General features: G+C 49.1%; 1 protein-coding gene across 1 annotated transcript; it reads left to right on the top strand.

Annotated features, from left to right (window-relative positions):
• The first annotated feature begins 4,774 nt into the window (after positions 1-4,774).
• Positions 4,775-11,456, top strand: LOC144140030 (cytoglobin-1-like). The gene is made up of 3 exons (XM_077672243.1): positions 4,775-5,230; positions 6,130-6,341; positions 11,438-11,456. Exons 1-3 carry the CDS (start codon positions 4,775-4,777, stop codon positions 11,454-11,456), a joined length of 687 nt encoding a protein of 228 aa, XP_077528369.1.
• The last annotated feature ends 44,293 nt before the right edge of the window (positions 11,457-55,749 follow it).

Genomic DNA, 55,749 nt, shown 5'->3' with positions numbered 1-55,749 from the left:
CCCTATTATAAACCTGTAGAAACCTCAGTGCTTTTCGTGCGCGGTTTTTAATTAGAGGCCAGCGGCCCATCGCAGTTTCGGTTTCAGCGAGTGCCCGCGAAAACGATGGATTTTCGTTCTTTGTGAGAACAAAGCTCCGCCCCGCCGATTGGAGCGGCGAGCCGGGCGAGCCGGCGAAAAACGCCGGCAGCGCGGAAGCGGCAAACACAAACTCGTGACGTGTTTGGATGTTGTTTATTTACTCAATATCCTCGGGATGTCGATTGCGCGTGGTCCTCTGCTGGCTGCTCGGTTGCGTTTCGCACACTTTAAAATTGATTTTAAATATGTTATAGGCTGTATTCGTCGCTGATATTTTGCAGATGATGTATATGTGTTCTCACCAATCTATCTCCGAAGTTATCTCGCCTTCAAAATTTTGTGTCAGTTCTGTGTTGTGTCAGTTGTGTCAGCGGCAGTTCCACTGAACAACCTTCGGAGATGCTATACTGACTCGTGTACTGTGGACGAATAATGGCCCCAGTATATCATTGCCATTAGTTGCAGTCATAGGGGACGCCTTTTTGCTTGCTGGTTGGCCACGTGTAGCCTTAGGTTCATCTATAGGGGAGATACGCCTCTTCTGTTTTGTGGGGAGAGTCTTAGTTGTAGAAACGTCATTCACTTCCATGTCGTAGGAGTCGTCGATATCTACAGTCGGGGAAGCTTTTCCAACCTCGTCATTACTAGAGAGAGAGAGATAGAAAAAAAACTTTAATGAAAGCCGAAGAGGTCAGCCCCACTAACGGTAGGGCTTGCTACTCCAGATGGGCTGATTACAGTGAGGTGACAGCGAACAATAAAGAGAAAAAGAAAAGGAAAGAAAGAAAGGGGAGGGGAGGGGAAATGCACACATATATAAAATGTATATTCTCAGAGGGTTCACAGAACCTCTTCTAGCCCTGTTTGGCCAAATGTGTGGCCAAATCTCCACCACTTCCGGCACTGCAGTGGCCTAGGCTCCAAAGGGTCTACCCTATGCACCAGCAGCCATGCCCACACTAGTCTCCCGCCTGCACGCCCTCACTGTTGATGCATTCCTAAGAATAATGGCGTCACCCATATCCAGACCGCAGACTGCCTTTGTAACATGGCCGTCGTTGTTCTTCAGCAGCACATGGCCCAGGTTCAAACGCCCACAAGTGATATTGGCACAATCCCTACTAGACCCGTTACGCGTGGCCCTATTATCTGTTACCGTACCTAATCGTCACGTCTCATCCTTAGATGTAGCTTTCGATGAAATTTTCCCCAAGAATGCTAAATTGCTCCCGTCAAATCTCTTATCCGGCATTTTGCAGGATCACCTTACAGGTTTTCCAGGTCATGTCATTATCGGCACTGACGCCTCCGTCCGTAATGAGAAGGCAGGCGTAGGTATTGTTTCTCCCTGTTTAGATTGGTCTTTTTCCCTCCGGCTACCTGATTACACCAGCTCTTTTCATGCAGAATACTTGGCAATTATCTTAGCCCTTCGAAATTTAGATTCTACTTAACAACATGTAATAGTAATCACCGACTCTCTCTCAGTTTGCACTGCTCTTTCGTCCCCAAATAGCTCTCCTCTACGTAGAGCCCTCAATTATTTATTGCCTACATCACTACGAGAGCTGCGTTTGGTGTGGGTGCCTGGACACGCTGGCATCTGGATTAACGAATCCGCAGATACGTTGGCGGGACTTGCACTGGACGGCCCAGTGGTGGAAATCTTGCTGCACATACAGTTCCTCACCTCGGCACGTTTTCGCAGATTAGGCCTCCTAAAAAGCATGGCTGAATCTGCGTGCGTAGGTTCAGAGTTCGAGCACCTCCGGTTCTCCTGGAAGTGCCGGATTAGCCAATCACGCGAATGCGAAGTTAGCCTAACTAACTTTCGCTGTAGCGTGCCAAATTTAAATTATTATTTGTACCGCTGTGATCTGGCCCCCTCACCCCTTTGTGTATTTTGCAATGAATTAGAGACTATAAAGCATTTTCTCCTCTTCTGCCGACGGTTTGCCTCCATACGAAAAAGATATTTGGAAAACCTTTTTAATCAATTGGCCCACCCAATCACTCTTCCTCTAATATTATCATTTGGGGCGACAGTACTGGGTTTTTGCCGCGGGGATCTTTGCCGCGCTGTACATTCATTCATCTTTGAATCACGCCGTCTACCGTGCTAGCATCTAATTCAAGATGGCGGGCTGCTCTTAAAAACATGTCTGCGCCTGTATCCTCTGCCTTCCCGCTCACTGCCTCCCCTTCGCTGCCGAATCTTCTTTCTTTAATTTTCTTACATAATTTCCACGATTGTCCTTCGGCCAATCCTTTCCTTATTCTTCCTTATTCATTCGTGCTGGTTTTGTAGTTGGTGAGCTCTACCTGCTACCGCACCTTATTTTCTGGCAGTTTACTTATTTTCTTTTTACTCCCGTTTGTATTCACCTTTTTTCTGTATTTATTCACTTTTCTTCTTTTAATCCAAATTAGTTTTTCCTCTTCTCTCAGTTAGCGCCCATTTCCTGGCCAATCCCCCTGAGTGGGAACGAGCCATTTTTTTTTTTTGACCAACAACAACAACAGCCTCAGAGAGACATTATAGTCCTGCAAAAGTCATGGTAACGGACGGGGTAGGGATCCGCCGTCCATTCTCCACTCTGCTACAGCGCTAGAATGGCGTCACACCTGCCATTTTGAACTCCTCTAGTACTTCTTCAGGGGACTGTGTGGGATCAACGTCCCGAACAATGCCCTTCACACAAGCGAGGTTCGGCGGAATGAAGGCGTTTACGGTAACCGAGAGTAACGATGTGCACTGCAGCAGGTCCGCGACACAATCTAGGTCTATCGATCGGCACAACAGGCCTGCCCTGCCATAATGCTTTACTTCCGAGATGGCCATGTAATGCTGGCTCACTAGTTTCAGCTGCTTTTGAAGGAGCTTTGAATTTTTCGCTCGAATCACCCCGTCACTAGCGGGGACAAATGCTACCGGAATAATGTCTACGCCATGCCGCTTGAATGCTTCTAAATAAGAGTAAGCTGCTTGAAGCCGATCTGGCCGACCAAGACGCCATGCTGGTCCCCGGGGAACCTAGGGCCCACCGCTACAGGTTTGCAACAGTTTCGCCCAACTTTAAGATGATGGAATCAGAAGATGATGCGATAGCTGTGAGTGTAATCAGAGAGACTGGCGCACTCAGTACGCACAGAAACGTTTTTAGCGTGAGCGGTTCCGCTCTGCACTTACAGCGCGTGAATATTGCCTTACGCGAGCCCACCATCACCAGGAAATAAACATCTTTGCACATCTTTTCTACTTCGGAAGAGAGCCTTTCTAAGCAGTTTCCGTAATGGCTGTTACAATGTAACCTAAACTAACCTGACCAAACCTAACCTCACCTTATTTTACCGAATATCGTCCTGAAACAAAACTAAACCCAAATATACGAAGGCTGACTACGGGAACTTTCAGTGGCAATGAAGAGAAAGCAATGGGGGACGCGGAAAGGGGAGCTAACTGTGTTGTGTGTGTTACTGCACCAAAGCAGTTCCCAATAAAATGGTTTCGGTTTCAGTTTCGGCGTGAGAAACGCATTTTACGAAGTTTATTTATTCGCATGAGCTCCGTGGTTGAGTGCCCTGAATCCCAAACACCGAGCATGGAGGCATATTGGTGTCTCCTTTCCCACGCTTCATTTTTTCGTAAACACAAGCCAGCGCTTTGACTGGAGAGACCGACCGTGGCCCATAACGCCCAACTCTGTATCGTTCAGAAGGTCATTTTATTAGAGCTACAGTTCTGACGGCATGTGATGATTAGTAACTTCTTTGGGGCGGATATCTGGGCAGTACCACAGACTTGTGTAGTGTATTTAGATAGCGCGGGCGCAGTATATCGAAATAGCAGCACGAACACAAGCTTACGCACCTGCTCGCTTACGCAGTTAAACTGGCTAACAAAATGGATGGCGGAAACGATGGAGACTCCCGTTCGCATCAGTCTCACTTAACCGTATACTTTGCAAACCAGATTTTGCTTCTCAGCCTTCTTAAAAACAGTATGCAGAGAATAACGTCGCGAGCTGACGCTGGCTGCCGAAGTCCGTTGACGAAAACGTCATCTTTTTTTCGGAAACGAACCGTTGTGACACCAGTGGTTTCAGTGGCAACTAAAAAAATCCGAACATATAAAAATAGTTCTCTCTGTTTTACATTTTTGGCTAGGAAGGCTAGTAATTTAGTGGCATTACCAACCCAAGGCTTAACTATACGGACCATATATTTTTGAATTTCTTAGGTTACAGCCAACAAATGTGTTTGTTGAACTACTTCCAGGTGCGCAGCGAAAAGGGGTGGCTCTGCTCTGGAGCCTTGAGTGTCTTTCCCCCTAACGGCTCTCCTCGAGCGCAGAGTTTTCAGTCAAATCCCTTCATTAAAAAGGGCATTCTACGGTGGTGCACCCGTAAAAACACTCCCCCTGTATTAGGTCGAGTGTTCAATTTTCACCCCCCGCAGTATTTGATGTATAATTGCCGCTCGGTTTAATTATGATCATAACGAATGTACATACGTTTTTAATACCAGGTTTAATACCAGGTACTGCTGCGAAGGGCACCAATGAAGATAGGGGGTCTGTCCTCGTGGCACCATGATAGCAAGACGAAGAAGACGACGAAGAACACGAGCGCACCTCGAGGAATGTATGCGCCATTTTTCGGGCCACCACCACCACCACCTCGAGGAATCCGCGATGGGGAACGTCTTGCACAAGGACGTGGCCGACCCACGGACAGGGATGACCCCGCGAGAGGAGAGGCTTGTCCGGGACAGCTGGCGAAACTTCACCCGGAAGAACCCGGACTTCGGAGTGATTGTCTTCCAGCGGATGTTTCGCAAGTACCCCGAGTACCAGAAGCTCTTTGAGCGTTTTAAGAATGCGGACGTTCAGACGCTTCCCAGCAACCCCAAGTTCAGGGCGCATGCCTGCTCGGTGGGCTTCCAGCTGTCGGCCATCGTTGAGAGCCTGGACGATCCCGATGCGGTTGCTGAGCTAATCCACAGGAACGCCGTCAACCATACGAAGCACGCCGGAGTCCGACCCCCCAACTTCGAGGGTTTCTTCTCTGCAGTCCTGGAAGAGATGGAGGCCAAGAACAAGAGCTTCATGACCCCACCCGTCGTAGCGGCCTGGGTGAAGTTTTTCGAGGTGAGGAACGGCGTTGTTGTAATATGTCCAGTAAAGATTTCTGGGGACAATTTCATTTGACTGACTTTATACGCACGACGTCGTGGGGTCTGCCGGAAGCCATTATACGCACGACGTGACTGAGGCGCCAATGCGGCAGTTGCGTCATTCGCGTCGTGCGTATAGTGGCTTCCGGGAGACTTCACGACGTCGTGCGTATAAAGTCAGTCATTTTATTTTCACAAGCTGCGTTTGAGGAAAACGTAGAAAATTTTGAATAGAGCATTTAGGGGACTTTCGCTTAAAAAGAAACGCACTCTTAATCAGCATGTGCTAACAAGAGTAAGCAAGAGTGGCATAATTTTTCCGGCTTTAGCTGATGTTAACTCTGTGTTTTAAATGAAGGAAAAGGTGTTAAGAAAATGTTGGTATGAGGAACTGCATTTATACCAATTTATGTCAGAAGAGCTGTTCCTTGGCGTGGTAAGAAACTATTACGGAACCAGTGCAGCCCTATAGAAAGCGGGAGAGTTCCAGGCGTCCGGTTTTATGCGAGTTATTGCGCTTCCCATTGACACTTCCTTTCACAAAGGTGCGTTGGTTTATATTGACCTGTTGTTGCAAACATCACTGTTTTTTATTATAAAGAACACAGTTACGCTCGCTAATATGCCTGTGCTTTAGCAGAAATTTGGGTGAGGTTTTCGTGTGTTGTAATGCGCCACGATTCCTGGTAATTTGTGAAGCTATTCTCTGTTAGAAAAGTTTTGTTCAGACAAAGTCATCGCGGAAGTGGCTCTTGCGAAGTTTTGATCTCTGTGAGCTTAAACTTGTTTTCACAGAGTGACGCCAAACAAACTGCTTCGTATGGCAGATGTTCTCAGGCTAGAATTGAACTTATTCCTTACATTCACATGCAGTTCATGAACACCATCACAAGAAAAGTTTACGACCAGGCGGATGCGACGACTTCGAGTTCAACGACGAAAACAGCCTACAAGCCTCCTTTTCTCCAGCAGTACCAGGACGTGGGACACCCGAAGTCTTCTGCTCACTCCAAGGACTTCAAAGGCGACAAGCCAGCCGCCGATGGGAAGAGCCAAGGCAGCGCAAAATCTGAGTCGGCTTCCAGGTCAGGGGGCCAATCACACAGTCTGGCGACACCGCTGGGGATACGGAGCAGTATACCAACTCCGGTGCCAAGCAAAGCCAAAATAACGCCGCTCCGGGGTTCCTGGACCCCAAGTGACAAAAAGCTTTGAGTTGCGCAAGAATGTCCTGGAACTGTCAGCAATCGTGCAAGGCCTTTTTGATCGTTTATGTGCTTGAAATTAAAAATTTAGAGCGATGTTTTGTCACCTTTACGTGGTTAGTTTCATGGAGTATGAATAAACAATTTCTGTATTCTAACCTATTGTTGCTTTTGGCGCCCACCTACATACACATAATTGGTCTTTTGGCTGGGTACGAAGGGCTTGCCAGGGTGGGACAGTGAACACTCTGCCTCAAAAAAAGGTTTCTCTGGAGGAACACAACGACCGAGGAGGAGGCGTTTAACACTTAATGAACCTAGTTTCATGAGCGATAGGAAAGGCTTTGCACGGGGTTTTGTCAAAGCTCGGTTTTGCTCACGATTTCGCAGTCTCCCGTCTCGCTATAACTTTTGGGTGATGGTATTGTGCAATTCGCATGAGCTTGCAGCTGGCAATCCTCCATCCACTACAAGCGCCTTTTAGGGGCGAAGCTCCTCTTGCTCGGGCCCTGTCCCGTCCCTCGTTGCTGCTGTATCTGGCACATTAATGATGATTGTGGCAGGATCCCCCTAGGGATTGTCCAACCAAAGATTGGCCGAAGAGGTCAGAACGCTCAACGGGTTTGTTGCTACCCAACAAGGAGGAGAGGAAGAAGAAGTTGTGGTGGTGGTGGTGGTAATAACTTTATTCATCCAAAGCTGTTAAGAAAGAGGCACCGGCTGGGAGGACCGGCACTCTACAGTCCCCTAGTCGACGGCCAGGAACCCGTGGGCCCTAGCGGCGAGTTTGGCCAGCTGGATTACACACTCTTGCACTTCTGGGTCGGAGCTGAGCAGTGTAGCCTCCCATTGCTCTAGAGTGCCCAGCAAACCACTAACATCTCTGCGACGTCCCAAAAAGATCCGAACGTCTATGTCCCAGCAGTATCTCTATTAAACACCCGTACAACGTGCAATATTTTAATAAAAATGTTCGGATGTTGAGATAACGTTGCTGGTACCTTAATGTCGGACGTTCTTTCAACTTTGCTAAAGACGTACTCTCGATGATGCTGCTGCTTCATTTGGGGACGACATTTAGACACATTTTGCTGACATTGTTCAGATGTTGCTGGTATGTCCGTTTTTTACTTCGAACATGTCTATCGCAGTTACATTTATTTTAGCTATATCTGGTATACTTTATTTTTAAACTCTCCGCAGGCGTACTGTACTGAAGTTACCGATGGGTTTTGTATGTGTTTTGTAAGGGTTTTGTACCGATAGGTTTTGCTCAAGTATTGTAATCCACCACTATTGCTTTGAACCTTAGACCTTCAAAACAGTAGCCCAATACCGAACCTCACGGAGAGAGGCAGGGACTTAGTGCAGAATTCATTTACAAGTGACGTTGTAAACGAGCCTTGTAAGGTTTTTTTTTGGTGTGGGGGGGGGGGGGGGGAGGGGCGGGGATCATTGCCGTCAAATCTGAACAAAAGAAGATAGGATAATGATCGAAGACGCAATTAGCACAACTTTACTTCCTACTTGATTTAACGTTGATGTTACGTACCGACTGCAGCTTCATGAATTCAAAGTGTGAGCAAAGCAAATTTCGGGGCTGCCTTGATACTGAGGTTACCGTCAAATGTCACTTGTAGGTTAAACGGCAAGGTACTCTTCCTTTTTTTTTGCCTTGAAAAAAAAGTAGATGACACCCTCATTGCAAAAAAAAAAAAACTATAAAAATCCGTGAGGTTTTGCCAAGATTCGAACCATAGACTTTCAAAACACAACACCAGCACCTAAGCTCCAATCCATTCGACCAGCCGGAAAACAATGCGTGGACCAAATAATTTGGTAACCTAACAGAGGCTGCTAACGAATATTGTCGGGTGATTCGTTTTGGTCGTATGTGACAAATTTCGGCAGTGCTAAAGCTTGTTTCTTTCGCACCGATCTTGGAGGCGAGGTCAATTATGCTAATACTGCAAGTGATGTAACCAAAGCTTCCTTATTTAAGCCAAGAAAAGCTATCGCGCTTCATCGTTCCCTAGCCGCGAATGAAATTGAATGCACCGCTAGATTCTGGCGTTGACAAACTTTGTTCGTTACGCACCGATATTGCAGACAAGCCCATCATGCTAACACTACAAGCGATGTAGCCAGAGCTCCCGTATTTAACTCGCAAAAAACTCTCCCAACCCCGCGATCTCCCCGATGAAAGCCAAGCTAGCCACGGAGGAATGCGCACTTTCGAACAAAAATAGCTTGTAATTTGTCTCAAGGCACCAAATTACTGCACGTTAAAAAAAACTCCCACCTCCCCTCGCGGGAACCCCTGTGTAGATGCGACGCATAGGGGGTTCAAGTTGCAGCGTTGGACAGCGGAGGAACGGTGCTGGAATGATGGAGCGGAGCGGCGCAGGCACCGCGTTTTATAGCGCGCATAACGGTGAGGGGACGCGCCGGCGCCAGTGTGTCTGCCGCGGCTATGACGCAACACAATTCAACACAATCCACTTTAATCCAATCCAATCGAAATTCAATCCAATCCGATTCAAGTCAAGCCAAGCCAAGCCAAGTCAATCGAATCCTATCCAGTGCCCCTCGCGAGAGAGTGCATGTTCGCTATCGGAGAGGAGAGGGGGTGAGCGGCGGAGAGCGCAGCTGGCGCGGTGAGGAGAATGGGGGAGGGGCGGACGCCGACGACGACAACGCCGACGACGCCGGATGCAGGGACAAGGCGGGTGAATGAGATGCGGTCGCATCTAAAAAGGGTCCATCTCCCCGCGAGGGGGACTCGAGTAAATGCGTCGCATAGGGGGTGGGTGTATTGCGTTAACGTTTAGTGTTTGGGGAGTTGGTGGTAGTGAATGTGTCGTATCAGCAGCTTCTTGACGTAGTTTGAATGAGTCAAGGATATAAGGCGCGTTCGTAGCCTTTCATTCTGTGTCGGTTTTGGGGCGCAGTGGGAAGAGCACCATGTACCTCGCGTTCCGCCCACAGATAGTGAATGCGTTGTATCAGCAGCTTCTTGACGTAGTTTGGAAGAGTCAAGGATATAAGGCGCGTTCGGAGCCTTCCATTCTGCGTCAGCTTTGTGGCGCAGTGGGTAGAACACCATGTACCTTGCGTTCCGGAACGCCCGCAGGGTCGTGGGATCGAAACCAGGCGCCGGTAAGTATTATTTTTTTATATAGTGTTGGGGGAGGGGTGCGGATCTGTTGTTGAGAGCGAGGAGGGTAGCGTGATTCGGGAGAGGAGGAGTGGGGGAGAGGGCGCACCTGGAACGGCTGTTGCGGACGCCGAGGCACGCCAACGCCGGGTGACATCATGAGTTAAAAAATGCTCTGCATTTAAAATGATTGTTTTCTGCGAACGTAATGACCCCAAACCAGGAAATGGACATGGAAACCGGACGATGTCGCCTGTTTTCGGATGCTTTCTGGCGCTGCGTCGACGCTGATATCTGGCGAGCAGCATAGACATCGGCGTAGCTACACAGGGGCAGTGGGAGAGTGAACTTGCCAGCTCGGACATAAGTAAGCATCTTTGGCTCGCTGAAAGGGCGAAGACGGCAGGCTGCACCAACTGAGGACCCCGAGGACACCGCCCACTTCTAAGCTCTATCTACCTGTTCAATAAGGTTTTCTCCTCCTCCTCCTTCCACGTCAGCTCACGTCGCCGTGCATTTTGCCGACGCCGTTAACGCGGGGAATACGCGGGGAATACGCCGTAAAAGCGCGGAAATGCAAGTGGTTACGGCCTCAGAACAAACCGTAAAATTACGGCACCCACAACCCCACGGCAGCTGTATTTCCACCGCAGACCCTGAAATTGCCTTAAATGCTGTAATCTAGATTGTCGGTACAATTACTGTTTTCTTTTAAAAATACCCACGCTCAAGCTTTTCTTGTATATAATTGGCCCCTAATATCTGTATTTACCAATAACTTGGGCATCTATTTCGCAACGCGTTTTTATCAAGGTGGGTGTCTTTCAGGAACTAGTTTTTCCCTCGGACGAACACGAGATAGGAAGTCGCTGCGCGGCGAGTCCGATCCAGTAGTATTAACTCTATGGTCCGATCGTCCGACAGTTGTATTAACTGCACTCCGTATCGATACGCGTGCTACAGTCCGGTGGGGGCACGGGTGTGCACGCCCTCAACTTTCGTTATTTCGGTGATTTGACTACCATGGATTTATCTACCGGACGAAGAAATACTGCCAAGTAGTGGAGGTAAGTGAGTACTAGTGAACCTTGTTTTCTTATGTATTTAACGTCGCAAAGTTGCTCTCGAGTTTCGGTAGGCGTAAGCGGTTAGCCCTAACGATTTGAAGGACTCGCTTTTGCGTTGCGGAGATTTGTCGGTAGACCTTTGTACCTAGCTGCTGCGTTTGAAAACAGAATCAATTCTCGCGAAATTTCTAGCCCTGTGTTGGTGAAGTGTTTGTGTTCTGTCCTGTTTTGCTACGCAAATGTTTTGATATGAAATGAAATGAGGGAAGCCGAAGAGTGCGAATATAAGTGCGTGTGCGAATATAAGCGCGTGTGCGAATATAAGCGTGTATAGGTTACACGCACATTGTGTACTTTTAGCGCGATATTTTTTCGAGTTAGGAGGCAGCTCAGTCCACCGGACGGAACAGGCAGGGGCCGGTGGCCGGCTGCGCGATCAGGGAGCCGCGCGGCCAGTTTCTTGGCCTTCGGCCGCTTCGCCTTGTCCTGCTGGAGGGTCCATAAGCCCTCACGGTGCTCGGAACCACGTTCTGAGGCCGTGGAGCCACCCGAAAGGCCGCCACAAATAGCGAACTCCGTGGGGAGCGGCCCGCTAGGCTAGGCTAGCCTATAGCCTAGGCCCGCTAGGCGTACGTACGGCAAACAGCAAGCTTCCTGCTCCTTTCCCTTGGGGATCCAACTTCCCCGGCGTCTCACTGCTTTTTTTAGCATCCTGACGAGTTTTTTTGCCGTCATCCTGCGTGTGCTACCAGGAAACGCGCCATCATTTAGCCTAGAGGCTTCAGCATGGAAAGCCTCACACACTGAATCAGGACCACAACGTGTCAAGGAAGCCCGCAAGCAGGACAAGGCTATCTCATTCTTTATCAGTTTGGAATGTCCTGAATTGTAATTCAGAAGTGTAATTCAAAGCCCGAGAAAAGGAAGCTAGCGAGTCGGCTTCGTCACGGAGGCCCCGACGTCGGCGGTTAGGGAAAAGAAGCAGATGGTGTCATGCTGGCCCGCTCTGGGATTTTTCGCGCGGGCAAAGATCAAAATGGATTTAAAATATGTTGTGCTGGACGGTTTATGTCGAAACGTGCTGGGAGATATCTCGTGATAAAAAGGAAGCATTTTACAGGGTTATGTAAGCTTTGAAATTTCATGTCACTACTCCTTTAAAAATGAATAACAGGTGACGCTAACAAGGGGTAGGAGGGGCAGGTACAGAGCATCATTGTGAAGGGGCCCTTACGTCAAGGCGTTGCCTCAATGCCTAATGTAAGCAACATTACAGAGGCCACACATTGGCGAGTAGAGATTTGGAAGAATCGTAGGACAACACAGCAGCGTACAGTACATTGAAGGAATTGCCAACGCACAATACATGGAATCGACAACACTGCAAGCGTCATCGCACACAACATCGTACACTTTTCACATCTCTTTGACATTCGCGTGGTCATAAACGCACAACATAACTTAAAACGGCTACAAAGCATGTATAACACTGCTCGCAGAGCATGCAGGTAGGAACAATGAGCTTTTTATTTGTTTTGATAACCCACAACGATGCTTGAGCCTCAGCTGTGCTTTATTATGTCGTCACATGCAACCCGTGCAATTGCAATTTTCTATTGGTTTTAAGTTTTGTAAGAAGCGGGAGAATAGCTGAACGAACACAAAATATCTAACGAAACAGTGCGGCGCATATGCTTGAGCAAGGACTGATTGCCTTGCGTCTTTTAGCAAAGAGCACTCTCCGGGTCGGGCAAGCTTTCGGGTACGCCAGACGAAACTCTACCAGTCGTTTTGTGTTGTAGGTAACTGATGCATCAATATGCTGGGGTTCGTGCGCTTAGATGTAGAAAAGGGCTGTTGAGTATCATAGCTGTCCTCTTTTACCCTTGGCCATCAAATGAAAGCGTCACCAAATGTGGTGCTAACGTTAAACAGGGCACAGGCGATTTTCACACACCAAGCATGCAGCGGCGCCAGCAGAATGCGCGCCAAACACACTGCTGGCGAGGCGTGCGTTTGCGTGGTGAGCACGCGGGTATAAAAAAAACTGTGGTTGATTTCTCGGGGATAGGAATAGGTAAAACACGAAAGTGAAATGTACAGCGAAATCTGCAGCTGAGCATGATTTGCGGGTCGGTGGCTGTCTTGTGGATGTGCTTGGCGAGTGACGTCCTGCTGGCGGGTCGCTTCGGCAAAGGTGCACTGGCGTTCTTTCCGTGACGGATATGACGTAAGTGAATTGGTGTATACCGGCATAAAGCACTTTCTTGTTAAAATTTAGCACCCGAAAATGAACAACCCTAAGTAAATTGAACTCTTTAGTACTAAAAGTTGCTTCCCCGCAAGAAGACCGTCAGTAAAGGGGTGCACCCTTTACAGGCCGCTTGCTCCGTTGTACTGGCGTCATTCCCGTGACGGATATGACGTCAGTGAAATATTTGTGTATCCGGTAATATAACATTTTCGTGTTAAAAATACAGTGAGAGGACAAGGAAGTGGCGCAATGCAGGGACGGTTTTCCGCAGAGTCATCCTGTACGTCCGATCGGCGAAAGCCACTGCGCGACCAAGAGCGGTTTCGTTGTCGACCTCGGCGCCGTCTGCAGATCGCAGACGACAGGGGAGAATATTTCCTCCATGTTTCAGTGTTTGCTAACATCGTACAGAGGGCGCTATATGTGATCAGCTAAATGGAGAAACTCGCTGGGCTGGGGGAGAAGACCCACGGTTTTCTCGCTTTTTCTACACTTTCTTCTTAGAGTGCACTATGCAACACACATTGGGGGTAATCCAGCCAGCCTACGAAGAACAAACTCAAACCGATTCACATTAAAGCCGGATTCACCTCTAAACACAAGTGCATTGCCGGGAAGACGTTTCTCTGGTAATATAAGCCGTCCTAAATTGAAATACGGAGGCCTCAGCGCCTTTTTTGTGTTTATAAATCTTTCTCTGCAATGGAAATTGTTGGTCTCGTTCTGTCCCCGTAGATGATTTGCTGGATGCGAAACATATACAACTCGGCCGTAAGAGTGGCTGGTCCGCGGAAGAAAGGTGGAACGGCGTGGGCCTTGAAACTAGCAATGCCAAATTTAAAACGCATGGCTCCGTCGTCTTCGATACGCAGCAAGGTGTTGGCACGCGTTTGTTATTTCCCTTTACGTCACGAGACGTTTCTCGGAATGGTGTGCACACAGCGAATTTGGTGTGCGCATAAACATTTTGATTAAAAATAAACAGTAATAAAAGTTATTAATCGCGATGTACGACACGTGAAGAATCAGAGTAATTCTTATGCTACTGAGTTTTCATTGATGAGCACGCTATTTCCTAAGGAGCCGTATACTCAAAGCGCACAAATAAAAACAATCTTACCATAGAAGGCATATTGTAACGTTGTCAAATAGATGCATAATTCTGGGGGTAGCAAAGTTTATTAGAGCGAACTTGCGCTCCAAAAACAACAACAATGCACAAATGTCGAAAAGCAATGAGAGAGCGTAAGCAAACGAATGTCGCGGCATTGTTCTGCGCGCGTTTATCTACATTTCTGGCGTTACTGGAAACATTGTTTTAGTTCACGAACAATTTTTGCCTAAGCCACAGCATTTTAGTACAATGACCGGGTATCAAAGCAAAACTATAAAAACAAAACGGCAGGTGCGGCCTCCAAAAGGGGTAAATACGCTCTTTAAGTTAAACACAAGGTAAGATAACCGTACGCGGCCAGCGGCTGGTAAGAAAACAAACAAGTTGGAAGGCATTGTTCGTAGCAATATTCCATTCAATCGATTAGAGATAAATGAATGCAGAGTGGCGCAAAAAGGGCACTGGATGTTTGCTTGCGGAAGCTTGTAGAGTGAATGAAATTAAAACTACTATGCGAGCGAGGAAGCGTGCGGGCAAGCCATTGTTTCATTGTGCACGCAGCCGCCATGTTCTGTGTTGGACATTTCTTTCCATGCAATAGATACGTGTCACGCGCTGACATGTAGCTGTTTTATTTTTTACGTTCGACGATTTAGAGCAGTTTTGTGTTTACTTGTGTGATATACGAGGTGTGCCTGATTTGCGTATGCCCATTTCCCCGCGTGGGCCAAATGCTGTAGCTTATCTAGTGCTACCAGTTGGAAACACAAATTTTGTAAGGGCAACTTTAGTTCAAAGAAAGACACACGGGCATGTCTGTAGAATCACAGTGGGAATAAAGTTGCCACCCGGAATCACGCCCGAACGTCGCCTAAAATACGGAGTCTGTGCCGCCCAGCAGCGTTTATTGTTTACTAACACAAGAAAGAAATGGACATCATGTGAACCTGGGCTGCAAAAACATTGTTTTATAACAAATATAGAATATAGAATATAAAATAGGTATAATAGAATATAAGATATAGAATAGAATACACATCACACGCCTTCTTGTGACACGATACAAAGTTCAGTCAATACACTCAGGTTCTCCGTGCGCGGAAAGGCACGTAGCTTCTGCCACGGATCATGGGGGCGACATCGTCTATTGAAGACTATGTCACTGCAGAGCCCACCTTCGTCAAGTTGTCAAGTTGACCTGCCGGATAAAAAGAATTTTGTTAGACTCCACTAGGATTCTTTACTAGAGCAATCAATAGCTTATTTCATAGCAGGAAGCCGCGCACCGCAATCTTCATATATTGTATCCTGACTAAGCATCGGATGCCGCCGTGCGTTGCTTCTGACAAAAGATTACCGGACAAATCGAAAGACTAAACAATGCATTGAACAAGGTTTCACTGTCCAGACTCAGCACGGACAATCCACAGATACTCGAGGGCCCTCGTCGCTATAGACGCACACGGGAAAAAATGCGCTGGCGTTTACTATAACCCCTGGCATTTACGAAACTACTATCCCGCAGCGCTACTATCGCGCGCTAATCTCTGGCACCGCGTCGCTGCCGCCGGCAAGCGCCGTGTTTGAACCTCCCTCGTTGAACAAATCGTGTTTGAACTTCCCGCGCAAATGTCACGTGTTCCGGATGAGTGGCGTACTGAGCAGCGTCTGAAGAAAGTACTGGGGAAGGGTGCTCATTGTAGGTGTCGTTTCTCCTTGGCGGCGACGCATAGCGAAACTGTGAAGGGGACACCTCACAGTTTCGCAGTGAGAGAGATGACGCCATCGCCGTATTGCCGCACTCCCTCTTCACACTTTCGCCAGACGCTCATCTCCGTGTTCTTTTGGCCTTCGTTCCTTCGTTCGCTGAATCGGTTACACGGGCGCCGACGGACGCCTGCGTTGCCGCGAAACCGAAGTACCCGGCGCCAAAAGGCTGTGCCCTAAATTAATATTAGATGGAGTCTGGAACAGGTCAGCGTGTAATTCGGGAACAGTAATCGGGGAGCCTCAGAGTTCACAAGGCTCACCAGCTGGGATTATGAAAATAAATGTCCACTTGCTGTTAGCACGAGCAAACGTTTTCTGCATACAGCATGTTTTAAACGTTTCCACAAGTATGTGACGAGACAATAAAAAGTCTTTCCAATTCCCTCTGACAAAAACCCACTGATGTCCTCAATAAGAAACGGTTATAAAAGGAGTCACATCTGTTCCGGTTATATAAGTGATGACGTCAGTTCAAGTTGTCACGTCTGAGCACGAGGTCGCCGGTTCGATCCCCGGCCGCGTAGGCCGCATTTCTAATGGAGGCGAAAAGCAAAAAAAAGCCCGTGTGTATGACATTTCGGTGCATGTTAAATATCCCCAGGTGGTCCAAATTAATCCGGAGCCCTCCACTACGGCGCGCCTACCCTACAATCAATCAATCAAACTCTCACGTCCAGTTTTCCGCTAGAGAAAACCCTAAACCACCTCGCTGTGAAACTTCTCGAATTCATGTATCTGCGTTGAATTTTGCAATCGTTCGGCATGACGATGACCGTAACGATGAACTGTCTGTTCCAGACCAATTAGTGGTAGTTGCGATTGTAAACAGGGGAAGCTTCAGATTATATCACAATTTGCATCGGCAAGAAGGGTACGGTTATGATGAGGGATAGCTGTAGCTTTAATTTTTCTGCCAAAATTCGCGTTGATGTCCTTGGTGACATCGCGTCCTGTACCGAGTTCCCTGTTGGTTTCAACGTTACGTTTAGCGCCAGACGTCGTCAGCAGCTCCGCAAAGAGACGCATTTGGGTCAGTAACCTCCAGCGTCGCTGTGGTGGTTTGAGGATGCAAGACGACGGCTTCAACACAAAAGTTCTAAGCACGACTTGCCTTCTACTTAGGTGACCAGGTGCAGTGGAAGAACAGCTTCGGATTTCTCCGATTTCTGCCGTGGATGCATGCTGTTTGCGTTACGTGAAGTAGGATCAAGCCGTGTGTGCAGAACAAGACCAAGTTCGTCACATACTTGGACCTGTGGATCCATTCTTTCACTGGAAATTACATCATAGGATTATTCGCTGGGTTGGTAGCATGAGGGTGTCTCAGTTTGTTGGCGGTCCTAAAACGGTGAGCTTCGAAGGGCGTGGTTGGAGAATAGCCTACGCTCAGTTACAAGGAGTGTAACGAAATTATATCCCGCGCTCCGGTATCCCATCCACACAAAATCTTTGTATTACATTCATAGGTCAAGGAGCTCGTGGCATAAAAGCTAATGCCTGTGCTTCCCTCGACGTATTTGACGAAAAGCCCACTATCATTAGTTTCAAGTAATTGGTAATTTCCTCCGCATTCGAATCGTAGCATTGATTTTAAAACTGCTATTTGATTTACGTTCACGTTGATAGTTCGGCTTTCTTGAGGACAGCCTCAAACGAAGCCATACTTATTTCAAGAATGTAGCCAGAAGTCAAGGGATGCTTTACAATACCAGGTCTTCAATATTTATTATTGCAGACTCAGCAGGACGTCATTTTCTTAGACAGGATTTTGGTTATCCTATTATTTCTACTAATTTTTCCGCTGTTGGCCAGGTGCTTTTTTCTTGAATATTAGTCAATATTCCGAGAAAATTATTGAGGAGGTTCCCTATTTCAGTTGAACTATTTTATAAAAAAAGCATTCTTACCTATTATTTAAAACACGCAATGCATTGGCATAGGCTCGTTGACGACACGGTGCTGCTTTACAGATTGTAACACAACTCACGGACTATTTTTTAATAACGATACTTTTAAGACGGTAGAATGTGGGTACTCCTGAGATATCGTTCTTACTTGACAGCACTACATATTGCTTTGCATCGTAAAAAAATTTCGAAAACAACTGAGGGACAACGTACTCATTTTCATGACCCGAAAAAATATCATCATAATTTAACCAAAGCCCTCGAACTTGCAAACAGCAGTTCTTTCTTGTTAAACTGGCTCTCAGCCTTGGCAACGTTACTAACGGTTTCCTGTTTCTAGTAATAGGCAGTTGTCAATTTCCTATCGTAAAGAGCCATCAACTCAATTGCAGGACAATGGGAACCCACACAGCTCGAGCACTCGTGACCCTGAAGCTTGTAAAAACATCTAGTAAGAGAACTGCTGGTCCCCGCAACTTCAGGAGCATACTTTGAATACAGGTTACCACCGGAAAGTGCATCTACGATTCTTCCGAGTGTACCTGCTATTTGACCGACTTGCCCCCGATTCGGCCCGATTCCTGGCAACCCTGGAGGACGGTGCTGACGGCCGCCACTCCCAACGGGTGGGTGGCGATGGTGCTGCAGTACTTCCCGCGGTGCCAGCGTTGCTAGTGGAGGCAGGCACCGTGGGGCATTTCTCCGCTCCTACCGAGTACAAGCCGAGTACAAGCACGGACAGGCGCTGAACCTGTGTGCACAAAAAGATACCTCTGTTTCGACAAGCATTTCTACAAGTCTCGCATCCGCTGTAAAGGCTATGAAATGATATGGTTCGGTGGTGTGAAGCATGACTCGCACTCGAGGTCAGTGAAGAGAGATACAAGGACGAAGGTTAACCATACGGGCTTTATGAAAAAAAAAAAAAAAAACGGGTCAAATGGGCTAAAAGGAAAAAGAACGAAAACAGAAGTCCCAGAGGAAAAAGAGAAAAAGACGGCAGCGTGAACGATTTCTACACATGCGCACAGTCCCACGGGAGTTCCACTTCAGCGATTATAGGGCAAAACCCACAACCGCTTGTACGTCTGAACGGGCTCACACGTGTAGTCCAACCCCGAGTGGTGCTAGCTTGTCGCAGCCGCGTTGATCCTGTTTGGCCAGGCCCCACGTCGACGGAAGCGGTAGGTTAAGCAACCAGGCGCCACAAAAACGGCAGGAGAGGTATCCCGGCGGCCTATTCCCAAACCATATCCCGAAGAAAATAGGCGTTGTCGGTGCTGTCCCCTACGGGATATGGTTTGTGAATAGGCATCTCGGCGCGGTTGCCCGGTGCAGTGGCGCATGCAGCTGGTTTCCAGGAGGTACCCGACGAATTCGCGGCGCGGTAGCACGGGTTAGTCGGTGGGTTGTTTCGCTGCTCTCTGCAGGCGCACCTCAGCGTTCGTCCGCCGGAGAGCCCCGTCGAGTTATTCCTTTTCTTCCAAGCTCTTGTCTTCTTGAGGCGCATACATATTTGCGGATGATTGGCCTCCGATCCTTTTGCTGTTTTGTTTTCTGCGCCTCGTTCTTCTCCCTCGAGCTTATTACAGGCTCTACGTTTTCGGGCGCACTAAATTGTCAGCCCACGTGGGGTTGTTCAAGTGCTACCACTTCACCGCATCGCCCCTTTCGGCTTTCTCTAAGGGAGGCTTCTGTTCGTCTGGTCCTTTTAGCGCAATTTTATTTCCATCATGTGAGACCAACAAGCCCGTCAGATTGATTTGAGGAAACGTACGCGAGGACTAGCAGAAGCAGAGAGAGAGAGAGAGGTATATACGGGGAAAGGCGGTGGAAAACTACCGTCTTTGGACGACTTTGCGAAGAAGCAAACAGGTCTGCCGCGCGAAGTTTGATCTTGGAAACAAATCGCTTGACGCCTCTATTCTCATTTTTTTGTCGCATTCCTGCAGCATTTGTCGCTTTGGGAGCATGCGACATTCCCGGCGCGTCAGCGCATTCAAAAAAGCTGCACAAGATGACGGATGAAAAGTTCGGAAAAAGGCACCCGCTGTTTCTTATCAACCAGCTTTTACATAGAATAGTTTTCGTTGGTCTGTACTTTACTGGCTGCAACCGCTCAGCGAAAGGCACATAAACGAATGAGAACACGAAGTATGCATCGGCCGCGTAGTTTCAAATTACTAAAACTGCTCTCATCACTCGTACCTGGCGCATTATTCAGCGCAAGCAAAACATCGGGTACTTTTGAGGCCAACTAGGAATAAATAACGGATGCTAGCAGAGCTGTTTTCACGAGGAATACAGGTTGGTTGTTTCTGGCGATCGCGAAAGGGGTAAAAAGTACCCAAGGTGGTCGAGGTAAACACGAACAGTATGCTCCCCCCAATAAAACTAAACGTCTCTACAAGTGTGCGCGGGAGTACTCCGAGCACTGCTAAATTGTATTGAGCGGGCTTTCTTTAGCATATAAGACGGTTTGAGCGAGAGGTGCTTCAGAGCGTGGGCGCTAAGGAAAGGTGCTACGACCCTGCGGCGGCAAAAGACCACTGTTTTCGCAATGACAGCGAAACAAACTGATACTTGCCCAATTTCTTCTTAAAGACGATAGTCTACCCATAAAATGTGGTCTGGCTGTTTGTCTGCGACTCCATTCAGGCACCCGGCCAAAGTGAAACAATCTGCGCAATAGACTTATATATTCATACCCAAATTTAAACGTCTGAGCCCGGTTTTAATGATCATACTTGTCAATATTGTTAAACAAGAACAAGACACTACCAAAATATGAGACAGAAAATTAATACACAAGAGATATACACAGTGTTCCTTTATAAAAAATTCATCGATGCTTGATTTTCAGGAAATGAAATACTACATCCACTACATAAAAAAAATCACTCCGTCGCCTGCTGCCGCCCGCGCCACTATAGCTTCTTGCGGCATTTTATGGAATTAGGCGGCAACAGTTACGAAAGGTTCCACCAGATAGGCTCCATGGCCTGCTTGGAACGCAAGTGGAGTAGGGCTACGCCGTTCTATAAACGATGAAGTAGGGCTGCGTTGATTCACGCGCGTCTCCCACATTCCGCGCTGGCATCGAGCAACCGTCCTGGAGCAGTGGAACGCGGTCAATTTAAAATGATTCAAGCAAACCCTTAGCGTGTTTACCTTAGGAGGAGCGCGACGGAAGAGGACAGCATGAGCGGGGAGCGGGAAAGTGAAGGAAGGCATTTACTTGGCAAATGTAGACAAAGACTATCGTCTTTTGTCAACATTGGCAACGAAAGGAGGAGATACGCAGCCAACTCTTTTTTTGTTGTTGTTGCTACGGGGTGTCCGCCCGCTAATTCCGCGCTATCAAGATTTCAGCGGTTCGTTTCTTTCCCGTGACGACACAAGCTCGACTTATTTGGTAAAAATGGCATAAAGGTGGTTGAGCTTAGGGTTTCGTGATGATCGGGATGATATCACGCGTCTCACCTGCGCCGCCGGCGCGCCGTAGCGCAGGATGTTGCGGGCGTCCAGGTGTGCTGGCATCCGCTTGAGCTTGCGCACCTTCCCCAGGCGTTTCAGGCGGCGCTCGAGCTGCTTGGCCACGCTGAGCCCCGCCACTGGGCCCGGCCGCCGCTGCGCCAGGCTGGACAGGAGCCATAGCAGAAGCAGGAAGATGTCGTGGGCGGACATCCCTGCAGCCCGATCTGGAAGCTGCAGCAGCAAGCACAGCACTTGCACGCACTGCACCGTTGGCGCCTCGCGGTACGACGCTTCTTGAAGCGATGGTCTCCGTTGGGGAAACGATCTCCACGGTTGGCACAGAGAAGAGTGAAAGGGAATGAGAGGGGAGGCCTCTCGGGAATGCGCGCTTCGAAGTTGAGTGGTAGGGCACCTCTTTCAGGGGGCGAGACTGCGTTTCTCGCTGGCGCTCAAGCTTTCGGCGAGATTCGGAACAGCAGCACGAGCTGCGCGGTGTCGGTACGAGGAAGACGAAGATTATGATTGCGCCGCCGTCGTAAGTGACACGTATCGAGATGGGAGGTTGCATTTCGTAGACAAAAAAGTCATATCTGGTCGAAATGCAGCTGATAAACACAAACAACGAAGATGCGGAAAATAGGAAAAAGAGTGCTTTCGAGTGTAAGCAAGGTTCAATCATCATCATCGTCATCACCGTCATCATTATCATCATTATCAGCCTACCTACGGCAACTGCAGGGGAATGACCTCTCCCATAGATCTCCAATTATTCCGGTCCTGTGCTGACTGCGACATATTATTCCCGCAAAGTTCTTGATCTCATCTGCTCATCTAACTTACTGCCGCTCCCTACCACGCTTGCCTTCTCTAGGGATCCATTTTGTTACCCATAATGACCAACAGGTATCTTGCCTTCCCATTACATGCCCTGACCACGTCCATTTCTTCTTAATTTCTACTAATACGTACTGACACGCGTTTGTTCCCTGATCCACTCTTCTCTCTTCTTGTTACAATGTTACACCTATCATCTTCCGTTCCATGGCTCGCTGAGTCGTTCTCAATTTAAGTTGAACCCTCTTAGTGAGGCTCCAAGTTTCTGCCGCGTAGGCGAGTGCCGGTAAGATGCAGCTGTCATACACTTTCTTCTTCAGGGACGATGGGCTGACGTTCATTATCTCAGAATGCCTGCCGAATACACTCCACCCTATCTTTATCCTTATCATTATCTCTGCCTCATGGTTTAGATCCGGGGTCACAACTTGGCCTAAGTAGATCTATTCGCTTACCACTTCCTCTGCCTCGCCACCCATCTCAAACCGCTGTGCACTCCCGAGGTTATTGAGCATTACTTTAGTTTTCTGCATATTAATTTTCAGGCCCACGATTCTACTCTGCTTGTCCAGTGCGGTAAGCATGCGTTGCAGTTCGTCCTCTGAGCTACTTAGCAAGGCAACGCCATCCGCAAATCTACGCTTACTCAGGCATCCTCCAATAACCCTTTCTCCCACCTGTTCCCAATCCAATGTTCTGATTACTTCTTGTAAACATGCTGTGAATAACATTGGGGAGATTGTGTCTCCCTGTCTGACGCCCTTTCTTAGAGCTATTTTACTGTTCTCTTTATGAGAGAGAGAGAGAGAGAAAAGACTTTATTGAATGTTCGCCTGCAGGAGGGACGAGCAAAGGCTCCGCGGAGCCAGCCCGTCTCTCGACGCTGCCTAGGGCGTCCTCGAAGCATTGCCCCGCAGGCGTCCGCCAGTTCGGCGCGCGAGGGGCCTTCGGGGATGTCCCCTCGAGCCCTTCGTCGGTGCCTCCCCGGTCTTCTGCCTGGCGAGAGCCGCCTCGAGCTGCTGGACGGCTTGCAGCTGCTCCGTCAGGTCCGACGATGCAACCGCTCGTGCGATGGGATCCGGCAGCCGCCCCTGTGGCGCGGCCGCTTCCGTTGGGTAGCGAGAACAGTCCCATAGGATGTGGGTCAGAGTTGCTCTGGCACTCGCGCACACACTGCACACGTCACTTTCATAAATGTCTGGGCACACGTGGCGCGCGAGCGCCGGCGTGATTACCGATCTGGTCTGCAACTGCCGGAAGAGCACTGCCTGCGCCCTCGTCAGTCCCGGGTGGGGTTGCGGCATAGTCCGACGTTTGAGCCGATACCAGCGCAGGACCTCGGCATACTCGACGAGGGGCTCCTGCTGTTCGATGTCCTGGCAGCCGTCATCGCCTTGCGGTTCTCCGTCCCTCGGTGCCGCTGAGCCGGGGGGGATCCCGGTGGTGGTGGAGGGGGCCACCGGGCGAGCCGCCGCGCGGTTGGTGAGCGCGCGCGCGGCGGCGTCCGCCGTCTCGTTGCGGTTGGGGTGTCCGCTGCCGTTGTTGCTTCTGCCTGCTTCCCGCGTGTCCGTGTGCGCCGGGAACCACCTCAGGTGGGTGGCCTGTTCGTGGACGCGGCCAGATACCCGGACAGACCCAACACCTACGCTGCGGTGGTGGTGAAAGCCACTAACGGCGAAGTGCACAGTGCGTGCAGCGTCCGCGCGCCGTCCGCGCGGCACGCGGAAGAAGTCGCGATCGCGCTCGCGCTAACGGACCCGCAATGCACAACGATACTGAGCGACTCCCGCTCGGCCATCATGAACTTCACCCGCAACAGAGTGTGTACCAGTGCAGTGCGCGTGGTGCAGTGTAGTGCAGTGAGAGACTCGTTCTCTTTATGAAGGCGATGGTAGCTGGGAAGCCATTGTAGGTATCCTCCAGAATTCTTACGTAATGCTCGTCTGCACCCTGGTTCCGCAATGCCTGAAGGACTGCTGAAGTTTCGACCGAGTAAAATGCTTTCTCCTAATCTATGAAGGCTATACATAGGAGTTGAGTATACTCCGCGCACTTCCTTATCACCTGACTGATCGGGTTAATATGGTCCATTGTTGGATAGCCTTTACAAAACCCTGGTTGTTCATTAGGTTGACCGGAATCTTAAGGGGCAGAAATTCTGTTAGAGATTACTGTGGTAAGTACCTTGTATTTACCCAGGTAAGTACAAGGTACTACAAGACCAGCCGTGTCCCTGCCACTTCTTCGTTAACAGTTAGTATTTTGTCCTCAACGTTCAGCTGCTTTCTTCTAAACTTAATATGCACCAACTAGCCCAGCAACAAACTCTCCTGTATTACCTTGTAGTCGGCTAACAGTAAGCTGATCGGCCTGGAATTTTCAACTTTCATGTCACCTTTCCTGTGTATTAGGATGATCGCATTTTTCCAAGACGCCGGCACACTCGCAGTCATTAGGAATAGCGTATACTGGCCGCGAGGGCCACCACTGGAGAGGCCGGAAATGCGATCGTTTTGAAGTTACTTGTAGGATACCCGTTCCTACCTTGCTGCGTAGTTGGCTTGCAGCGCATGATATTTCGTTTAGGACGCGCCTTCTATGTGCATTTTTGTGTTAATTTTCGGCGTTTGAAGTTAATTATCAGTGCGTGAAGCGTAGTTTCACCTCATGGGGACTTCATAATCATATCAACCGTGGTAGACTACCCGTAAACGACTTGAGCGTGCTGGTGTAGTTGGACGTTTGCGATCATACCCGATTTAGGCGTAAGCTGCGGCTCCTTTTCCCGATCAATGGTGTAGGCTATCCATCATCACCGAACTAAGTTTCTAGGTGTTGCTTGTCGTTCGCAAGAAATAGATGAAGCAGGAAATCATCAAGCGTTTACTGTTCGCAGAAACGCTCCGCACACACGTCCGCCGTGCCTGCCCGCCGGCGGCTCGAACCGACGCAGGTCGCGGCAGCAACACGTTGCCGCGTTTTAAAATCCCAGTGATCGCGGAAAGGGAGTTCCACATTCACGAAAATGAATGTTAGTGTGGTGAAAATTTGTGCTAGGTAGTGTCATCAGCTGCGATTTTAAAAGCGATGCCCAAATATCTGCCGCGACCTACGCCGACCGGCCGCGGAGGTCGGTCCGACACCACTGGCCCGTTCACGCACGGTGCGGCGAGCGGTCGAAGTTGTTGTTGTTGTTGAACACGTTTATTTCACATTTTGAAGCCAATTTAAGGTCGAAGGGTGGCGATACCTGCGCGCGAAAATCGGCCGAGGCCGTGGCAGGTATCTTGATCATCGATCGCTTAAATGGCAGTAACCGCGGATACAAACTTTCGAATAAGAGAAAGGGTGCGACAGTGTGGTGAAAAGTTGTGTTAGGTACTGTCATTCGCGACTGTAACGATAGCGGCGATGAAATATTGGCCGCGACGCTAAGCCTAAAGTTCCCAACATCAGACTCCGCGCATCCGAAACCGGCGGCGAGCTAGCTGTTGTAGAAGACCCTCTTCGAAAACTCGTCGCCCGCAAGCGTGTTGCTTTGGGTTCCCCTAACTTCTTGGGGCCCCCCAACGCTTGGTTCTCCTATTCTAAAACTCCCCATTACCCCCCAACGTCCTTCGCCTCGTACACAGCCGTGCCGTCTGTAAGCAGTCGGGAGTCCTCGAACTTCATGCTAGAGAAAGGCGCAGGCTCATTGTAAACAGACAAAAACCCGTGTCTAAATTATAAATTTCCACGGCGAGCCCTAATTAAAAATAAACATAGGCACGTCTCAACCCGTAAGAAGGCGTTGAAAACTCGCGTTGATACCATTCCTACATTGCAGACAAGTTGTCGTGAAAGTAAACATATCAGCATTTCAGAGTATTAGTGATGGTTAATCAAGTTAGGCATCAATAAAAAAAAATAAACATTGGAGGGGAAATAGGTACTGGTTAAGCCAAGCTGCAGATCATACCAGCACTTTTGAGCATGTGCGGCGAAGAAATCCGCCCACCGTTCTCACATGGTCATTTACCAGGCAATGTGCGCAATACGCCTGGTGAGATCACAACTGAGCGGTACGTTTCCGCCGTTGCAGCAAGGTCTATTTTCTTTGCACACACAGTCTCGTACATGTCACGTTGCAATTATTTCATAACGAATTAACAGCGTACTTTTCTCGGTACCAATTGGATCGTCCTTGGCGTTAACTGGCTGCGTACGAGCTGTCGGTGGCGATGGTAGCAACTAACGTTGGTAGCAACTACACCTAGCCGCGGCGGTGTCGCCGGGAACAAGCGAGTCGCTGATTGCTTGCCCGGATTATTCAGTCTATAGACAACTTTTTCTGTAATTTGCATCAAAACCGCGAGGACGGAGCACACGGTGAATACAACCAAAAAAGTGCGGTCGCATAAGCACAGGAAATGTGTCCTAGCAGACGGCAACATGACCCGGCGTCCCAGAAGTGACGTCACTCGTAGGTGGCGCCACAGTAGGTCCTCGAGGCCAATAATTTTGCCAGATTTCAAGTACAATTTTCCCGCCATCCTTCAAAAGGTCTGCTGTTATCTGATCCCCACCAGGTGCTTTGCCCTCTTGGATATTTCTTTATAGCCTTCGTTGCTTGGTCGTTACCGGGGGATGTCTACCTCCTCTGAGCTAGTTTCTCTTTCGGTGTTATCCTGCATGCCGCGGCTATTCTACAGATCTTTATAGAACTACTCGGCTACTATTACTCTTTATCCGTATTTGTGATGACATTGCCTTGCGTGTGTTTAAGTGCATAAATCTGATTTTTCCCCATGCTTAGACACCTGTTCACTGCTTTCATGCTGCCTCCCTTCTTTACAGCATGCTCGATCCACTCCATATTATACTCTGTATTTCAGCTGTCTTACGCTTATTGATTAACTTCGAAAGCTCCGCTAGTTCTATTGTGCCAGCTGGGGTGGAGATTTTTATACTTTACCGTTTCCTAGTTACATCTTTCGTACGTAAGGATTGTGCGTACGTATGTATGTATGCATGCATGTATGTATGTATGTATGTATGTATGTATGTATGTATGTATGTATGTATGTATGTATGTATGTATGTATGTATGTATGTATGTATGTATGTATGTATGTATGTATGTATGTATGTATGTATGCATGCATGTACGCATGCATGTATGTATGTATGTATGTATGTATGCATGTATGTATGTATGTCTTCATACATAGCGACCTCACAATGGTGAATGAGAGATTAGCTGAGTGTTGGCCACCATTATTTTATATAAACTGCAATGGTGTGGATAAAGCCGAGGGTCCTCCCCATAGCCCAAAAGTCACTGTCTGATGGCGATTCTTAATGATCCATGACGCATACTCACTCGGGAATTGTGCAGGGCTTAGCATGCTGTCATTCACTAGATTTGTGCACGCCACGCACTCGTGATGAAATTGAAGAAGCGAGAGGGCGAGGAGAGGAGCAGTGCAGTGGAAGGAAGAAGGAGAGCAAAGAGAGTTGGCTAGAAAGAAGGAAGAGACGATGGACATGCGAGCTTCACTTCGGTTCCTTTCATTGCGGGTTAGAATCTACGAGAAATGTTACTCCACCCTGCGCATTAGAGAACACGGAGTGCAGAAAGGAAGAAGGATACAGACGGACGAAGAACTTTATTAACAGTCCTGAGAGACTACGATGCCCGCAGTTTTCTGGGGGTGGGGAAGCCGCGGGCCGCTCCTACGTTGGCATGGAAAGGCCAAGCTTCACCGGCGCATCGTTGGCCCTCTGGACAGCTCATAACTGACGTGAAAACTCGGAGCTTCGTAGCGCAGAGCTCCACTCTTTTTCGGTGCAGCTATTCGGGACTCTCCGTAACGAGGGGCATCCCCAGAGCATGTGTTCTAAATTACTTTACTGTCCACGTCTCGAAAATTCGCACATAAGTGAAAGGAACAGAGAGGGCAGACGGTAAATATGATGGTAAAAAGAAGCGTATCGCGAAAGCAACGAGGCAGGGAGTACCGTGACGGAAATGTTGAATTGGAGACGAAGAGTGTGGGTGGGTTCAGATTTGGTAGGTGGTAAGGGGGAGGAAAAGATGGAAGGGAGACGAAAAATTGGCCGTGGTAATTAATTTAGAGCATTCAGAGAAAGGAAATAAGAGCGCAGGTGAAGGGTGGATAGAGGGGAAAAGAATGTGATAGAGGCAGAGAAGACAAGAGGAAGAAAAAAAATGTGTGGCGCAAGAGGTTGGGGTTGAAGGAGGAAGATGAGGTTGGGAAAAGAGTGTAGCGCTACGATGACGGGCAGGACTGAATAGGGAATGAAGCAGAGAGGAGATATTGCTATCGGGGTGATTTGCGCTGGAAGGGGGGTGTGAGGATAAAGAATTGATGGAGGTGATGAGATTAGAAAAGAGGAGGGATCCTGGACATGAGCGCAAGAGGAAAGAGGAGACAGTGACGGATACAGATGGAGAACGCAAGAAAGAAGCAAGCGGAGGGTGAGAAAACTGTAGCCTAAGAGGGCTGGTTGGAGGAAGAGAGCGAATGGTGAGGTTAATGTGACAAGTAAAAAAAAATATGAATTTTAATGAGGGGTGGGTGTGAGACGAAGGAAATAAATTCAGAACAAGCGTGCCGAGGCCGACTGTTGTGCGCTACACTATGCTTTCCGACAGCCTTCAGTTACGATCTGGAAAAATCAGCTTCACCGATGTTCCCGGAACAAGTTTCTTCCGTTTGAGAATGGCGATCAAGCGCAACCGGATTTTCGAGTCGCGTCCATCATGCGGGAAGCGGTGCATTGCGGAAGACCGCACACACAGACCGCATGTCTTTATAATGCAGCGGCCAGTGAGATTTTTCTGCCAATGGGTCCCACACCTTGAAGACCCGATTGGAGCCGGTGCATCCGACTACGACGCAAAGTTCCGCCATGACTTCCATATTTTCAATCTGCGCACATAACAGCGCACCACGACAGTCATTTTATTAAAAATAAACAGTAATAGAAGTAATTCATGGTGTTATACCGCACGTAAAAAATCAAGGTAGTTCTTTTACCATTGAGGAGTTGACACTTATGAGCAGGCTAGGTCCTAAGGAGCCGTATATGCACAGCGAACAAGTAAATATAATCTTACCATAGAATTGTCAAGGACACGCAGAAGTCTTGTGGTATCAAATTTTATTGGAACAAACTTGCGCTTCACAGACAGCTTAAACAATGCACAAACGTCCAAATAAAAGCAGTGAGCAAAGCAATGTGCCCAGTCGAGCGTAACCAATACGAATGTCGCGACATCGTTCTGCACGCATTGATCTACAGTGCTGGCGTTTCTGGAAACATTGTTTTCGTTCAAGAACATTTTCATTAGGCAACATCATTTTAGGACAATGACCAGGTATCAAAGCAGAACTTTCAAAACAAAACAGCAGGTGCAGCCTCCAGAAGGAGTAGGCAGGCTTTTTAATTTAAACACAAGGTAAGATATCCGGACGCGGCCAGCGGCTGGCAACAAAACATGAACAAGTTGGAAAGCATCGTTCGTAGCAATATTCCATTCAATAAAGAAGAGATCAATGTATGCTGAGTGGCACAAAAAGGACACTGGAAGTTTTCTTGCAGGAACAGTAGAGGGAATGAAATAACACCTATACGAGCAAGAAAGCACACAAGCAAGCCACTGTCTCATTCTGTGAGCAGCCCGTATTTTCTGTTGGACAATTCTTTTCGTGCTATTAATAGATACATCCCACGTGTTGGTGTGGAACAGTTTTGTTAGTTACACCCGACGACGTGGAGTAGTTTTCTCTTGACATCATGCATGATATACAAATTGTGATTTGCGTTTGCCAATATCCCGCGTGGGCCAAATGCTGTAGCTTCTCTAGTGCTAGCAGTTTGAAAGAAATCGGTCCTGAAGGCGACGTAAGTTTAAAAAAAATGAACACGAGCATGTGCGTAGAATTATAGTGGGAATAAAGTTGACACGTACCTTCAAGCACGCTCGGGCGTTGCCTCAAATACGAAGTCTGTGCCGCCCAGCAGCGTTTATTGTATAATAACAAGAAAAAAATGTACATTATGCGAACCTTGCTGTAATAGCAATATATTATAATAAGAATAGAATACGCATCACACGACGTCTTGTGAGAGGATACTAAGTTTAATCTATAGAGTGATTCTCCGGGTGGCGGAAAGGCACCAAGCTCTTGCCACCCATCAGGGGGGCGGCATCGTCTATTAAAGACGATTTCACTGTAGAGGCCACCTTTATCAAGTTGACCTGTCGGATAGAAAGAATTGTGTTAGACTCTACTCGGATTCCTAACTAGAGCAACACAAAGCTAATTTCACAACAGGAAGCCACGCACCGCAATCTTCATATATCGTATCCTGACTAAGTATCGGATGCCCCCATGCTTTGCCTCTGACTAAACATTGCCGAACAAATCGAAAGACACAACAATGCATTGAACAAGGTTTCACTGTGCAGACTCATCGCGGACAGTCCACAGGTACTGGAGGGTGCTCGCGGCTATAAACATACACGGAAAAAAATACACTGACGTTTACTACACTCCCTAATGCGAAAGTTGTGCGCAGCGCGAACTGCAGTCTTCTTATTCACGGCGCATATCTGCTGCGTCTCAGAAAGTGATCGCGTTATCACCGAAAGCACCGCGGCGCGCGCTACTGTGCTGTTATGTCGCAGCGCGTCGACGCCACCGCCAAGCACGTTGCTGGAAATAGTGTTTGAACTTCCCGCGCAAAGGTCACGTGTTCCGGTTGAGTGGTGAACGGAGCAGCATCTGGAGAAAGTCCAGGGGGAGGGGGCTCCTTGTAAAGCGGGATTCACACGACAAAGAAACCCTCTCTTTTTGGCCCGCGGGATCCGCCCACGTGACCGGTTTTAGGCTCCGCCCCTCGGTGGGGATAGCCCGCGGTGGCTCCGCGAAAGAAAATGCCTCCGCATGTTTTCGCTCGACGGCGGTGGCCCTCGGCGGGGAATGGAACCTGTTCCTCGGCGCTGTCGTCTGCTAGTCACTCCGCGTAGCTCCGCACGTGTGCATGCGCTGCCAGGCCGGATAATCCGGTCACGTGCAGTTGACGTCACATATCCGTCCGCCTCCGTGAGAGGGTTTCTCCATCGTGTGAATCCCGCTTAAGTGGCGTTGCTCCTTGGCGGCGACGCATGGAGAAACTGTGATGCGGACGCAGGGAAAGAGATGACACCATGGCCGCGTGCGCCGCCCTCCCTCTTCCCACTTTTGCCAGACACCCCTCTTCGCGTTCTTTCTGCCTTCTGTGCTTCGTTCATTGAATCTGTTACATGGACGCCGATGGACGCCTACGTCGCCGCGAAACCGAAATACCAGACAGAAAAAGGCTGTTCCCTTTATTCCTTTAGGCCCCTTTATTCCTTTAAAATTAATATTAGATCCAGCATGGGACACCGTCAGAGGAAATCCGTGACCAGTAATCGGGAGTCCCACTGTTCACTAAGCTGGCCAGAAGTGATTTTTGGGATTTTCAAAGTAAACGTCCGCGTGCTGCTAGCACCATAAAACGTTTCCTGCATGCAGCACGTTTTTGTGCTTTGAACACGTATGAGACGAGACAAAAATGGCTTTCCAATTGTCTCTGACAAAAGCCTTTGAATTTGATCTTTCTTTTCCGTAAATGCGATGCTGCTGCTTCTGAATATTGTAGAACACAAAAAACGCTGCGCACCTTACAGTGATGTTGTCAGTACGTCGCCCTAAATAAAGAAAACGTTATAAAAAAGTGTCATCTGCTGCGGTTATATAAGTGATGTCGTCAGTTAAAGTCTTGACGTCGAGCTTTCCGCTAAAGAAAACTTGAAGCTGCATCGATGAGAATGTTACCTTCTCCAGCTTGCTACGCTGAATTTTGCCTGTATTCGGCATGACAATGCCCGTAACGATGCACTGTCTGTCCCGGACCAATCAGTAGTGGTTGCGACTGTAAGCAGGGGAAGCTGCCGATTATATTCCAGTTCGCATCAACGAGAACGGTACGGTAATGATGAGGGATAGCTATAGCTGTAAGTTGTCTGCCGAAATTCGCGTTGATGTCTTTGGTGACATCGCGTCCTGTAGCAAGTTCTCTTTTGGTTGCAACGTTTGGTTTAGAGCCAAACATCGTCAGCAGCGCCGCAAACATTCCTTTGGGTCAGTAACCTTCAGTCTCGCTTTGGTGCCTCTGAGGATGCAAGACGACGGATTCAACACAAAACTAGCAAGGACGTTTTGCCTTTATGTAAGTTAATATGCACAGAGTTGTTTTCTCTAGGAATACAAGTTGGTTGTTTCTGGCGATAAACAGTGAGAAAAAAGGGTTAAAAAGAACCCAAGGTGGTCGAGATAAACGCGAAAAATGACACAAAATGTGTCGGACCAAGCTGTGCCAAGCCCAACAAAGCTAAACTTCTTTAATAATGGCGCGGGAGTACTCGGAGCACTGCAGAATTGTATTGTGCAAGTTTTACCCGCCGCGGTGGCTCAGTGGCTAAGGCATTGCGCTGCTGAGCACGAGGTCGCGGGTTCGATTCCCGGCCGCGGTGGCCGCTTTTCTCATGGAGGCAAAAAGCAAATCCGTGTGTACGAGATTTCGGCGCACGTTAAAGATCCCCAGGTGGTCAAAATTAATCCGGAGTCCTCCACTACGGCGCGGCGCGCCTCATCGCCTGCGTTGCGTCGGCGTGTTTAACCCTACAAACAAAAACAAAACAATATTGAGCAAGTTTTCTTTTGCATTAAAGTGCTTCAGAAAGTGGGCGGTATGAAAAAGGTGCTACATCACCAGGGCGGCAAAAGCCCACTGCCTTTTTGGTAATGGCAGCAAAGCAAACTGAAACTCGGCCAATTTATTTTCTGTTGCTACGGGCTGTCCGCCCGCTAATCCCGTGCTGTGAAGATTTGAGCGGTTCGTTTCTTTGCCGCGACGCCACAAACCTGACTCATTTGGCGGAGACGGCATAAAGGTGGCTGATTTGAGGGTTTCGTGATGATCGCGATAATACCGCGCGTCTTACCTGCGCCGCCGGCGCACCGTCGAGCAGGATGTTGCGGGCCTCCAGGTGTGGTGGCATCCGCTGGAGCTTGCGCATCTTGTTCTCCAGGCGTTTCAGGCGGCGCTTGAGCCGCTTGGCCACGCTGAGCCCTGCCACTGGGCCGGGCCGCCGCTGCGCCAGGCTGGTCAGGAGCCATAGCAGAAGCAGGAAGATGTCGTGGGCGGACATCCCTGCAGCCCGTTCTGGCAGTTGCAGCAGCAAGCACAGCACTTGCACGCACTGCACCGTTGGCACCTCGCGGTGTGTCGCTTCTTGTAGCGACGCTCTCCGCTGGGGAGACTATATCCACCTTTGGCGCAGCGCAGGGTCACGGGGAGAGAGAGGGGAGGCCTATTGGGAATGCGCGATTCGAAGTCGAGTGGTACGGCGCTTCGAAGTTGAGTCTCAGCGGCGGGACTGCGTTACTCGCTGGCGTCCAAGCTTTCTTTCGGTGAGATTCGGAACAACAGCACGAGATGCGCGTGGTCGCTGCGAAGAAGGTGGTGATGATTATGGTGACGCCGGCGTTGTAAGGGATACGTACCAATTTGGGAGGTTGCTTCCAGGGCGCAGTCAGAAAAGTCTTATCTGGTCGAAATGCAGCTGAAAAACACAAACAGCGAAGATGCGGAAAATACGAAAGAGGGTGCTTTCAGATGTAAGCAAAGCTTCATAATCATCAGCATCACGATCAGCCTATCTACTCCCACTGTAGGGCAAAGGCATCTCCCGTTAATCTCCAGTTATCCCGGTCCTGTGCTAACCGCGACCAATTCATTCCCGCAAACTTCATGATGTCATCCGCTCACCTAACTTTCTGCCGCCCCCTGCAACGCTTGCCCCTGCAACGCTTACATACATACATACATACATACATACATACATACATACATACATACATACATACATACATACATACATACATACATACATACATACATACATACATACATACATACATACATACATACATACGTACATACATACATACATTTGATTTTATTAGTAGGGTTTAACGCGTCCGCGCAACGCAGGCGAAGAGGCGTGGTGTAATGGAGGGCTCCGGAATAATTTTGACCACCATGGAATCTTTAATGTGCTCCGAAATCTCCTACACACGGGTGTTTTGCCTTTTTGCCTCACCAGAAAAGCAGCCGCCGCGGCCTGGAATCCAACCCGCGTCCTTGTGCTCAGTAGCACAACGCCTTAGCCACTGAGCCACCGCGTCGGGTATACATACATACATAACATACATACATACATACCTACATACATACATACCTACATACATACATACCTACATACATACATACATTATCATCATCATACATACACACACTTGTACAGGCATGCATGCATACATACGTACGTGCAATCCTTGCTTACATGTTCTGCAATACTTCCGTAAGAAAGATCTAATTAGAAAACCGCAAGGCATGACAATCTCCACCCCAGCTGACAGAATAGAACTAGCAGAGCTTTCGAATTTAATCAATAAGCAGTTAGCACAGGACCGGGATAATATGAAATTATTGGGCGAGGCCTTTGCCCTGCAATGGGCGTAGATAGCCTGGTGAAGATGATGATGATACATACATACATACATACATAAATACATACAAATATACATGTATGTGCACATACGTATGTAGAATCCTTACTTACGACATGTTTTACAATCCTTACGTACGAAAGATCTAATTAGGAAACGGAAAAGCATGACAATCTCCTCTCGAGCTGACAGAATAAAACTAGCGGAGCTTTCCAATTTAATCAATAAGCGCCAGACAACTGACCTACGGAAGTATAACATAGAGAGGATCGAGCAACCTGTATATTACGGAGGTAGCCTGAACGCAGTGAACAGGCGTGTAGGCATGGGGAAAACCAGATGAATGCACTTAAAGGCAAGCAAGGCAATGTCATCACAAATAGGGTTAAAGTAGTTATAGTAGCGGATGAGTTCTCCAGAGATCTGTACAGTAGCCGCGACATCCAGGATAATACCGAGCGAGGAAGTAGTTCAGAGGAGACAGAAATCCCACCAGTAACGACAGAAGTAAAGACTTTGAATGAACTTCAAGGGGGCAAAGCACCTGGTGTGGATCATATAACAGCAGACCTCTTAAAGGATGGCGGGCTAATTGTACTTGAAGAACTGGCAAAAACCTGTATACGCAATGCCTGATTACCGCGAGTGTATCTTGGAAGAACTCGAACATCATCCTAATCCACAAGAAAGGTGACATGAAGGACTTGAAAAATTTCAGGTGATGAGCTTACTGTCAGCCATCTACAAGGTACTTACCAAGGTAATCGCTAACACAATTTCTGCCACCTTAGATTTTGGTCAACCTAATGAACAAGCAGGGTTTCGTAAAGGGTATTCAACAATGGACAATATTCACACGATCAGTCAGGTGATATACAAGTGCGCTGAGTATTCTGAACCCTATATATAGCCTTCATAGATTACGAGAAAGCATTTGACTCGGTCGAAACCTCAGCAGTCATTCAGGCATTACGGAACCAGGGTGTAGATGAGCATTAGGTAAGAATACTAGAGGATATCTACAATCGGTCCACAGCTACCATCATCCTTCATAAGGAGAGCACTAAAATACCTATAAGGAAGGACATCATACAAGGAGACACAATCTCCCCAATGTTATTCACAGCATGTTTACAAGAAGTATTCAGAAGTACTCAGGGGACGACCTGCAACGCATGCTTACCGCACTGGACAAGCAGAGTAGAATTGTGGGCCTGAAAATTAATATGCAGAAAACTAAAGTAATGCTCAAGAGCCTCGGTAGAGCATAGCGGTTTGAGATAGGTGGTGAGGCCGTGGAAGTGGTAAGCGAATATATCTACTTAGGCCAAGTTGTGACTCCGGATCCCAATCATGAGGCAGAGATAATTCGAAGGATAAGAATGGGGTGGAGTGCATTCAGCAGGCATTCTAAGATAAATAAATGACTGCCTAATATTGTCCCTGAAGATGAAAGTGTATGACAGCTGCATCTCACCGGTACTCACCTAGGAGGCAGAAAGTTGGAGGCTCACTAAAAGGGTTCAACTTTAATTGAGGACGACTCAGCGAGCATTGGAACGGAATGTGATAGATGTAACATTAAGGGCCAAGAAGAGAGCGGAGTGGGTAAAGGAAAAAAGCGTGTTAAGGACATATTAGTAGAAATTAAGAAAGAAGAAGAAATGAGACTGGGCAGGGCACGTGATGCTAAGGCAAGATAACCGTTGGTCATTAAGGGTAACAGAGTGGATCCCTTGAGAAGGAAAGCGTTGCCGGGGGCGGAAGAAAGTTAGATGAGCAGATGACGTCACAAAGTTTTCGGGAAGGAATTGGTCGCAGTTAGCACAGGACCGGGACAATTGGAGATTAACGGGAGAGGCCTTTTCTCTACAGTGGGAGTAGATAGGCTGATTGTGACGATGAGGATGATGAAGCATTGCTTACATTTGAAAGCACCGTCTTTCGTGTTTTCCGCATCTTCGCTGTTTGTGTTTATCAGCTGCATTTCGACCAGATAGGACTTTTCTGACTGCGCCCTGGAAGCAACCTCCCAACTTGGTACGCATCACTTAAAACGCCAGCGTCATCATCATCATCATCATCATCACCATTATCACCACCTTCTTCGTAGCGACCACGCCCATATCGTGCTTCTGTTCCGAATCTCACCGAAAGAAACCTTGGACGCCAGCGAGTAACGTATTCTCGCCCTTCTGAGACTCAACTTCGAAGCACCATACGACTCGACTTCGAAGCGCGCATTCCCGAGAGGCCTCCCCTCTCCCTCCCCGTGACACACCAGGGTGCCAAACCTGCGGTCGTTTCCCCAACGGAGACCATCGCTTCAAGAAGCGACAGACCTCGAGGTGCCACCGTTGCATTGCGTGCAAGTGCTGTACTTACTGCTGCCACTTCCAGATAGGGCTGTAGGGATGTCCGCCCACGACATCTTCCTGCTTCTGCTATGGCTCCTGTCCAGCCTGGTGCAGCAGCGGCCCGGCCCCGTGGCCGGGCTCAGCGTTGCCAAGCAGCTCAAGCGCCGCCTGAAACGCCTGGCGAAAAAGATGCGCCATCTCAAGAGGCTGCCAGCACACCTGAAGGCCCGCAACATCCTGCTCCACGGCCCGCCGGCGGCGAAGGTGAGACTCGCGATACCACCGCTATCATCCCGAAACCCTCAGCTCAGTCACCTTTATACCGTTTGCGCCAAATAAGCCAGGTTTGTGTCGTCGCGGGAAAGAAAGTAGCCGCTCAACTCTTGACAGCGCGGGAGTAGCGTGCGGACAGCCCGTAGCAACAGAAAAAAAAAAAAGAAATTGGCCGTGTTTCAGTTTGTTTTGCTGCCATTGCTAAAATAGTGGTCTTTTGTTTTGCTGCCGCAGGGACGTAGCACCTTTGCTTAGCGCCCACGCTCTGAAGCAACTCTCTCTCAAACCGTCTTAAATGCAAAAGAAAGCCCGCTCAATACAATTCAGCTGTGCTCGCAGTACTCCCACGCCATTCCTAGAGACGTTTGGTTCTGTTGGGGTGGGCACAGCTTTGTCCGACAGGTTTTGTGTTTCTGTTCGTGTTTACCTCGACCACCTTGGGTACTTTTTAAACTTTTTGTTTCATTGGCAATCGCTAGGAACAACCAAACTGAATTCCTAGTGAAAACAATTAACTCTGCTAGCATCCGTCATTTATTCTTAGTTGGCCTCATATGTACCAGAGGTTTCGTTTTCTTTGAATAATGCGCCACGTAGGAGCCATGACAACCGTTTTCGTAAGTTGAAACTTTATTGCCTCTGGATACTTTTTGTTCGCATTCATTCACACGTCTTTCACAGTGCTTTTGAAACAAGTGGAATACAGACAAACCAAAATTTTGGCGCGTAGGCCGTCCAGCAAATACTAATCTGTGTCAAGGCTGGTTGATAAGAAACAGCGGGTGCCTTTTTTGAAATTTTTCACTGGTCATCTCGTGCTGCTGTTTTGGATGCGCTGACAAACCGGGAATGCCGCGCGCTACCAAAGGGACAAATGCTGCAGGAATGCGACAAAAAATTGAGAATAGAGGCGTCAAGCCATTTAAGTTTTTTCCGAGCTCAAACTTCGCGCAGCAGACCTGCTTGCTTCTTTGCAAAGTCGTCCAAAGACGGTAGTTTTCCACCGCCTTTCCCTGTATATACCTCTCTCTGTCTGCTTCTCCTACGCCTCACGTACTTTTCCTCAAAGACATCTGACGGGATAGTTTATCTCACATGATGGGAATGTAACTGCGCATAAAGAACAGGGCGAACTGAAGTATCCCTTAGAGAAACCGAAAAGGGCCTCTCGGTGAGTTGGGAGCACTTGAAGAAGTTTGCGTGGGCTGACAATTTAGTGCGCCCGAAATGACACCCTGTGATGAGCTCGAGAAAGAAGAGCGGCGCGCAGAAAAGAAAACAGTGGACGGAGAGGCCAAACACACGCATATGTGTATACGCCTCTAGAAGACAACAGCTTGGAAGAGGAGAGGAGGAGGAATAACTCGACGGGGTTCTTCGTCGGACAAACGCTCGGGGTGCGCCTGCAGAGAGCAGCAAATCAACCCACCGACTAACCCGTGCTACCGCGCCGCGAAGTCATCAGGTACCTCCTGGTCACCAGCCGCATCCGCCACTGCACAAGACAACCACGCCGGGATACCTCTCCTGCCGTTCTTGCAGCGCGTGGTCGCTTAACCTACTGCTTCCGTCGACCTGGGGCCTGGCCCAACAGGAATAACACGGCTTCGACGACCTACCACCACTTGATAGTGACTACACGTGCTAACCCGTTCCGACGCACAAGCTTTTGCAGTTGTTGCCCTAATGATCGCTGAATTGGAACTACCGTGAAATATTGTGCATGTGGAGAAATATGGCACGCTGTTTCTTTTTTCTCTTTTTTTCTTCGCGCCTTCTGTTTTTGTCAATGTTCTTTTTATATTCCATTTGACCCCTTTTCTCTCATAATAAACAGCCCCCATGTTTCACTTTCGTCCATGGATCTGTCTTCATTGACCTCGAGTGCGAGTCTCGTGGTTCACACCACCGAACCGTATCATTACATAGCTTTACCGAGGATGCGAGGCTTGTAGAGATGCTTGTCTTAACAGAAGGATCTTTTTGTGCGCACAGGTTCAGCGCCAGTGCATGCTTGTTCTCGGCTCTGCTGATCCATGGTGCAGCGAGCAGAGGAAAAGTGCCCCACATTGCCGACATTTTCACGGAACGCAGGCATCGCAGCGAGTACTACAGCCCCATCGTCACCCATCCACGGAGAGTCGCGGCCATCAGCATCGCCCTCCAAGGTTGGCAGGAGTGGGGCTGAATCGTGGACAAGATGGTCTGATACCAGGTACATAAACTCTTGTGTAAGAATCATAGCACCTTTGGGTGGTAACATGCATTAAAAGTATGCTCGTGAAGTTCTGGGCACCAACCCTTGGGAAAATCCTTCGTCTAGACGTTTTAGGGGCGAAGCTCCTTAGGGCATGGGTCTGTCCATCCTCGACGTATGTATGTAGCCACCTCTAGTTTAGTTCTTGGATTGTTTACTAGATGGCGTGGCTACCTCTAGTTTAGTTCTTGGATTGTTTACTAGATGGCGGTACTTGTATATGATGAAAAGATGCGCTTGGATTGTTTACTAGATGGCGTGGCTACCTCTAGTTTAGTTCTTGGATTGTTTACTAGATGGCGGGGAGCGTTGTAATAAAATCCGTTCGCTGTTGGCGCGCGCTCGGAGTCGCCCGATGGATAAGGCTGCAGATGTGCGAGCCCGCGAGGCAGAAGCGCTCCGTGAAGCTGCGCGACGCCGCCGCCAAGATCCTGCCGTACGAGAGCGGGAGGCCGAAGCGTGTCGTCTGGCTGCGCGACGACGCCGCCAAGATCCCAGCGTTCGAGAATGAGAGGCCCAAGCGTCACGGCAACGGCGCGAGGACCCTGCCGTAAGCGAAGCGGCACGGCTGCGGCGCGAAGAGGATCTCCAAAACGTCAGAGAACGGGAAGCGGCGAGAAAGCGCGCGTATCGGCAGGCAGACCCCGATGCAGTGAGAGCTCGTGAGGCGTCTGCAAAACGCACCAGGCGAGCTCAGCCCCAAGGTGCCGACGCGCGGTTTAAGCGAGACTTTCTAGACGTTACGTTCGGACACAGATGTAGTGGGCTAACTTTCACTGAACAGTCACGGTTTTACCGATGATTTCCCCCCAGAAGCTTCGCCCACTCATCATCATTCACCCCGTGGATATGCTGTGAATTTTTTTTATCAGTGTCGTTTGAATGACGTCTAGAGCTGCGTGGATCCAAATTGTCCCGCGACTGATGTGACCGCTCTTGAACGATCGGTAATTAACTAGTGCTCATTACCAGAAACTAGAAGTCGGAAATAACGCTGGCAAGGCGGAGGGCCAGTTTAACGTAAAAGAACTACTGTTTGCATGTTCGCGAATTTTGGCTAAAATTGGCAAAAGCTATGTTGACCTTTTTTTAGTTTTGGAACTCAGTTTGTCACCCCTCAGTATTTTTGCAATTTTTTGTGATAGGAAGTAATTTGTAGTGCAGTCAAGTAAGAACAGGTTGGTATTACAAACATTTGATTGTGTTAATCAGTAAAGCAAAACCGGGCCCTCAATGAACCTATGTGAAGTGATTGCGTGTTTTAAATAATAGGCAAGAACGCTAGTTTATCTAACAGTGGCGCTGAAATAGGGAACCTCCTAAAAAGTATCTTGGATTATATAGTAATATTCAAGAATAAAACGTTTGTCCAACCGCTGAAAAAGCAGTAGAAATGAAATGGCAACTTTCTAAGGTACTTTCTAAGAATACGGGAACCTTCCAATTCCGCAATATTAAATATTAAAGACAGGTTATTGTAGTATTCCTTGAATTCTAGGTACATTAAAATTTTGAAATTACTATGGCTGCGTATTTTGAAATTATTTTGAAAGTATTTTGAAATTGAATATACTATGGCTTGTATTTTGCAATTACTACAGCTGCGTAATGAGATGTTCTAAAGAAAACCAAACGATCATCCTGAGCGTAAGTCGAATAACAGTTTTGAATTAAATGCTCGCATTCCAGTTCTGGCGGAATCATCACTAGATTGAAACTAATTATAGCAGGCCTTTTGTCAAATACATCGAGGGAAGCAGAGACATTAGCTTTTGTTCCACGAGATCTGGCCTATGTAAGCAACACAAAGATTTTGTTATTTATGTGCTACAGGAGCGCGGGCTAACTTTGTTACACTCCTTGTCAGTGAGCATAGGCCACCCTCTAGACCACCCCCTTCGAAGCTAACGTTTAAAGGGACACTGAAGTGATATGTAAACATTGCGGGATTAATAGCTCAAATTGTAGTCCGGAGTCCCCAGGCCATGTTTCGACCACTCTGGGCGCGTTTACGAGATTTTATTTAGTAGAAAAATTAATTAGAAAATGCTGTCCTCCTCTCTTTACGCTCGCCCATTTTCTGTGCTGTTTTCATGTGACGTCGGGAGGAGCCGAGATCGCAATTGGCTGCGCTACTGCACGGCTCCCCGACCTTCAGACAGAGTCAGTCGGCCCAGCGTTTCGTCCGCCGGCCGCCGACCGATCGTCGCAATGCGTTTGATCAGTTGAAACGAAGCCAGAACACGTTTGTGAATGGAAGAATGTGCCTTTCTTTACTTGGTTAGTTTGTACACTGTATCTAGCTCCAAGTCAAGGTCGCTTCACACAAGCGCTGCACAAGCGCACATGTGACGCTTCGCTGACTGGTACGCCAGTAGGAATATATAAGGCCTCTTGAAGGCGGGAGAAGAGTCAGCGAAGTCAATATAGGTACTAAGGAAATAAAATTAACTTATATTTTTACCGTACAGCGTAAAACTAGGGTGCGGGAAGCACTTTTTTGCGCTGGGCGAACAAGCACAGCGGCCAGCATCACGACTACGCATCTGCGAACGCTTTTCCGTCTAAGAAATGCAATTGCTACAGGTGAGATATTGTGGAAAATTGGGGGAGGCTTACTGCACGAGCACAAAACAACAAATAGTCACCTAAGCTGCTTGGAATGCTGAAACTAAATAAAAGTGTAAACTGGTTATACATGATATATTATATTTCCATATTCGGCGGCGCTCGCTTGTGGCCTAGCGGTCTGGAGCGCTAGGTATGTCATCGCAAGTGTTTTGCAAGTCACAAGTTCGAATCCCCGCGGGGACTTGCTTTTTTTTTCTTCAAGTTAACTTTTTCGCTTTCCCCCGATGTTTTCTATACTGAGTTCACCTTTTTTTTGGGCCGCCCCATTCATTGCTCCACGAACTAGTTCACAGAACGCGCGCAGGCTGTTACTGGCGCGCTAGCGAGTTCTTGTTGGCGTGCTGTTGCCATAAGCACCGACTGCTTGTGGCCCGTGGGCACAGGCCAGAATCAACACCCTTTTTACGATACAGGCATGAGTGAGGCAAGCTCCAAATATGGGGGAAAAGCGCATGGCATTTGAGCGTCTGCGGGGACACGGAGGGCGTTCATGCACTGCGTAGGCCTCGACTAGTGAATGCTACGATTCCAAGCCGTCCTGGGAGGCTTATCTTATGCATTTTACAGCCGACAACACGGCAGAAGCGCGGTACGATGATTACTGAGATATTGAGAATGGCCGTCCAACAACGCCATCGGTTGTGTTTTACAGAACCGAAACCGAAACCCAAACTTGTTTGATTGCTAACCTTGCGCATCGTCCAATCATGGTGCCCCCTCCTCTCGACGTCACAGCCTTAGTTGGTGCGGCCGGCGCAAACCGCGCATGGTAGTTTTTCTTCTTTCGCGCTTTGCAAAATAATGACCGATTTGTCAACCGGATAAACGATGAAAAGTGGGCTAATTTGAGCCAGTCTACGCAGTGCAAGCAAAACCGGGAGCTTGACAAATTCACTTCAGTGTCCCTTTAAGGACTGCTCCTGAACTGAGACAGGCTCATTCTACCAACCCAGTGAATAACGCTATAGTCATTTTCTGCGAAAGAATGGATCCACTGCTCCGAGGTATGTGAAAATCTGGGTCTTGTTCTGCACACACGGCTGGAGACTGCTTCACGTAAAGCAAAGAGCATGCATCCTCGGCAGAAACCCGAGAAATCCGAAGCTGTTCTTCCACTGTGCATAGCCACTTACGTAGAAGGCAGGGCGTGCTTACTAGATTTGTGTTCAAGCCGTCTTCTTGCAGCCACCACATCGACGCTGGAGGTTACTGGCCCAAATGAGTCTCTTGCGGCGCTGCTGTCGCAACCAAAAGGGAACTCGGTACAGGACGCGATGTCACCAAGGACATCAACGCGAATTTTGGCAGACAACTTAAAGCTACAGCTATCCCTCATCCTAACCGTACCCTTCTCGTTGATGCAAATTGTGATGATCTGCAGCTTTCCTCTTACAATAGCAACCACCACAGACTGGTCTTGGACAGACAGATCATCGTTACGGGCATTGTCATGCCGACGGCAATGCAGAATTCAAAGTGTCAGGCTGGAGACGGTAACATTCTCATCGATGTGGTTTAGGGTTTTCTTTAGCGGAAAACTGGACGTCACCATTTGAAGTGACATCACTTATATAACCGGAACAGATGTGACTTTTTTATGGCGTTTTTTATTTAGGGTGACGTAGTCAGAACACCAGTGCAAGGTGCGCAGTGTTTTTTGTGTTCTGCAATATTCAGAAGCAGCAGCAGCACCGCATTTATGGAAAAGAAAGATCGAATTCAAAGGTTGTTGTCACAGAGAATTGGAAGGCCATTTTTTATTGTCTCGTCGCATACGTGTACAAGCTTTAAAAACGTGCTGTATGCAGAAAGCCTTCTCTCGTGCTAGCAGCAAGCGGAAGTTTACTTTGCTAATCACCGCTGGCCAGCTTAGTAAACAGTGGGGCTCCCCGATTAATGGTACGGGATTCCCCGTGGAGAGGTCCTAGACTCCATCTAATATTAATTTTAGAGCACAGCCTTTTGGTGCCCTATATTTAGGTTTCGCGGCGACTTAGGCATCCATAGGCGTCCGCGTGTCAGATTCAACGAACGAACCACCGAAGGCAGAAAAAAACAAAAACGGAGAGGAGCGTCTGGCGAAAGTGTCAAGAGGAAGTGCGGCAAGACGGCGATGGCGTCATCTCTTTCACTGCGTCCCCCTCACAGTTTCGCCATGTGTCGCCGCCAAGGATCAACGCCACTTACAAGGAGCACCCTCCCCCAGTACTGTCCCCAGACGCTGCTCCGTACGCCACTCAACGGGAACACGTGACATTTGCGCGGGAGGTTCAAACATGATTTCCAACACGTGCTTGCCGGCGTTGGCGACGCGCTGAGAAATAGCACAGTAGCGCGCGCCGTCGTGCGTTCAATGATGACGCGATTACTGCTTGAGACGCAGCAGATAAGCACCGTGACCGATAAGATTGCAATTGGGGCTGCACACAAATTTCGCTTCAGGGAGTATAGAAATCGTCAGTGTATTTTTTCCCGTGTGTGTATATAGCACGGTGTAAGAATATATAGCGACGAGGAACCTCGAGTACCTATGGACTGTCGGCAATGATTCTGGACAGTGGAACCTTTTTCAATGCATTGTTGTGTCTTTCGATTTGTCCAGCAATCTCTTGTCAGGCACAAGGCATGGTGGCATCCGGTGTTTAGTTTGGATACAATGTATGCGGATTTCGCGGCGCGGCTTCATGCTAATAAATGAGCTATTGATTGCTCTAGTAAGGAATCCTAGTGTAGCCTAACAAAATGTTTTTTTATCCGACAGGTAAACTTGACAAAGGTGGCCTCTACAGTGACATAGTCTTCAATAGACGATGTCGCCCCCATGATCCGTGGCAGAAACTACGTGCCTTTCCGCGCCCGGAGAACCTGAGTGTATTGACTGAACTTAGTATCGTGTCACAAGAATGCGTGTGATGTGTACTCTATTCTATATCTTATATTATATTGTACCTTTTTTATATCCGATATCCTATATCTATTATAAAATAATGTTCTTGCAGCCCAGGTTCGCATGATGTCCATTTGTTTCTTGTGTTAGTAAACAACAAACGCTGCTGGACGGCACAGACTCTGTATTTGAGGCAACGCTCGGGCGTGATTCCGAGTGGCAACTTTATTCTCACTATAATTCTACATATACGCCCGAATATCTTTTTTTATTTACTATAGTTGCCTTCAGCAACGATTTGTGTTTCCAACTGGTAGAACTACATAAGCTAGAGCCTTTGGTCTACGCGGGAAATTGGCAAACGCAAATCACATACAAGTTGTATATCACGCATGATGTCAACACAAAACTACTCTATGTCGTCGGGTGTAACTAATAAAACTGCTCCACACCAACACGTGGGATGTATCTATCGCGCGGAAAGAATTGTCCAATAGAAAATACGGGCTGCTCGCACAATGAAACAGTGGCTTGCTTGTGTGCTTTCTTGCTCGTATAGTTGTTATTTTATTCACTCTACTGTTTCCGCAAGAAAACATCCAGTGTCCTTTTTGTGCCACTCGGCATACATTGATCTCTATTTCATTTAATAGAATATTGCTACTAACGAGGCCTTCCAACTTGTTTGTTTTGTTGCCAGCCGCTGGCCGCGTCCGGATATCTTACCTTGTGTTTAAATTAAAAAGCATGCCTACTCCTTCTGGAGGCCGCACCTGCAGTTTTGTTTTGACAGTTCTGGTTTGATACGCGGTCATTGTCCTAAATTTATGTTGCTTAAGGAACATGTTATTGAACTGAAACGATGTTTCCAGTAACGCCAGAACTGTACATAAAAGCATGCAGAACATTGTCCCGACATTCGGTATTGCTTACGCTCCACTGTGCACATCGCTTCCCTCGCTGCTTTTCGACATTCGTGCACTGTTCAAGTTGTTTGTGGAGCGCAAGTTCGTTGTAATAAACCGTGCTATCCCAAGAATTATACGTGTATTTGACAACCTTACAATATGCATTCTATGGTAAGTAGTACTAGAAACTTTTATTTGGCCCGTGATTGGGTCCAGAAAGAAAGGGACGAAGGATACAGCCGTGTCTTCTACTTGTCTTCCTCCCCTCTTTTTTAGTCGTCAGCCAGAAGCCCCTGGGTTCTAGCGGCGGCCTCGGCGATCCGGACGACCCGAAGCTGCACTTCCGGGTCGGGGCTGAGCAAGCGGTCTCCCATTGCTCCATGTTCGCTACAGTAAACAAGTTTTTCCTAGCCTTTGCTGCAGCATTTTGATTCTGTCTTGCGGGGCATGACCGTAACATGTGGTAAGGGTCCGCCCGACCGGCGCACAGCTTACAATCTCTCTGAGTATATTTCGGGATAGCAGCGACTGAGCGCAACCGGGTTTCGAAACGTGTTTGTAACTGCCTTTACCATACCGAGTACCGTTTAGTGAGGCTGTGGTGTGCGGCGGAATACTTTCGTCTTGCCAATTTGTAAAGATCTATGATTTCTCTGCATGACACCATGCGATCTCTCTCCGATCTGACGAGGTGGCGTGAGGTGGGATCAACGTCTCCCTGAACCTGGTGACCAGCAGCGATCTGGACGTCCAGACACTTTTGGCCTCCAGAGTGAAGACTGCCGGCTTATCACATGGCTTCCTGGAATAAGCAACCACTCCCACTTCACCGGCGCAATAAAATGTTTTTCACTCCTCCCCACCCATCCCTTACCCCACATGAAGCCTATGTCTATCGCCGCCTTCAGACGGAAACTTTCTATAATCACACGATTCTCTCACACATCTCCCCATCCCTATTCCCCCGTAAATGCCAAGCGTGTGACCTTCCTCTTACCACCTTCCACCTAGTCTTCTCCTGCCCGCAGCACCCAAGCCCCCTTCACTCCCCCACCCTTGAGCAGTGGGAGTCCGCTCGCCCTGGTGAAACGAGCTCTGGAATCGGCGCGGGCTCGCGGCCTCCTGGACATGGGAGGCTGACCACTTCCCCTTCCCTCTCCCCTAAAGCTCAAATAAATGTTTTTACCACCACCACCACCACTCACTCACTCACTTGATGAAACCTCGGGCGGCGTCGTGGGTCCTCTCATTTCCTGTCAGACCCGTGTGTGCTGGTGCCCACGTTATTTGAAATTTTCTTACATCTTTGGCTTTTGCGAGTATTCTCGTGGTTCGAGGCGATACTCTACCTTTTTTCAAAATTTCGAACTGCCGATTTCGAATCGCTAACAATTATTTTTGCGCTCGTGTTGGATGTGGCAACGGCAATGGCCACCTCCTCACCCTCCGTAGGTCGCACCGTAGCGAGAGAGAGAGAGACATGACCTTTATAAATTCGTCCTGCGAGAAAGGTGCGGGTCAGGCCACGCAGGGCTTCGCCGCACCTCGTCTAACTACCTGCGCTAGGTAGCGGGCGGAGCCCGAGGTGTCGTGCCCGGCCGGCCGCGCGGGTTAATCGGATCGTCCGCGCCGTCGCCGTCCGCTCGACCCCCGCGGGGGCCGGGAGGCGAGGGGCGCTGGCTTTCCTTTCGCCGTTGCAGCGCCACAGCTGCCTCGAGCCGCTGGACGGCCCTGAGCTGGTTGCCGTGCTCCGGGGAGCCGATCAACTCGCGAATGTCCGGCGGGAAGCGGTCACCTCCGTCGCGCGCGCACTGTTCGTTGCAACCCCACATGATGTGGGCCAGGTCCGCGGGCACTCGCGCACACACACAGCACTCGGTCCGCTCGTACAGTTCCGGGCGCACGTGGCGCGCCAGCGCCGGCGTGAGCACGGTCTCGGTCTGTAACTGCCGCAGGAGCACCGCCTCCCCCCGGGACAGGCCGGGGTGTGGAGGCGGAAAAGTCCCTCTTTCGCGTCTGTACCACCGGAGCACTTCGCCGTAGGCGACGAGGGGCTCCCCTGCGTCTTCGTCGTGGTCGTCGTCTGCTTCCTCCCCGGAGTCTTCCGGGGTTCGGTCGAGGCGGGGGGGCGTGGTCCGGCACGTGGCGAGGACTCGGGCCGCGGCGTCCGCCTCTTCGTTGCGGTTGTGGTGGCCGTTGGGCAGCTCCCGGCCCGCGTGGGCCGGGAACCACCGGATGCTCGTGCTGTTGGCGGCCCCCTCCCGGATCCGAGAGAGGAGCCGCGCGCTGCTCCTGCACACCGTGCCCCTCGCGAAGTTGGAGATCGCCGACTTGGAGCCGCTGAGGACGGTCCGCGTTCCGGGCAGGGTCAGGGCTAAGGCAATCGCCGCCTCCTCGGCCTGCCGGGCGGTCGCGGCCCGCACGCTCCCGGCGTTGAGCAGTTCTCCCGAGGTGGCCTTCAGGACCACCGCCACGAAGGTGTCGGCCCGCTCGCGGTGCTTGGCCGCGTCCACGAACACCGCTCCCTCGTCCTCGTTGTACGTTCTGGCGAGCGCGCGCGCCCGCGCCGACCGGCGTTCGACGTTTCGCTCCGGGTCCACGTTCCTCGGGAGCGGAGGCACTACGATACGGCGTGCGACGTCGTCTCGCAGCGGGACCAGCTCGTCTTTCGCCGCGGGACCGAGGGGCGGGCGGAGGCCCACCCGTTGCAGGATTTTGCGCCCGGACGTGGTGCTGCCCAGGCGCTCCAGCTGCGATACGCGCTGCGCTTCGCTGATCTCCACCAGGGTGTTGTGGACCCCCAGGGACAGGAGGGCGGCGTTGCTCGTGCCGTTCAGGAGGCCCAGGGCCGCCCGGTAGGACTTGCGGATGGCAGCGTCGATGCGCTCCCATTCTTGCGCCTTCCACTGGTGAAAGGCGCCCACATAGGCCACGTGGCTCACCACGAAGGCCTGCAGCAGTCGGAGGAGGCTGGCCTCGCGCATCCCCCTCGAACGCGTGGAGATCTGCTTCACGAGGCGCGTGGCTATGCCCATCTTCGTGATCATCTTCTCGATCGTGGTGCCGTTGCCGCGGTTCGCGTCCACGTGCATGCCCAGGACTCGAACGCTGGGGACCGAAGGGATGGCCGTGCCGTCTGCCGCTTGTACGACGATGTTGCGCTCCCCCTCCGCTGCAGCGCGCTTTCGATACCGGCCCGGCGGGGGCAGGATCAGCAGCTGCGATTTTTGCGGCGAGCACTGCAGACCTGTGCCCGCCAGGCCGGCCTCGATGGTGCGTACCGCCTCCTGCAGCGTCGACTCGATGTGGCCGTCACTGCCGCCCGTGACCCACAGGGTGATGTCGTCGGCGTAGATGGAGTACCGGACGTCCGGGAGCTCGTCCAGGCGCCGGGCCACGCCGATCGTCACCAGGTTGAACAGGAACGGCGATATGACCGAGCCCTGCGGGGTGCCGGTGCTTCCGAGCTCGCGCTCCTCCAGTTGCGTGCCCCCGACCTCCAGCCGCGCCGTGCGCCGGGACAGGAAGGCTCGGATGTAGTCGTAGGACCTGCGACCCAGACCTAGGCGCGACACCTGGGCCAGGATCGCAGAGTGCCGCACCTTATCGAAGGCGCTCTGCAAGTCCAGGCTCAGGATCGCTCGGTTGTCCGCCGTGGGCCCCTCCGGGAGCGCCAGCACCTCGTGTTGCAGCAGCAGCATGGCGTCCTGCGTGCCGAGCCTCGCGCGGAAACCCAGCATCGCGTCGGGATACAGCTCGTTATCCTCCAGGAACCGCTGCCACCGGGCGTTCAAGACGTGCTCCAGCACCTTGCCCACGCACGACGTGAGCGAGATGGGGCGCAGGTTCTCGATGCCCGGCGGCTTGTTCGGTTTGGGAAGCAGGATGGTCTTGGCCTTCTTCCACTGCTTGGGAAGGCTGCCCGATCTCCAGCACTCATTGAAGTACTTGGTCAGCGTCACCACCGCCGCGTCGTTCAGGTTGCGCAGCGCCTTGTTGGTCGCGCGATTCGGGCCCGCGGCCGAGCGGCAGTTCAGGGAGCGGGTCGCCTGGCGGACCTCCCACTCCTCGATGTCCCGGTCGAGGGCGGCGTTTGGCGGCCCGGCGTAGTCGGCATGCGTTTCGTGAGGGGTGGTCGGGAGGTACTGCTCGTTCAGACGCTTGTGCACCTCCTCTTCCCCCAGCTTCTTGGTCGCGGTGTACAGGATCTGCGCCATGCGGTGACGCTGATACTCCTTGCTCTTGCTCTCTTCCATCAGGTGCCGCAGCAGCTTCCAGGTGCCGCCCCGGTGGAGCTGCCCGTCTGCCTCGCCGCAAAGCTCGTACCACTGCTGCGCCGTAGCGAGCGATGCGTCCGTGAGTAAATGTACCTGACGATCGACTATCGATACCGTCATGGCGTCGCAAGCACGGTATTCGGCTGCGTCAGCGTAGACCACGTCCTCTGATCTTTCGGTAAGATAGTTTTTATTCGTTGGCTGTGAGTGTACGGCTCCTTAGGAAATAGCGTGCTCATAAATGAAAACTCAGTAGCACAAGAATTACCCTGATTCTTCACGTGTTGTATATCGCGATTAATTCCTTTTATTACTGTTTATTTTTAATCAAAATGTTTATGCGCACACCAAATTCGCTGTGTGCACACCATTCTGAGAAAAGTCTCGTGACGTAAAGGGCAATCACAAACGTGTGCCAACACTTTGATGCGCAGCGAAGACGACGGAGCCGTCCGTTTTAAATTTAGCTTTGCTACTTTTTCAAGGCCCGCGCCTTCCCCCCTTTTTTCGGCTTACCGGACCAGCCACTCTTACGGCCGAGTTGTATATATTTCGGATCCAGCAGATCGCCTCCGGCGATAGAACGAGAGCAACAATTTCCAGTGCAGGGAAACTATTATACAAAGAAGAAATGGTGGTACGGCCTCCATATTTCGATTTAGGACGACCTTTACTACCCGTGAAAACATCTTACAAGGAATGCATTTGTGTTTAGAGGTGAATCCGACTTTAAGTGAACGTGCGTGAGCGTGTTCTTCGTAAGCCTGTTTACCCACAATGCCTGTTGCACAGTGAAGCATGGGCATCTACGAAGGAAGTATGGTTACATCCCCACTATATGGTTTCTTCCATCACTGCCGCTTTTTTTTTAAAGTCGTGTATTGGCGGTGAGCGCGAACACAGGCGGCGCTGCGAAGCGCGCCTCCGTGACGTCACCTTAGGGATTCTCGCATTTGTCGTCTGCTTCACTCAGGATCGCTCTCCCTGCTGTTTCTTTGCGCTCGGTCAACGGCTGATGCTTGTCCGCACCAGAATTATGGTGTGGGTAACTTTTTATTATAATAATAGGCTTAAAATCGCATACACTAGCTCATGGTGTCAATTATAGTTTTGGATACCGCTACGGGAGAAACATTGCCGGCGCCACCCCACTCCTTGCGAAGCCAGTCCTGTGTGGAGCGCGAAGAGTCGGAGCTAGGTGTCGGCTTCTCATGTAAGCATTTGAACAAGAGGAACAGTCAGCTGCTAATAACCGACAACAGCGAAAATAGAAGACCAAAACAAATTCTAGGCCTTCAGGGCTGTCGGCTTTGGCAGAAGGCATCACGATTCCCGGTAATCATATGTAAGGTAAAACAATTTTTGCAACTTCGAACGCTCGAACGCGTTTTGTCACATCACTTTACGTTGTCAAGGCATGAAAGTTTGCCGACATGCACTATAGACTGCAAAAACTGTAGGTTGAGTTCCAAATAACCCAGTGTGTATATACGCGCGTGCTGATTCTATTGGCGGTGAGATGTTTGAGTGGCGCCCTCTGGCTCTGACGTCAGCTTAGGGACTCGGTCCGCTGTCGTCTGCTACACTCCGCTTGTGAGGGGCAGCAATGCCTGTGCTGAAATCGCCCGCTTTGTTGCTTTAGTGCATTAAAGAGCGTATTTCTAGAAATTCAGTTGTTTTGACAGCTTCGGACACCTCTGAATAATTTCAAGCTGTATCCCGCACAAGTTTGCAACACACGATGAGAGAGATAACTTTCTTCAGAGCATCGGTCAGAAGATCGTGTGTAACTCGTCCTTTCTATCTTATTTGCAGTGTAGAGCTCAGGGCTCCTCGATAAGTGTTCAAAATGGGTAGGCTTCGCTAAAGTATTTTTTGAGATTCTCTCATGAAGACTCAAGAGCATAATGCTATCAAGCAGCAAGCCCCAACACGCGCATCGCACAGCAGGAAATAAAACGGCTCGCCTCTATTTTTTTCGCTGTTGTTGACTTGTATCAGATGGATGTTTTTCTGTTCCCAATACATTATTTTCTTCACCATGACAAACGTGTTATTACGAGGTTTGGGGATGTTTGGGGGTTCACAGAGTTTGTGTGATATTTTCTTCAGGCTGTATGGCATACATTACTTCTTCACAAATTGGATTATGTTATGGCTGCGTGAAAGAACGTGCATATCCAAAGCGTGCGTTGTTTATTTACATGTAAACGCAGTGAGAAGGTTTGTGCTACGCCGTAGCAATCGCGCCTCAGACAACGTTGTCCAGAGTACTCGAAGGCGGCGTTTGAGCTCCCAATTTCTATCGTAACCATCGTTATCATGACGAACTGACTCACAACTAGGACAGTTATGGCATGATTGCGGTGTTGGAGGGTTTATGTACTCGCTAACGAATACAATGAATAGTGCTGGTTTCCAGTATAACAAGAACGGATGAATATTTCCAAGCAGCTCTTTGTTGTTTTCCATCACTTCCAGGCGTAAGAACAAATCCTGGAATACTCCGGATGTCGTTCGATGAATTGAAGAAAGTTACTCTCTTCATATGGACTTAGGATGCGGCCCATTAATCAGCTCGATTTTACAGTTGAAAAACGTTTTCTCCTCCTCCTGCTCCTCCCCCTCTCAAGTGCAGTTTTCTTGTAACGCATATCTGAATATTGGGAAGATATGGCTGTGGGAAATGTACGGAAATATCCCTCCAGGTCTGAACAAACATTCTGCCACAGTATTTTTACCGTAGACGTGACTCGTTTGGCAAAATAAACCTCCACACTGGCTAGAAGCCGGATATAAAAAAAGCACGCGCTTATTCACAAAGTGGATTATTTGGAACTCAACCTACCGTTTTTGCAGCCCATTATGCATGTCGGCATGCTTTCATGCCGTGACAACATAAAATGATGTGATACAATACTTTCGAGCTTTTCGGCAAGGTTGCGAAAACTATAATACTTTGCGTACTGTTAAATTCCTTCTGTCAAAGCCGAGAGCCCCGAAGGGCTAGAATTTGTTCTGGTCTTGCATTTTAGCTGTTGTCGGTTATTAGCAGCTGGCTGTCCCCTTTGTTCCAAAGATTGCTAAATACAGGGGCTGACGCCTAGCTCCGACTCTTCGCTCTCCGCGCAGGACCGGCTTCGCAAGGAATGGGGCGACGCCGGCAATGTTTCTTCCGCAGCGGTATTCAAAACTATACTTCAAATCACGCCTTGAGCTAGTGTATGCGATTTTAAGTCTATTATTATGATAAAAAAGTTACGCGCACGCAAAATCTGCTGCGGACAAGCCTCACATGTCAACCGAGCGCAAAGAAACAGCAGGGAGAGCCCGAGTGAAGCAGACGACAAATGCGAGAATCCCTAAGCCGACGTCACGGAGGCGCGCTCCGCAGCGCCGCCTGTGGTCGCGCTCACCGCTAATACAAGGCATCTAACCAGTATGGAGGTTTATTGAGCAAAACGAGTCACGTCTTCGTTAAATTTATAGTAACACATATATATTTGTTAAGACCTGGATGGATATTTCGGAACATTTTGCACAGCCATATCTTCCCAATATTCGGATATGCGCTATAGGAAAAATGCACCCAAGAGGAGGAGGAGGAGTAAGCGGAGGAGGGGAAACTTCGTTTAATAATTAAATCGATCTGGTTAGTGGGCCGGGTCCTCAGTCAGGACAAGAGAGTAAAAGTAATTTTCTTAAAATCATAGAACGCCATCCCGAGTAGAATAGGATTTGTTCTTCGTGCCTGGAAGGGTTAAAAAGCAATAAAGAGCTACTTGGAATTCTTCGTCGGTTTCGAGTCTTGTAATATATGCAGGTATACTATTTATTACGTTAGTTAGCGAGTATATCATGCCTTCAACACCGTAATCATGTCATCATTGTTCGAGTTGAGAGTCAGTTCGTTATGATAACGATATAATTACGATAGAAATTCGGAGCACAAAAGCCGCCTTGGAGTACTGTGGACCACGTTGTTTAGTGCGCGATCGCGGTGGCGTAGCACAAACCTTCTCATTGTATTTGCATGTGAATAAACAAAGCACGCTGCGGATATGCACCTTCTTGCACGCAGCCGTAATGAAAGCCAATTTGTGAAGAAGGGAATGTATGCCATAAAAAATGATGGAAATATCCACACGACCTTTGTGAGGCTCCCAAACATCCCGAAACCTCCTAATAAGAAGTTTGTGACGGCGCAGAAAAATTAATGCGTTGGGCAGAAAAAAAAAGCAAGAAACATTAATCCAATACAAGACAACAACGAATGAAACAGAAGAAAGCCGCTTTATTTCCTGCTGTCCGATGAGCGTGTAGAGGCCGCTGCTTGGTACGTAGCACTAGACTGTTGAGTCTTCATATATGAGCATCTCAAAAATACTGCAGGGAAGCCTACGCATTTTGAATACTTATCGAGAAGCTCTGATCGCTGATCCTCGCGAATAAGCAAGAAAGGACGAGTTACACACGATCTTCTGACCGATACTCTGAAGAAAGTTGTTCTCTATCTCTTCGTGTGTTGCAAACTTGTGGGGGATACAGCTTCAAATTATTCATATGCGTCAGATTCTGGCAAAATGACTGAGTCGCAGGAAATATGCTTTTTAACGCACCACAGCAACGAAGCGGGCGATTTCTAGCCCAGGCACTGTTGCCCCTCACAAGCGGAGTGTAGCAGGCGACAGCGGCGCGAATCCCTAAGCCGACGTCAGAGCCAGGGGGCGCCACTCAAAGATCTCACCACCAATACTCCTCGCCATGCACGCGTTTCTCTCGCCCTGATATTGCCGAGTTCAACGAGCTCTACACTCTTAATAAAAAAGGTCGTAAAAAGGTAGTAACGGCTCTATATACTACTTGCGAACCTTACTTCCCCGCGTTTTTGTGCGTAGGGTCTGCCATTAACAACTGCATGGTTAGGAAATTAACTGAGTGTAGGAAGTAGTATGCAATAGATTAAGGTCGTGCTTGTGACTATAGATTATGCATGGCCAGTTAGTAAACGCATGTAGCTCAGACGAGTGTTATCGCTAGGACTTTACTAGGGTAGGTAGTCGTACTTACTGCCTGCTTCAGTTAGTAACCCTGACTAGTACTAAATTTACTACTTCCAGCTACTAAGTACCTAGTGTATACTGGTACAAGTAACTTGTTAGTCTTGTATTAGTGAATGCCCCGACCTTTTTTTAAGAGCGGCCATTTGGCGGCTATGGGGGCGATACGTGGAAATTCGTCGCGTAATGCGTAAAAAAAGGGAACATGACAATTGTCGGTTTTTATTTCATTACCCTTCAGGCTTTTGCCTCCAAGTCGCCATCACCATCAAAACAGTCCCTGTGAACATTTCCTTCCGATTATTCAAGTCAGAAACAAACGCACAGGTAACCAGAATTTTAGCGCTTACCTATTCCATTCAAGACTATTCTGCTCAAAAACGGTCACAGCAAATAGCCTGGTTTTGTCGTCTACAATCGTAAGCACTTTTGAGGCTGATTCAAGCC

Source organism: Haemaphysalis longicornis, unplaced genomic scaffold, assembly GCF_048455015.1.
Source record: "Haemaphysalis longicornis isolate Haplotype H1 unplaced genomic scaffold, Haemaphysalis longicornis Haplotype H1 scaffold_5, whole genome shotgun sequence".
NCBI lineage: Eukaryota > Metazoa > Arthropoda > Arachnida > Ixodida > Ixodidae > Haemaphysalis > Haemaphysalis longicornis.
The sequence above is the reverse complement of the archived record's forward strand: the minus strand, read 5'-3'. Positions and strand labels throughout refer to the sequence as shown.

Bases quoted from the DNA above. Each gene is read 5' to 3' on its own strand.
- LOC144140030 (XM_077672243.1), top strand. From the start codon at position 4,775: ATGGGGAACGTCTTGCACAAGGACGTGGCCGACCCACGGACAGGGATG. The intron at 5,231-6,129 runs GTGAGGAACGGC...ATTCACATGCAG, and splicing joins CCTGGGTGAAGTTTTTCGAG to TTCATGAACACCATCACAAG.